A 72,089-nucleotide genomic window follows, 5' to 3' on the forward strand; every position below is an offset into this window, starting at 1 on the left:
TGGTATAGCCCAGCCAATCATAAGGAAGCATGATAATCCTGTATAAAAGCCAATGCAGGGAATGCAGCAGCTTTGTAGTGAATCTGGATAGTGAAATGACGTCACAGTTCACAGCTTAGCCATAGAGATATAGAAAAAGATAAGGTCATGGTCTTGCTGGAATGACGAGTAATTTTGGTGGTGTGCAGTTTTAGACACTAAAGGAGCGGGGAGGAGCACCAATGAAATGCCCATTCGGGAGAGGAACAGGTTAGACGTGAAGAGTGAACTGGTGAATATAGATACATTTATTTGGAGTCATTCACTCCTTTATCCATAGAAATAGTGAAAGAAAGCTGTAAACACTGAAGAAACATTACAAATAGCGTGTGACAGCACATGAGTTCTTGAGGTCACTTTGCCATTACTAAAGAACTGTTTGCTTTAATGATGTGCTCTGAAATCCTTATTATGGGGCTTGGGGATTGGTGCACAACACATGGATCCCCACATTGTCACGCTCAGCCCCTTCATGCTCTGCACTAGACATGAAACAATGTATCAATATTGATAGATTGTTCAGAATTAATTTTCGATTTAATATCACTTCTAAATAAGACTATCAGAATGTTCAGATGTTGCTTTGATCATTGAAATCACTAGACTGTCCTGCTTGCTGATGGTTTCCATTAAAAAAGGGTAAATACCGCAATCCAGCCAACAATGATACTTTGCAATGATATTAATTTGTCAAGAGTTTAACTTCACAATGTAACATATGGTCTTCAATCATAAACATTATAACATTTCTCTGACTTTCTCCATTTTTTTTAATTTGGATAGTTGTTATTTCTATAAAAACCAATAAAATGTTAATTAAAAGCAATCTGCAAATTCAATCTATTGTTCAAAACTTCTCCATCTGTACAGCCGCTGCTCCATCTGAGAAAGCCCGACATTCGATACAATTTAATGATACAAAGTTACCAAAAATAGTAAAGTGTCAACTGGTAATTGCTATTGATCCTCTGCAGAGGATGAAGCCGGAGAGGGAAGGTACAAAGCCTGAATTATCTGGGAAGAATGTTTAGGAGCTTTTACTGATGTCTTAACCCCTTCATGACCCAGCCTATTTTGGCCTTAATGACCTTGCCGTTTTTTGCAATTCTGACCAGTGTCCCTTTATGAGGTAATAACTCAGGAACGCTTCAACGGATCCTAGCGATTCTGAGATTGTTTTTTCGTGACATATTGGGCTTCATGTTAGTGGTAAATTTAGGTCGATAATTTCTGAGTTTATTTGTGAAAAAAACGGAAATTTGGCAAAAAATTTGAAAATTTCGCAATTTTCACATTTTGAATTTTTATTCTGTTAAACCAGAGAGTTATGTGACACAAAATAGTTAATAAATAACGTTTCCCACATGTCTACTTTACATCAGCACAATTTTGGAACAATTTTTTTTTTTGCTAGGAAGTTATAAGGGTTAAAATTTGACCAGTGATTTCTCATTTTTACAACAAAATTTACAAAACCATTTTTTTTAGGGACCACCTCACATTTGAAGTCATTTTGAGGGTTCTATATGGCTGAAAATACCCAAAAGTGACACCATTCTAAAAACTGCACCCCTCAAGGTGCTCAAAACCACATTCAAGAAGTTTATTAACCCTTCAGGTGTTTCACAGCAGCAGAAGCAACATGGAAGGAAAAAATGAACATTTAACTTTTTAGTCACAAAAATGATCTTTTAGCAACAATTTTTTTATTTTCCCAGCGGTAAAAGGAGAAACTGGACCATGGACGTTGTTGTCCAATTTGTCCTGAGTACGCTGATACCTCATATGTGGGGGTAAACCACTGTTTGGGCGCACGGCAGGGCTCGGAAGGGAAGGAGCGCCATTTGACTTTTTGAATGAAAAATTGGCTCCAATCTTTAGCGGACACCATGTCACGTTTGGAGAGCCCCCGTGTGCCTAAACATTGGAGCTCCCCCACAAGTGACCCCATTTTGGAAACTAGACCCCCCAAGGAACTTATCTAGAAGCATAGTGAGCACTTTAAACCCCCAGGTGCTTCACAAATTGATCCGTAAAAATGAAAAAGTACTTTTTTTTCACAAAAAAATTATTTTAGTCTCAATTTTTTCATTTTCACATGGGCAACAGGATAAAATGGATCCTAAATTTTGTTGGGCAATTTCTCCTGAGTACACCAATACCTCACATGTGGGGGTAAACCACTGTTTGGGCACATGGTAAGGCTTGGAAGGGAAGGAGCGCCATTTGACTTTTTGAATGAAAAATTATCTCCATCGTTAGCGGACACCATGTCGCGTTTGGAAAGCCCCTGTGTGCCTAAACATTGGAGCTCCTCCACAAGTGACCCCATTTTGGAAACTAGACCCCCCAAGGAACTCATCTAGAGGCATAGTGAGCACTTTAAACCCCCAGGTGCTTCACAAATTGATCCGCAAAAATGAAAAAGTACTTTTTTTTCACACAAAATTTCTTTTAGCCTCAATTCTTTCATTTTTACATGGGCAACAGGATAAAATGGATCCTAAAATTTGTTGGGCAATTTCTCCTGAGTATGCCGATACCTCATATGTGGGAGTAAACCACTTTTTGGGTGCACGGCAAGGCTCGGAAGGGGAGGCGTGCCATTTGACTTTTTGAATGGAAAATTAGCTCCAATCGTTAGCGGACACCATGTCGCGTTTGGAGAGCCCCTGTGTGCCTAAACATTGGAGCTCCCCTACAAGTGACCCCATTTTGGAAACTAGACCCCCCAAGGAACTAATCTAGATGCATAGTGAGCACTTATAACCCCCAGGTGCTTCACAGAAGTTTATAACGCAGAGCCGTGAAAATAAAAAAATAATTTTTCTTTCCTCAAAAATGATTTTTAGCCCAGAATTTTTTATTTTCCCAAGGGTAATAGGAGAAATTGGACCCCAAATTTTGTTGTCCAGTTTGTCCTGAGTACGGTGATACCCCATATGTGGGGGTAAACCACTGTTTGGGCGCACGGCAGGGCTCGGAAGGGAAGGCACGCCATTTGGCTTTTTGAATGGAAAATTAGCTCCAATCATTAGCGGACACCATGTCGCGTTTGGAGAGCCCCTGTGTGCCTAAACATTGGAGCTCCCGCACAAGTGACCGCATTTTGGAAACTAGACCTCCCAAGGAACTAATCTAGATGTGTGGTGAGCACTTTGAACCCCCAAGTGCTTCACAGAAGTTTATAACGCAGAGCCGTGAAAATAAAAAATGTGTTTCCTTTCCTCAAAAATATTTTTTAGCCCAGAATTTTTTTATTTTTGCAAGAGTAACAGGAGAAATTGGACCCCAAAAGTTGTTGTCCAGTTTCTCCTGAGTACGCTGATACCCCATATGTGGGGGTAAACCACTGTTTTGGCACACGTCGGGGTTCGGAAGGGAAGTAGTGACGTTTTGAAATGCAGACTTTGATGGAATGCTCTGAGGGCATCAGGTTGCGTTTGCAGAGCCCCTGATGTGCCTAAACAGTAGGAACTCCCCACAATTGACTCCATTTTGGAAACTAGACCCCCAAGGGAACTTATCTAGATGTGTGGTGAGCACTTTGAACCCCCAAATGCTTCACAGAAGTTTATAACGCAGAGCCGTGAAAATAATAAATGTGTTTCCTTTCCTCAAAAATATTTTTTTAGCCCAGAATTTTTTATTTTTGCAAGAGTAACAGGAGAAATTGGACCCCAAAAGTTGTTGTCCAGTTTCTCCTGAGTACGCTGATACCCCATATGTGGGGGTAAACCACTGTTTGGGCACATGCCGGGGCTCGGAAGGGAAGTAGTGACGTTTTGGAATGCAGACTTTGATGGAATGGTCTGCGTGCATCATGTTACGTTTGCAGAGCCCCTGATATGCCTAAACAGTAGAAACCCCCCACAAGTGACCCCATTTTGGAAACTAGACCCCCCAAGGAACTTATCTAGATGTGTGGTGAGCACGTTCAACCCCCAAGTGCTTCACAGAAGTTTACAACGCAGAGCCGTGAAAATAAAAAATCATTTTTCTTTCCTCAAAAAAGATGTTTTAGCAAGCAATTTTTTATTTTCACAAGGGTAACAGGAGAATTTGGACCCCAATATTTGTTGCCCAGTTTGTTGTGAGTATGCTGATACCCCATATGTGGGGGTAAACCACTGTTTGGGCGCACGTCAGGGCTCGGAAGGGAAGTAGTGACATTTGAAATGCAGACTTTGATGGAATGGTCTGCGGGCGTCACATTGCATTTGCAGAGCCCCTGATGTGCCTAAACAGTAGAAACACCCCACAAGTGACCCCATTTTGGAAACTAGACCCCCGAAGGAACTTATCTAGATGTGTGGTGAGCACTTTCAACCCCCAAGTGCTTCACAGAAGTTTATAACGCAGAGCCGTGAAAATAAAAAATAATTGTTCTTTCCTCAAAAATTATGTTTTAGCAAGTAATTTTTTATTTTTGCAAGGGTAACAGGAGAAATTGGACCCCAACAGTTGTTGCCCAGTTTGTCCTGAGTACGCTGGTACCCCAAATGTGGGGGTAAACCACTGTTTGGGCGCACGTCGGGGCTTGGAAGGGAGGGAGCACCATTTGACTTTTTGAATGCAAGATTGGCTGGAATCAATGGTGGCGCCATGTTGCGTTTGGAGACCCCTGATGTGCCTAAACAGTGGAAACCCCTCAATTCTAACTTCAACACTAACCCCAACACACCCCTAATCCTAATCCCAACTGTAGCCATAACCCTAATCACAACCCTAACCACAACACACCCCTAACCACAACCCTAACCGCAACACACCCGTAACCCTAATTCCAACCCTAATCCTAACCCTAATCCCAACCGTAGCCCTAATCCCAACCCTAACCACAACTGTAACCCCAACACACCCCTAACCCTATCCGTAACCCTAACCACAAGCCCAATCTTAACCCTATTTCAAACCCTAGCCCTAATTCCAACCCTAACTCTAATTCCAACCCTAACCCTAAGGCTATGTGCCCACGTTGCGGATTTGTGTGAGATTTTTCCGCACGATTTTTGAAAAATCTGCAGGTAAAAGGCACTGCGTTTTACCTGCGGATTTACAGCAGATTTCCAGTGTTTTTTTGTGCGGATTTCACCTGCGGATTCCTATTGAGGAACAGGTGTAAAACGCTGCGGAATCTGCACAAAGAATTGACATGCTGCGGAAAATACAACGCAGCGTTTCTGCACGGAATTTTCCGCACCATGGGCACAGCGGATTTGGTTTTCCTTAGGTGTACATGGTACTGTAAACCTGATGGAAAACTGCTTCGAATTCGCAGCGGCCAATCCGCTGCGGATCCGCGGCCAATCCGCTGCGGATCCGCGGCCAATCCGCTGCCAATCCGCTGCGGATCCGCGGCCAATCCGCTGTCAATCCGCTGCGGATCCGCGGCCAATCCGCTGCGGATCCGCTGCCAATCCGCTGCGGATCCGCTGCGGATCCGCTGCGGATCCGCGGCCGATCCGCTGCGGATCTGCTGCCGATCCGCTGCCGATTCGCGGCCGATCCGCTGCCGATCCGCTGCCGATCCGCTGCCCATCCGCGGCCGATCCGCGGCCGATCCGCTCTGTGTGCACATGCCATAACCCTACCCCTAACCCTACCCGTAACCCTAACCCTACCCCTAACCCTACCCCTAGTTCTAACCCTAGTTCTAACCCTAACCCTAGTGGAAAAAAAAAAAAATTCTTTATTCTATTATTGTCCCTATGGGGATGGGGGTGATAAAGGGGGGGGGGGGTATTTTTTTTTTTTTTTTTATTTTGATCGCTGTGATAGAACCTACCACAGCGATCAAAATGTACCTGTAAGGAATCTGCCGACTGGCAGATTCGGCGGGCGCACTGAGCATGCGCCCGCCATTTTCCAAGATGGCGGCGCCCAGCGAGGAGACGGCCGGACACCGGGAGGATCGGTAAGTATGAAGGGGTGGTTGGGGGGTGGATCGGAGCACGGGGGGGGGGAACGGAGCACAGGGGGGGTGGGTCTGAGCAAGGAGGGAGCGGACAGGAGGACGGGGGAGCCGGCAGGCGGACGGAGGGGACCGGACCCCATAACGGAGGACGGGGGGGGCGATCGGTGGGCGTGGGGGGGGGCACTTCAGTATTTCCAGCCATGGCCGATGATATTGCAGCATCGGCCATGGCTGGATTGTAATATTTCACCAGTTTTTTAGGTGAAATATTACAAATCGCTCTGATTGGCAGTTTCACTTTCAACAGCCAATCAGAGCGATCGTAGCCACGGGGGGGTGAAGCCACCCCCCCTGGGCTGAAGTACCACTCCCCCTCTCCCTGCAGATCGGGTAAAATAGGAGTTAACCCCTTCACCCGATCTGCAGGGACGCGATCATTCCATGACGCCACATAGGCGTCATGGGTCGGATTGGCACGGGTTTTCATGACGCCTATGTGGCGTCATGGGTCGGGAAGGGGTTAAAGGACCACTACGAGCAAAACACAGTCCTGACCTTAGGAGCTTACACTCCGTAGAGACCACGGATGGATATATTAGATGTGTGATGAGAAAGGGAATGTTCACACTAAGGACTAGAGATGAGCAAACCCGAACTTAAAAGTTCGAAATTTGTACCATACAGTTAGGGTGCGGGATTAAACGCTGAACACGGACTTCTCCTGGAACTCCATTGCAAAGTTCAGAGTTCCGGGGAAGTCTGCTGCAGAGAGAGAGGGAGAGAGAACATTTTTTCCAGATCCAAAGTTTTAGGTCTCCATTGTTTTTAATAGGGTTCGGGTTCTGGTTCAAGTTCGGGTACAGTTCTGATACCCAAACCGAACTTTGGGATGAAGTTTGGGTCATGCACCAGAATCCGAAGCATCACAGGTCTTCTCTTCCCTACTAAGAACTCGATTCATCAAGATAAGTTTTTTCAGGCCATTCCTTATGAGACAAATGCGGGGCTCATGATTCATTAAGAGGCGCATGCTACTTTTAGAATCAGGCTTAGAACAAAGTTGCATGCAACTTGCTACAAATTGTACTCCAATCTGGAGTAAGATATGTGGATTAAGGAACACCACTACTTGTCAAAAATGTAACAAGTGGGGGTCACCACACCTCATCATGCCGCAATCACTACCAAGCTCTGCCTGCTTAGTCAGAACTGGGGGAAAATGGGGTGAAGGTGGCAAAAGTCACATTTTTGTGCAGTTTTTTGAAAAAATTTAGCAACTTTTCAAAGCTTTGAATTCTGACATCAACGCTATAATGAATAAGCGTTGATGATACTTTTTTTTTTTACTAAAAAAACAGAACAAGACCCCAAGTTTTTGCAGAGTTTTGAGGAGGGTTTTTGAGATTTCTGTTATTTTTGTGTCAAAACTTGCTAAATTTTGGAGAAAATTTTGGTAAATACATTCTGCAATTTTTCAAAGGTTTTACGTCACTTTTTTGGGTGTAAAAGCATTGATAAATCGGGATTTCAGGTAATGTGTATAAGGCGTCTTTTAGACTCAGATATACCTGCACTTTTTTTTTTTTAATCGGAAGATGTTTCTGAAAAAGGCCTGCAGTGCTTTTCCTAAAGCATCTTCCTCTGTGTCGTTAGCAATTTCGCTGATGGCTTTTTTTAAAATTTGTTTTGTTTATAAGATTGTGACAGTTTCCAAGTGGAAGAATCCTAAAGAATGGAGTCGTCATTTCTTCAAAAGCTTTCGACCTTGAAGTTGTTAAAAAAAAGTGAGAATAGATGGATCATTTCCACATTGCGGCGTTTTGAAATTCATCATTTTTAGAGCTTTTTCAGGTGGTTCTAGGTGGAATCTGTCTAGAAAAAAGACAATGTGTGCACATACTCTCAGGCTCTAAAAACTGCCACAAAAAATGCTTAAAAAACTGTTGAAAATCTCTTCCTTTTCACTTTAGAGTTAATCCTCTTTGCTATCTATATGTTGAAATTTTTTGAGAGTTTCTTCAACTTCACCTTCTGAAAAACAAAATTGATACAAAAATAAAAGAAAATGAAGAAAATACAAGTCACTTGTTTGAAGTGGATCCTGATGCAATCTGCTCAAAACTAGGTATGGACCAATCAGAACGGTATGAAAATTAGTTTAGGAAAAAAAATTGCAGCTATTGAAAAACTCTGCATCAATTAAAAAAAAAACTCCCCCCAAACTTTTTTCTTCTCAGTTTCTGCTCTGAAAAACCAACAAAAAGACTCTTTGTGCACATACCCTAAAGATAGAGATGGAGTGATTCAAAAACGTTGTTAAAAAGTGATCAAAGAACATTTGAAGAGTAAGAAACCTGTAATAATAGCATAAATTTTTGAAATGGACCTACTCCAAAAAAGCTGGTCAAAAAACTGTTCCGAAAACTCAACAAAAAGACTGCACATAGCCTTACAATAGAAATGAATAGAGTAATTCAAGCATTATTTAATTATTTTTTTTTTGCCATGTTTTGTAGTGGATCTGTTAAAAAAAATAAAAAAACTCAGTGTGTGCATATGCAGCACCCCAGAGTCCTGGTTGTTGCAGTACTGTGGCTCCGCCACTATGGGGAGCTATGGTACGTCTGATTGCACTAAGGAGTTTCTCTGACCAGGTACACTCACACCACACTTCACACTCCGGCCACCAGGGGGGGTGGTCCTATTTAGTAGGCCACTCCTCACAACTCTGGTAAAACTGGGGGTTGGACAGGAAGACAGTGAGAAGTAGCTGGGAAGAGCTAGTGAGAGGACCTGTCAGGGATGGGATCCTGGCAGACTCCTCAGAGCAGAACAAACCAGTGAACAACGGGAATACAGCAAAGAGGAATTAATACCAGAAGGAGTCGTGCTGTTAGACCGAGGCAACATCCTTCTGAGGCGCAAACAGTCGGTGGCCGGAACGCCGAGCAAGTAAGAGACTTTAAGTACACTGCAAACCACGGCCGGACAGCCAATTATAGGTTGGCTGTCTCACTTAACACCTAAGCAGAAACGGAGGCAGCTGTGGGAGAGGGGCGACTCTAGGGTCCCGGAAGAACTCCAGGCCTACCCCGTCATACGGGTGCGTCCTACCATATCATCTGGAGGACGGAGAAAACGAACATCAGAGACAGACAGAAACAGTTGTGAGGACTATCCCGGGAGCTCAGCAGGGAAGGACTACAACACCCAGCGCTAGCAGGTAGACACTGATTCCCACCTGTAAAGAGAACTCCTGATGTGCCTTTGGACCGGCCGGTCTCTGACAACCCAGTTAACAGCGCTCTGGACTGAGGTCTCCAAAAACCTTCAGTAAAGAGGTAAAGAGACTGCAACCTGGTGTCCTTGTTATTTACCGCGACCTGCACCTCACAACTGCACCGTTACAACACCACTTATTGCACCGGACGTCCCCCACTGACAGACAGGGCCACGGACCGGGTCTAGCCACCGTGACAACCCCAGGACTGAGACCTAGAGGCCCGGCTCCGGGTACCCCTCGGCCCTGCGGCGGTGTGGGGGCGCTCCAAACTTGGCGTCACGAACAGGATCTACTTAAGCCTGAAGAATCAGGTCATGTGTGCCTTGGAGCTGTGATTTATTGCGCTTGAATTGTACTTTACTGAAAAGACTGTGTATCGCCATTTACCGCCAAAAATTCGCCATTGCCGCGCACGGAGGGAGGAGCCTTAGCTACGTGGGCGGAATCAGCCAAAAGAAGCGCGGAACGGAAAGCGCGGTAAAGCGCCAATCCCGGAAGAGGAACTCCGACCTCCAGCAGGTTCGTGGGAGGAAGGGACAGCCATGTCTGAGTCGGGAGGAGAGGAGGTGGCGGTCGCAGCCGCGGACGCAGGGGCAGCTCCGGTCCCCGCAGCGGACGGAGCCGCGGCCCTAATATCACCACCGGTAGCCGCAGAACCCGCTGTTCCTCCCAACCAGCCGGACGCTGCCGCTAACACAAAAGCCATAATGCCCTTCTCTATGCCGTACCTGCCCGGAGCGGCTTGGCTTCCGCGATACTCTGGGGAGTCGCATACGTTCACTGACTTTAAAGAGGGGCTCTGCAGCCTGCTCGAGTTCTATCCCCTAACCGAGCCTCAGAAGGTCCATATGATAGCCGGCCAACTCTTTGGGGCGGCTCTGAGAGAATTGAAATCCTGGCCCGCTGAGGATAAAGAAACTGCACAACAGATTTTTGCCAAGCTTAAAGCCACCTTTGATACTCGCACTGCTACAGAAATTAAACTGACTTTTTATGGATGCAAACAAAGGCCACAGGATAGCTTACGGGACTATGCCCTTAATCTCCAGGAAGCGATGCAGGCCATTAAGCAGAGTGACCCCGGCAGCATGCAGGATGAGGATAAAATCCTGAAGGAGCGGTTCATTGAGGGGCTCCTGTGCAGTCACCAGCGGGGCCAATTGCACTTCCTGGCCATGCAAAATCCAGACTTGACTTTTGCGCTGTTTAAAGATAAAGCTATCCAGGCATTGCAGGAGCGACAGCCCAGCCGCGCAGTACCACCCAGGCGCCCCGCTCTCACATACCACCAGGAGGTGGCATCGGATACCCCAGTTGCCGCGGAGGCCGACGCCCAGAGCTTTGAGGACGACTCCCCTGCAGGACTCCGTCTCCAGATGCAAGAGCTAACCAAGAGCGTTGCTGCCCTGGCCCGGACGGTGCAGTCCCTACAGGAGGCCCCCAAAGAGAAGATCCAGTTGGCTTCCAGCCCGGAGGATGTCCCTTGGATGCGACAGAGGAGGACTCTGCCGAGCAGGAGCCGGCCCGACGATCGCTTCCACCAGGATGGACGACCCATCTGCCGCCGCTGTCACCAGGTGGGCCATCTTGCAAGGTACTGTCCTTTAAACGAGCAACCCCTGGGGCAAAGGGCCAACCCCCAGGAGTAGGACGGTCAGGCCCGCAGCATTGGAGAACCAAGTATATTGGAGGACGACCAGTTCTCCCTGTAGTGATTGATGGAATCCCCTTGAATGCTTTGCTGGACACCGGTTCTCAGGTGACGACTATACCTTACGTGCTCTACAAACGGTATTGGGAGGACGCTGATATTACTCGTGGCCCTGACGATGATTTCACCATAATCGCCAGTAATGGTCAGCCGTTGCCACAAGTGGGGTATAAGGAGGTCACCATCAAAGTGGGGCGGGTGGAATTGAAAGCCCAAGGGATTGTGATTGTTGATATTGATCATCGAGAATGTAATCCCATGATGACTCTTGGTACTAATGTTATAGAAAATTGTCTTGCAGAAGTGATTGTTTTGTTGCAACAGGTGGCAGAAACTGCTGGCCACAGTGAGCAACGTGCCCTGCAGAAGGAAATCAGAGCTCTGATGCAGAGACAGCAGGTAGAGCTGACTGGTGGTGAGATTGGTCGTGTCACTGTGAGTGATTCAAACCCCATCGCGATACCCCCCAAGAGTGAAATGTTAATATGGTGTCGAGCAGCCATAGGCCTCAGGGGTAGGGACTACCAGGCCTTGGTAGAACCCGTATATTCAGACCATAGGCCTACTGTTCTGACAGCCCGGGGGGTGGTCGACGTCCGTCAGGGGAGAGTGCCCGTACGTGTCCTCAATTGTGGGGAGGAAGAGGTTCACCTCACCAAGTATACCACGCTCGCCAAATTGTTCACTGTTAATAATAATGTGATACAGACACCTGAACCCTTGGTCCCGTCAAACTTGGCGGGGAACAAAGGTTCTGCAGAGCCCTCGAAGGACTGGTGTCTGGAATTGCATGTGGGCACTGACTCTACCCCATCCCATCAAAAACAGGGGGCCTACAGGGTGGTACACGAGTACGAGCAGATATTCAGCAAACACCCCTCAGATTTTGGGCAGGTGAAAGGGATCCAACATCACATCCCCACGGGAGATCACCGACCCATAAAAGAGAGATATCGCCCTGTACCCCCAGCTCATTACCAGTGTGCCAAGGACATGTTGCGGGAAATGAAGGAGGCTGGGGTGGTGAGAGACAGCTGTAGCCCCTGGGCAGCTCCGTTAGTCCTTGTTAAAAAGAAAGATGGTACAATGAGGATGTGCGTTGATTACAGGCAGTTGAATCGCATTACACATAAGGACGCATACCCACTGCCTAGGATAGAGGAGTCTCTGGCTGCCTTAAAATCTGCTAATTACTTCTCTACCTTAGATCTCACCAGTGGGTACTGGCAGGTTCCTGTAGCGGAGGCGGACAAGGAGAAGACGGCCTTCACGACGCCAATGGGTCTCTGTGAGTTCAACTACATGCCCTTCGGATTGTGCAATGCTCCCGGAACGTTCCAGAGGATGATGGAGTGCTGCCTGGGACACCTGAACTTTGAAACCGTGCTGCTATATTTGGATGATGTCATTGTCTTCTCTAAGTCCTACGAAGACCACCTGAAGCACCTGGCCGAGGTGTTTGAAGCCCTATCCAACTTCGGCTTAAAGGTGAAACCGTCCAAGTGTCATCTGCTGAAACCTAAAGTGCAGTACCTGGGCCATGTGGTGAGCGCTGAAGGAGTGGCCCCAGACCCCGACAAGGTCACAGTGATTAAGGACTGGCCAAAGCCCAGTGACCTCCACGAAGTCCGGCAGTTCCTCGGGCTGGTAGGCTATTACCGGAGGTTCATTAAGGACTTCACCAAGAAGGCCGCACCCTTGCAAAACCTGTTGGTGGGCCAACCAAAGAAGACCAAGGGGAGGAACACCCCCTTTGATTGGAACGAAGAGCTGGAGGAATCCTTCACCTGTTTGAAGTCGGCACTGACGGGAGAAGAGGTACTGGCTTACCCCGAATACGACCAACCGTTTGTGCTGTACACAGATGCCAGTAATGTGGGACTAGGAGCCGTGCTGTCTCAAGTCCAGAAAGGCAAGGAAAGAGTGATCGCTTACGCCAGCAGGAAACTCCGTCCCACGGAAAGGAACCCTGATAACTACAGTTCCTTCAAACTGGAATTCCTTGCCCTTGTCTGGGCAGTGACAGAGAGGTTTAAGCACTACCTGGCCTCCGCAAAATTCACCGTCTTCACGGACAACAATCCGCTAACGCATCTGGGTACTGCCAAACTCGGGGCTTTGGAACAACGGTGGATGGCCCGGCTGTCCAACTATGATTTCACCATCAAATACCGGGCAGGACACCAGAATGCCAATGCCGATGCTCTGTCCCGAATGCCCAATTTACCAGAAGTGGGAGAAGACCCAGAGGCACTTGAAGAGGTGGAGCTGCCTGCCTTCCATCGCCCCAAAGCCACTCAGCACTCTCACCATGTGAAGAACAGGCACAAGAACCAACCGGATGCCACGCTGAATCCCCTGCCCCACCATGGATGGGCAGAAACCCAGGATAGTGACCCCGCGGTCCGTCAGGTGAAGGAGCTCTTGACGCAGGCTGGGTTGCACCCTGGCCCAGATGATCCACAAGAAACCCAACAGCTGTGGAAGGGGAGAAGCAAGCTGTTTATCCATGATGGCAAGCTGTGCAGGAGGAGCATCGACCCACGTACTCATGAATTGGTGTGGCAGATAGTGGTGCCAAGGCGAGATGCGCCCATGGTTCTGGGAGCCTACCATGATGGAGCCGGACACTTCGGATGGAAGAAGCTGGAGAAGCTACTCCGAGGGAGGTTCTATTGGATTGGCATGAAGAGAACCATTGAGAAGTGGTGTCGGGAGTGTGGTCCATGTAGTCTGCGCAGAAAGGACCGTGACAGTCAACGGGCTCCCCTGCGGCCTATCATCACCAAACGGCCGCTTGAACTGGTCGCGCTGGATCATGTGAAGCTGACACCTAGCCGGTCGGGCTATATCTACGCCCTTACCATCGTGGACCTCTACTCCAGGTTTTTGGTGGTTGTGCCTGTTAAAGACCTAACGGCCAGGACTGCCGCCAGGGCCTTCCAGCAGCACTTTTGTAGACCCCATGGCTACCCAGAGAAGGTACTGACCGACCAGGGACCTGCCTTTGAAGCAGAAGTGTTCCAAGAATTCTGCCAGCTGTACGGGTGTAAGAAGATCAGAACCACCCCGTACCACCCTCAAACCAACGGGATGTGCGAGAAGATGAACCAGGTAGTGATCGATTTATTGAAGACCTTGCCTGTGGAGGAACGGAACCTGTGGCCGACAAAGTTGCCTGACCTGGTGGATATGTACAACCACATCCCAGTAAGTTCCACCAACTGTACTCCAGCGTACCTGATGCGAGGAAGGTCTAGTCGGTTACCCGTTGATCTGGACATGGGGGTCCTAGTACCCGAAGATACCTCGCCAGAGGCAGATTGGGATACAGAAAGGCAGCAAAGATACCGCGAAGTACAGGAGTGTGTAGAGAGAAGTCTCGCCCAGGCTAGGCAGAAACAAGAAAAGGACTACAATCAACACGCTCCTGCGATTCCCCTGTCACCTGGTGAGCAGGTACTTAAACGAAAGAGGAGATTACATAAGCTCGATGACCAATGGGAAGCGGAACCGTATACCATCCTGCCATCCGACTTCGACAACACAAAGGTCTGTCTCATCAGCAAGGACAGAGGGGAGACCTCGACAGCGGTATCCAGGGATCACCTTAAGGTCTGCCCCGATAAGTTGAAAGAGAGGGGCACGGCCCCAGAAATCTCCCCGCCGGTGGAAAAGGAGAAGATGTTCCATACCGTCCTTGGTGACTTTCCCCAATCCTGGACTCAGATAAACCAAGCCATCGCGGTGCCTGTTCTAATGTTTCAACAGCCGGACCCACCAGAACCAATGGTGGTACCAGATCATCTGGCCCCGCTACCTCAACAAGCCTTACCTGATGAAGCCATGCCAACCATTGAGCCGGCAAATCCTCCCTCTGCTATCAGTGAATCTGCTGTACCCACTGTTGATAACCGCAGCTCTGAGAGCCCCAACCTGCCAGTGCTACCCAGACTCACTAGAAGTGTAGTTAGAAGGCAGTGCACTACACCAGCAGTAGCAAGCATAGCGGGCCCTGTTAGGCCAATAGCAACCCCTGCGCTGCGAAGGTCCACACGCAGCACTCAAAATCAAACTCCCCTCCGCTACAAAACTTGGAGGTATTGATAGGGGCTGCTATTTAATTGAAAATGTTTGTATGCATATATTTTGTTACAGGTTTTTAAATGGACACTAGAGTAATGGACGGTGAATTGCTCAAAAAACTTTCATACGGGGGACCCCTTTGTTTACCCGGGGTCCCCGCTGTTTCAACCACTGAACTGAGAGTCATAAACTGTGCATGACCTAACTTTTGCAACGTTCAAGAATCCTCACCTCCCGTAAAGGGAAGCATAGTTATGTTCAATTGTTATGCTATTTCAAAAATTTGTGTGTTTCCTGTTAACATGTATTATTGTTCTTGTTTTCCCAGTCCCGGAGTACTGGATTTAACCGGGGGGGAGTGCAGCACCCCAGAGTCCTGGTTGTTGCAGTACTGTGGCTCCGCCACTATGGGGAGCTATGGTACGTCTGATTGCACTAAGGAGTTTCTCTGACCAGGTACACTCACACCACACGTCACACTCCGGCCACCAGGGGGGGTGGTCCTATTTAGTAGGCCACTCCTCACAACTCTGGTAAAACTGGGGGTTGGACAGGAAGACAGTGAGAAGTAGCTGGGAAGAGCTAGTGAGAGGACCTGTCAGGGATGGGATCCTGGCAGACTCCTCAGAGCAGAACAAACCAGTGAACAACGGGAATACAGCAAAGAGGAATTAATACCAGAAGGAGTCGTGCTGTTAGACCGAGGCAACATCCTTCTGAGGCGCAAACAGTCGGTGGCCGGAACGCCGAGCAAGTAAGAGACTTTAAGTACACTGCAAACCACGGCCGGACAGCCAATTATAGGTTGGCTGTCTCACTTAACACCTAAGCAGACAACGGAGGCAGCTGTGGGAGAGGGGCGACTCTAGGGTCCCGGAAGAACTCCAGGCCTACCCCGTCATACGGGTGCGTCCTACCATATCATCTGGAGGACGGAGAAAACGAACATCAGAGACAGACAGAAACAGTTGTGAGGACTATCCCGGGAGCTCAGCAGGGAAGGACTACAACACCCAGCGCTAGCAGGTAGACACTGATTCCCACCTGTAAAGAGAACTCCTGATGTGCCTTTGGACCGGCCGGTCTCTGACAACCCAGTTAACAGCGCTCTGGACTGAGGTCTCCAAAAACCTTCAGTAAAGAGGTAAAGAGACTGCAACCTGGTGTCCTTGTTATTTACCGCGACCTGCACCTCACAACTGCACCGTTACAACACCACTTATTGCACCGGACGTCCCCCACTGACAGACAGGGCCACGGACCGGGTCTAGCCACCGTGACAACCCCAGGACTGAGACCTAGAGGCCCGGCTCCGGGTACCCCTCGGCCCTGCGGCGGTGTGGGGGCGCTCCAAACTGCCTTAAAAAAAAAGTAGAAGACAAAAGGGGTGAAGGGTACGGCTCAGCTCGCAGTTACTTCTTTATTAATATCGAGGTCATGACAAGCTGTTGGAGAACAATATGGCCGTGTTAGTCATTGTTATTAATTCTGTTACCTCTCTATAATGTCGCAGTATTTACTATCTATGAAGAATTTTTGACAGATGAACGTTTTACCACTGTGGTTCTTTATAATCACACGATGGCACCGAGTCATCACAATAAACCCGCAGATTTCTATTGTGACCGGAGAATCGGATGCAGATATGGAGGCCATTATCTACTGGTGAGCAGTGACTTGTGGGATTGGGAGTAGATAAGGACCACAAAGCTAAAAAATGTGAAAAAAAACAAGTCATTATGTGTTACACCATTCAGCAAGATCATCAGGCGTTCATAGACGGCCGCGGCATGTGCTGCCTAATCCGGGAAACCAGAGGAGTAACCAGAAACTATGGGGGGCCCAATGCAAAAGCTGCAAAAAGACCCCCCTCCCGGTTATCATACACAGGGGTTATAAATATGGCCATGAAAAAGCAAACACACAAAGCAGTAAGCAGAAAGCTAATATTGCCCACCAGAGTAATGGAAGATTCAGAGCAACATCAACAACAACTTGAATGCATTTGATTGATCAGAAATAAGTAACTTAATAACGCTTATTGATAATCTGACCCCAATCCTTCCTAGCCTGATAATATCAGCTCATAGCTGTCTGCTTTACCTTAGCTGGTTATCAAAAAATAGACTGGACCCCATGTCATTTTTTCAGTTTTGTATTTATTTATTAGGTTAATACAAGTACAGTAAACTAGACATGAACAAGCACTGATTATACAGTATATCTCACGGTTATCTATTTATTATCTATATAGCTATTATCTATTCATCTATTATCTATTTATTATCCATTATCTATCTATCTATTTATATATCTATTATCTATCTATTATCTATCTATCTATCTATCTATCTATCTATCTATTTATCTATCTATTATCTATCTATTATCTATCTATCTATCTATCTATCTATCTATCTATCTATCTATCTATCTGTTATCTATTATCTATCTATCTATCATCTCTATTATCCTATCTATCTATCTATCTATCTATCTATCTATCTATCTATCTATCTATCATCTATCATCTATCTATCTATCTGTTATCTATTATCTATCTATGATCTATCTATCTATTAATGATCTACAGTATCTATCTATTATCTATCTCTCTTTACTCATCTAATCCAAAGAGAAACAAAAACACAAGTGAGCTGAGGTGCGGGATTTATGTTGTAGCAAACACTGATCATGGGGATTTACCTTTCATGTCCATTAGAGTTGCTGGAAATCAGTTACTTCTCTCACATGTAAACAAGCATATGCTCCTGTTGTGACCACCGGACAAAATTCTTATATCCATCCCTTTAAGAGCAAAAGTTGGTGTATTATAAAAAAAAAGTGCACAATGATGAATTTAGTGGAAAAAGACACAACATAGCAATAAAAATAAAATGATGATGTGATTAATAAATTTGATAATGATGATAAGGATGATGTGATGATGAGGATGTTGAAGATGATTTGGTGTTGGTGGTGACCATGATGATGATGTTGATGAAGGTGAAGATGGGGATGATGAAGATATTGATGATGAAAATGATAATAAATATATTGAGGATACATTGTCATTGATAATGATAAATATGGTGATGATGAGGAAGAAGATGTGGTGATGATGATGATGATAATGAAAATAGTGAGGATAATGATGTTGATATTGATGAAGATGATGATGTGATAGTGTTGATAAGGAAGGTGTAGATGGTCCCAGTAGTTATTTTCATAGTAATGGTGATGATGATGAACATAGCGATGAGGAAGAGAAAGGTAAACATGCTACTGCTGAAGGTGCAGGTGATGGCTTTGATGATGATGGTGATGATGAAGGTGAAGTTAGTGATGATGGTGATAAAGATGATTACTATGAAGATAGTGATAATGATTTTGATGATGAGTGCAGACAGTGATGGTGATGATGATAATTTTCATGATAACGATGATGATGAACATAGTGATGATGGGGAAGAAGGTAAAGATGCTGCTGCTGCTCATGATGATGATGGTGATGATGATGATGGTGATGTTGAAGTTAGTGATAGTGATGATAATAATGATGATGATGATGATGACAAAGATGGGGATTACAATGAAGATAGTGATGATAAACATGATGATGATGATGGTGACAGATGAGGATTACAATGAAGATAGTGATGATAATAAAGATGACGATGATGATCACAAACATGAAGATTACAATGAAGATAGTGATGATGATAAAGATGATGATGATGACAAAGATGAGGATTACAATGAAGATAGTGATGATGATAAAGATGATGATGACAAAGATGAGGATGACAATGAAGATAGTGATGATGATAAAGATGATGATGATGATGGATATTCATAAAGTTGTAGCAGTGGAATGGTTACGATGTCTCCCGGCCGCCGTGTGCAGAATTGATGCTACACCAATTCCCAGTGATATTTGCTGCTGTTGTCCGGATGGAGAGATGAAGTCTGTGCGGCTCCTGCTGTTGACAGGTGTAAAAGGCTTTTGTATATTTTCTCGGCGCCCGATGTGACTGCAGGCCCCGTATCAAAAGAAACAAACATTGTTACATCTAAGGAAAGTCTCGATCAATATCTGCTTTCATGGGCAGCTATCAATGCGCTGAATCCACTGACCGGCCCCTGGGAAAAGCCTTCATGTAACGGGAAAACGTGAACTGTGCAATAAGGGAGTCGGGAGCCCAAGACACCAAATAAGAAACTTCATGAAAAATTAACTGATATGATAACCCTGATAAAGAGGAAGAGTATGGAAATGTGATACACAATATAGAGGCAATGCAGGAAAGACAGTGTAACTAACAAGAAGGAACAATGTTAGACAAAGAAAGAGAAGAAAGAAAGAAAGAAAGAAAGAAAGAAAGAAAGAAAGAAAGAAAGAAAGAAAAAAAAAATAAAAGAAAGAGAAAAATAAATAAAGTGAAAAATAAATAAAGAGAAAAATAAAGAAAAAGAAAGAAAAGAACAAAGGATGAAAAAGAAGCAAAGAAAGGAAGAAAGAATGAAAGAGAGAGATAAAAAGAAAAAAAGGGAAAAGAGAGAAAGAATTAAAAGAATGAAAGTAAACGAAAGAAAGTAAAAGGGAAAGAAAGAAAGAAATAGAAGAAGAATGAAAGCAGCAATTTTCATGCAATGATGGATACAAAGCCCCCAATGTTATCACCAAATTCTTTTGCATATGAAAACTCCAAACAGCAGGGACAGCGCTCCAAAGTCAGATGATGACATGCATGGGCTGATTCAAATCTGTTTTCTCATCATCTGATTTCAGAGAGCTGTTCCAACTTTGGAGGTTTTTATTTTTAGATATAAAGATACTGTGAATCAGGGCCGGACTGGGACTAAAATTCAGCCCTGGCATTTGAAGTTACACAGGCCCACTTGTCACATGGTGACTGTGTAGCGCCCCCACTGCCGCAGGGCCGAGGATTACCCGGTACCGGGCCTCTGAGTCTCTGCTCTGGGGTTGTCACGGTGGCTAGACCCGGTCCGTGACCCTGCTGAGGGGCGTACAGTAATAGATGTGGATGATGGTGGTAGTGTAGTGCCGGTCGCAGTCAATAACGAGGACACCAGGTTGCAGTCTCTTTACCTCTTTACTGAAGGTCTCTGGGTCCTCAGTCCGGAATACGGTTCACCAGGCTGCGCAAGTCCGGCCGGTCCAATGGCACCTCCAGAGTTCTCCTTGCAGGTGGAAATCTGTGCCTTCCTGCTAGCGCTATGTGTTGTGGTCCTCCCCTGCTGTGCTTACGGGATAGTCCCCACAACTGTTGTGACTGTTTCTCGTGTTACCTCACAACTCGATTAGATGATCTTCTGCTAATCTTCCGTCCCTCCCAGGTGTTATGGTTGGGACGCACCCGTATGACGGGTAGGCTCGGAGCTCTTCCGGGACCCTAGAGTCGCCCCTCTCCAAAGGTTGCCCCCTATGTCTGTGTAGGTGATTTAGGTGAGACAGCCCGCCTGTGACTGACTGTCCTGCCGTTGGTTTGAAGTATGGCTTAGAGCTCTGTACCTCCTCGGCGTTCCGGCCGCCGGTTGTTTACGCCTCAGTAGGATGTTGCCTCGATCTTACAGCACGACTCCTACTGGTATTCTCCTTCTTGCTTTGATCTCGTTTCTCACTCAGCACAATAAATCTCGCTTCTTGTCCTTTCTTAGGGCACCGCCGCTATGAAGTGCAGGCGCGGTCCCGTAGCTTTCTCTCTGTTTGCCAGGCCTCTGTCAGGATCCCACCCCTGACAGGGACCCTACCGAATCTTCCCCTACAACACCCTCTGCCCCAAGGTGTTGCCTGGTTCCAACGCAGTCAGCTTTCTCCCTAACTTCCTGCCTTACCCCCAGTTTTACCAGTATGTGAGGAGTGGCCAAATGAATAGTACCCTTAGCTCCCCCTGGAGGCCAGACTGTGAAATGTATTGGTATATGTGATACCTGGTCAGATGAACTCCTTCAGTGCCATCAGACGTACCATAGCCCCCCCTTAGCGGCGGAGCCACAGTACTGTGTAATATCTTTGTACACTTGTAGGCAGGGCCGGTTTTAAGCAAAGTGGGGCCCTAAGTAAAGTTTAAAATGGGGCCCCAAATGCTAACATATTGCACATCACACAAAAGCATTTCTGTTGTATTTACAAGCGCTGAGTTCAGGCCGCTAAATGAGTTTGATCGACAATACGGAAGTTGTTCAACGCTTGTTTCCCGGCCTCTTTCCACCAACTGAGGAATAATGATGGGACAGAATGATCACTAATAGATCACTAACAGATCACCATACAGTATCATGTTATCAGCAGCACATCTACAGTTTACGCTGGCGATGTGCTGCTGAGAACAATGATTTTTGTTCCAGCAAGAACAATCTGAATATGCAGCATTTTACTTGTTTAGTAAAATACACCCCATAGTCCTCCATATATTATAATGTGCCCCACAGTCCTCCATATAGTATAATACACTCCCTATAGTCCTCCATATTAAAATACACTGCTCAGGCCTCCACATAGTATAATACACTCCTTACAGTGCTCCATATAGTATAATGCACCGCCATAGTCATCCATGTACTACAATTCACTTCACATAGTATAATGCACCCCATAGTTCTTCATATAGTATAACGTATTCCCCATAGTCCTCGATACAGTATAATGCAGCCCACATATAGTATAATGCAGCCACCCCACAGAGTATAATGTAACCCCCCATAGAATATAATAAAGCACACCTCCCCATAATATATAATGTAGCCCCCCATAGAATATAATGCAGCCCCCCATAGTATATAACACAGCCTCCCCCATAGTTTATAACACAGCCTCCCCCATAGTATATAACACAGCCTCCCCCATAGTATATAATATACCCCCACAATAGTATATAACACAGCCACATAGTACATAACATGGCCTCCCCCATAGAATATAATATACTCCTCATAGTATATAGCAAAGCTCGCATAGTATATAGCACAAACCGTATAGTATATAGCACAGCCTGCATAATATAGCACAGCGCGTGTAGTAGATAACACAGCCCACGCAGTAGTATACAGCACAGACCAAACAGTAGTATACAGCACAGCCCAGAGTACTATATACAGCACAGCCCACAGAGTACTATATACAGCACAGCCCACAGAGCACTATATACAGCACAGCCCACAGAGTACTATATACAGCACAGCCCACAGAGTACTATATACAGCACAGCCCACAGAGCACTATATACAGCACAGCCCACAGAGCACTATATACAGCACAGCCCACAGAGCACTATATACAGCACAGCCCACAGAGCACTATATACAGCACAGCCCACAGAGCACTATATACAGCACAGCCCACAGAGCACTATATACAGCACAGCCCACAGAGCACTATATACAGCACAGCCCAGAGTAATATTTACAGCACAGCCCACATAGTAATATACAGCACAGACCAAACAGTAGTATACAGCACAGCCCAGTGTACTATATACAGCACAGCCCACAGAGCACTATATACAGCATAGCCCACAGAGTACTATATATACACAGCACAGCCCACCGAGTACTATATACAGCACAGCCCACAGAGTACTACTGTATATATACAGCACAGCCCACAGAGTACTATATACAGCACAGCCCACAGAGCACTATATACAGCACAGCCCACAGAGTAATATATACAGCACAGCCCACAGAGCAATATATACAGCACAGCCCACAGAGTACTATATATAGCACAGCCCACAGAGTACTATATACAGCACAGCCCACAGAGTACTATATATAGCACAGCCCACAGAGCACTATATACAGCACAGCCCACAGAGTAATATATACAGCACAGCCCACAGAGTACTATATACAGCACAGCCCACAGAGTACTATATATAGCACAGCCCAGAGTACTATACACAGCACAGCCCACAGAGTACTATATATAGCACAGCCCACAGAGCACTATATACAGCACAGCCCACAGAGTACTATATACAGCACAGCCCACAGAGCACTATATACAGCACAGCCCACAGAGTAATATATACAGCACAGCCCACAGAGTAATATATACAGCACAGCCCAAAGAGTAATATATACAGCACAGCCCACAGAGCACTATATACAGCATAGCCCACAGAGTACTATATACAGCACAGCCCACAGAGCACTATATACAGCACAGCCCACAGAGTAATATATACAGCACAGCCCACAGAGTAATATATACAGCACAGCCCACAGAGCACTATATATAGCACAGCCCACAGAGTAATATATATAGCACAGCCCACAGAGTAATATATACAGCACGGTCAACAGAGTAATATATACAGCACAGCCCACAGAGCACTATATACAGCACAGCCCACAGAGTACTATATACAGCACAGCACACAGAGCACTATATACAGCACAGCCCACAGAGTAATATATACAGCACAGCCCACAGAGCACTATATACAGCACAGCCCACAGAGTAATATATACAGCACAGCCCACAGAGTACTATATACAGCACAGCCCACAGAGCACTATATACAGCACAGCCCACAGAGCACTATATACAGCACAGCCCACAGAGTAATATATACAGCACAGCCCACAGAGCAATATATACAGCACAGCCCACAGAGTACTATATACAGCACAGCCCACAGAGTAATATATACAGCACAGCCCACAGAGTACTATATACAGCACAGCCCACAGAGAACTATATACAGCACAGCCCACAGAGCACTATATACAGCACAGCCCACAGAGCACTATATACAGCACAGCCCACCGAGCACTATATACAGCACAGCCCACAGAGCACTAAATACAGCACAGCCCACAGAGCACTAAATACAGCACAGCCCACAGAGCACTAAATACAGCACAGCCCACAGAGTAATATATACAGCACAGCCCACAGAGCAATATATACAGCACAGCCCACAGAGTACTATATATAGCACAGCCCACAGAGCAGTTTATACAGCACAGCCCACAGAGCAGTATATACAGCACAGCCCAAAGAGTAATATATACAGCACAGCCCACAGAGCAATATATACAGCACAGCCCACAGAGTACTATATATAGCACAGCCCACAGAGCAATATATACAGCACAGCCCACAGGGCACTATATACAGCACAGCCCACAGAGTACTATATACAGCACAGCCCACAGAGTACTATATATAGCACAGCCCACAGAGCAATATACACAGCACAGCCCACAGAGCAATATATACAGCACAGCACACAGAGCACTATATACAGCACAGCCCACAGAGCAATATATACAGCACAGCCCACAGAGTACTATATACAGCTCAGCCCACAGAGCAATATATACAGCACAGCCCACAGAGTACTATATATAGCACAGCCCACAGAGCAATATATACAGCACAGCCCACAGAGCAATATATACAGCACAGCCCACAGAGTACTATATACAGCACAGCCCACAGAGCAATACAGCACAGCCCACAGAGTACTATATACAGCACAGCCCACAGAGCAATATATACAGCACAGCCCACAGAGCAGTATATACAGCACAGCCCACAGAGTACTATATATAGCACAGCCCACAGAGTAATATATACAGCACAGCCCACAGAGCAATATATACAGCACAGCCCACAGAGTACTATATACAGCACAGCCCACAGAGTACTATATACAGCACAGCCCACAGAGCAATATATACAGCACAGCCCACAGAGCAATATATACAGCACAGCCCACAGAGTAATATATATAGCACAGCCCACAGAGTACTATATATAGCACAGCCCACAGAGCAATATACACAGCACAGCCCACAGGGCACTATATACAGCACAGCCCACAGAGCAGAGCACTATATAGAGCACAGCCCAGAGTACTATATACAGCACAGCCCACAGAGTACTATATATAGCACAGCCCACAGAGCAGTTTATACAGCACAGCCCACAGAGCAGTATATACAGCACAGCCCAAAGAGTAATATATACAGCACAGCCCACAGAGCAATATATACAGCACAGCCCACAGAGTACTATATACAGCACAGCCCACAGAGCAATATATACAGCACAGCCCACAGAGTACTATATATAGCACAGCCCACAGAGCAGTTTATACAGCACAGCCCACAGAGCAATATATACAGCACAGCCCACAGAGTACTATATATAGCACAGCCCACAGAGTACTATATACAGCACAGCCCACAGAGCAATATATACAGCACAGCCCACAGAGTACTATATACAGCTCAGCCCACAGAACAATATATACAGCACAGCCCACAGAGTACTATATATAGCACAGCCCACAGAGCAATATATACAGCACAGCCCACAGAGTACTATATACAGCACAGCCCACAGAGCAATATATACAGCACAGCCCACAGAGTACTATATATAGCACAGCCCACAGAGTAATATATACAGCACAGCCCACAGAGCAATATATACAGCACAGCCCACAGAGTACTATATACAGCACAGCCCACAGAGTACTATATACAGCACAGCCCACAGAGCAATATATACAGCACAGCCAACAGAGTAATATATATAGCACAGCCCACAGAGCAATATATACAGCACAGCCCACAGAGTACTATATATAGCACAGCCCACAGAGCAATATACACAGCACAGCCCACAGGGCACTATATACAGCACAGCCCACAGAGCACTATATAGAGCACAGCCCAGAGTACTATATACAGCACAGCCCACAGAGTACTACATACAGCACAGCCCACAGAGCAATATATACAGCACAGCCCACAGAGCACTATATAGAGCACAGCCCAGAGTAATATATACAGCACAGCCCACAGAGTACTACATACAGCACAGCCCACAGGGCACTATATACAGCACAGCCCACAGAGCACTATATACAGCACAGCCCAGAGTAATATATACAGCACATCCCACAGAGTACTACATACAGCACAGCCCACAGGGCACTATATACAGCACAGCCCACAGAGCACTATATAGAGCACAGCCCACAGAGTACTATATACAGCACAGCCCACAGAGTAATATATATAGCACAGCCCACAGAGTACTATATATAGCACAGCCCACACAGTAGTATACAGCACAGAGCACAGCCCGCATCTCTTCTCTTCCTCCGACCCCCCGAGAATGGCCCCACACAGTCCAGTAAAAAAAAACAAAAAAAAAACTCTCCTCACCTCTCCTCGTGCCCCGCGTTGCTTCCTGGTTCCTGCTCCTGTCTCAGCAGCTGCAGTCTGCCCGGGGGACACAGCAGGTGCGCGATGATATCATGTCATCGCGCACCCGCAGTGTCAGAGGCAGAGCGGGGAATGATGGGAGAGGGAGCGTCTGTAGACGCTTTCTCCTCCATCATTGCGTTCAACTGTACCGGCGTCTATACGCCGGTATAGTTGAATGCGACGGCGGGGGCGGGGGGAGGCGGATCGAGCGGCCCACTACTGGCACCGGCATGTTTTAAGTCAATTTTGGCTGCTGAATACGAATATGAACTCCGTTTTTGGCTATCACATCAGGATTTCGAGATTTTCAATTTTTGATGAAAATTACTCCTATCTAATGTTTTATGATGAAAACACATCATTTTCGGTACTACATTTTGTATATTTTTAATCAAGGAATAACAAAGATTACAAAGTCTATGTACAGCAAATCAAATATACTTACAGAATTAAACTACAAAATATAAAAACACATATATATGGCACACAGATGAATGGCAAATGGCAGTTATTTGAACTTTCTTTTCTTGGCTGATCTGTGATGTACAGCTTCTGGGTTGCCTCTCATCAAGCTCCAGCAATAGTCAGCCATCATATGTGAGTCCAACCGGCCTTGATACCGTTCTTCCATTGTTTTAATGTCCTGATGAAAACTCTCCCCTTGTTCCTCGCTCACATCCCTGTTGTGAATTCCGTTCTCGGGCTCCCTCCTGTGGTCATGAGTGGTACTGTGTGAGTTTGTTCTTGGGCTCCCTCTGGTGGCCTTTAGCGATATGGCTGGTCTTGGCTGGGCTCAGCTGTTTCATCTCCTGCTAGGCTGGGCCTATTTAACTCACCTGGACCTTTACTTGTCGCCTGCTGTCGGTGTGTTCAGTCCTGATCCTGTGCTCTCCTGAATATTCCTTGTGACCAGTCTCCTGCTATGAGAAGCTAAGTTTGCTTGTTCAGTTTCTCATTATTTCCTTGAAAACGTTTCTCATTATATTATGAGTTCAGCCCAGCTTGCTTTTATGTGATTTTTTGCTTGCTGGTTAGTTCTGGGGTGCAGAGTGCGCCCCTCACATCGTGAGTCGGTGTTGGGGTTCTTGTATTCTCTGCGTGGTTTACTTTTGATAGCTTTTGTACTGACCGCACAGACACCTATCTATTATCTGCCTATCTAGTACTAGCGGGCCTCATTTACTAAACCTGTTTCATCTCTACGTTTGTGTTTTCCCCTTAACTCACCGTTATTATTTGTGGGGGGCTATCTAAAACTTTGGGGATATTTCTCTGAGGCTAGTGAGGTCTTTGCTTTCTCTCCAGGGGTAGTCAGTTTCTCAGGCTGTGACGAGGCGTCTAGGTTTTCAGGTAACGCTCCACAGCTGCCTTTAGTGTGTTTGGATAGGATCAGGATTGCGGTCAGTATAGCTTCCACATCCCCAAAACTTGTCCTATATATTCAGGGTATATGTGTCAGGTCAGTTTAGATCCTACCACCATGATCATAACACATCCCCAAGGTTCTCTGGAAAAAAGTCCAAATGGCTGTGTATATAGTGAATCTTGATACTCATTCTACATCCAATATTTCGCAGACTCATTAGTAGCTCTTCCACAATCTCTTCATAGTTGTCTGCTTTCTTATTTCCTAGAAAATTCTGCACCACATTACAAAATGCATTCCAAGCTCTTTCTTCTGTCTCATTCATTGATGTGATAAAATTTGGGTCTCTCATAAGTGTTGTTATTTGAGGTCCATCAAGTATTCCAGCCTTTTTCTTCTCTTCACTAAGACAAAGAAAAGTTGAACATATATAGTTAAAGCATTCTCCACTGTGATTGAGAGCTTTGACGAACTGCTTCATCAATCCAAGTTTTATGTGTTAGGCTAGGTTCACATTGCGTTAATGTGTGCACGCTAACGGACAGCGTTGCACGGCGAAAATGTCGCAATTAACGCCGTGCAACGGGTCCGTTAGCGCACCCATTGACAGCAATGTGAAGTTTCCCTCTAGCGCACCGCAAGCGCGTGCCTTTTTCGGCTCGCGCTAGCGATGTGCCGTTCTTCTGTGGCGCGCCTCGGACGCTGCTTGCAGCGTCTGCGGCGCGCCTGAGGTCCATTCCCCGCTCTCGCAGATCGGGGATCTGCGAGAGCGGGGACGTTAACGCGACCCCTAGCGCGGCCCCTAAATAAACATTGCGTTAGCGCAATCCGCTAGCGCAAGCGCTAAATGGATTGCCCTAACGCAATGTGAACCTAGCCTAAGGGAGGAAAGACAATGTCCTTCCTATCCACTAGAGGATCAAGGATGACATTCTTATCGCCAGATGCCAAACTCTGTCGCTGAGGCCATTCAGTTTTCACCCAATGCTCTGCTGTAGCTCTACTGTCCAGTAGCACAGAAAACAAGGGTGTTATCATAACAAATGGGAATTATGCATGTTTAAAGAAAACAAAGATATTCTGTTCGTGACGCCACCTGTGGTATTCGGTCAGGGTGACCAACGCTGCTTAGGGGTCCGCTGGGGAGATGTGTTGGCAGTTAGATGGTATACCTTACCACAGGTGAAGTGTTTCCCCAGGGCTTCCCAGAAGTGTAGATGGTGATGGTGGATGATGTAAGGCGCAGGAAATAATGAGGACACAAGGTTGCAGTCTCTTTACCTTTTACTGAAGACTTCAATATCCACCGTCCAGGGTACAAACCACAGGGTAGGCAGAGTCAGGCCAGTCTGAAGGCACATCCAGAGTTCCCTTATCCAGGTGGAAATCAGTAGCCTTCCTCTAGCGCCTGTGTGTTGTAGTACCTCCCTGCTGAGCTTCTCGGTAAGGTCCTCACAACTCTTGTAGATGTTCTAGATGTTATGTCTTCCTCTCTCTCCCCCAGATGGTATGGATAGGACAAACCTGTATGACTGATGGCCTGAGGCTTTTTACAGGGACCCTAGAGACGCCCCGGCCCCCACAGTTGCCACGTGCCTCCTGGGTATAAGGTCGGGCAGCCAACGTGGAATTGACTGTCCTGCCGGTCTCTGGAGCAAGGCTTGGAGACGATTGCTCCCTCGGTATCCGGCCACCGGCTTCTGCGCCCCGAAGGAGGCAGCCTTCTACAGAGCAGCACTCCTTCTGGTTTTATCTCCTTATGCTATGACTTCGTTTCTCACCCAATACAATACAATTCTCTTCGCGTCCTTTCTTAGGATGCTGCAGCACGTGGGGCAGGCGCAGCTCCGTAGCTTTCTGTCTAGGCCTCTGACAGGATCCCACCCCTGACAGGGACCCTCTGTCTGAAGTTCAGATGTTCCTCCTTTCCCCTGTCTGCCTGACAGGTATTAACATAGTTAGTAAGGCCGAAAAAAGACATTTGTCCATCCAGTTCAGCCTATATTCCATCATAATAAATCCCCAGATCTACGTCCTTCTACAGAACCTAATAACCTAATAATTGTATGATACAATATTGTTCTGCTCCAGGAAGACATCCAGGCCTCTCTTTGAACCCCTCGACTGAGTTCGCCATCACCACCTCCTCAGGCAAGCAATTCCAGATTCTCACTGCCCTAACAGTAAAGAATCCTCTTCTATGTTGGTGGAAAAACCTTCTCTCCTCCAGACGCAAAGAATGCCCCCTTGTGCCCGTCACCTTCCTTGATATAAACAGATCCTCAGCGAGATATTTGTATTGTCCCCTTATATACTTATACATGGTTATTAGATCGCCCCTCAGTCGTCTTTTTTCTAGACTAAATAATCCTAATTTCGCTAATCTATCTGGGTATTGTAGTTCTCCCATCCCCTTTATTAATTTTGTTGCCCTCCTTTGTACTTGCTCTAGTTCCATTATATCCTTCCTGAGCACCGGTGCCCAAAACTGGGCACAGTACTCCATGTGCGGTCTAACTAGGGATTTGTACAGAGGCAGTATAATGCTCTCATCATGTGTATCCAGACCTCTTTTAATGCACCCCATGATCCTGTTTGCCTTGGCAGCTGCTGCCTGGCACTGGCTGCTCCAGGTAAGTTTATCATTAACTAGGATCCCCAAGTCCTTCTCCTTGTCAGATTTACCCAGTGGTTTCCCTTTCAGTGTATAATGGTGATATTGATTCCTTCTTCCCGTGTGTATAACCTTACATTTATCATTGTTAAACCTCATCTGCCACCTTTCAGCCCAAGTTTCCAACTTATCCAGATCCATCTGTAGCAGAATACTATCTTCTCTTGTATTAACTGCTTTACATAGTTTTGTATCATCTGCAAATATCAATATTTTACTGTGTAAACCTTCTACCAGATCATTAATGAATATGCTGAAGAGAACAGGTCCCAATACCGACCCCTGCGGTACCCCACTGGTCACAGCGACCCAGTTAGAGACTATACCATTTATAACCACCCTCTGCTTTCTATCACTAAGCCAGTTACTAACCCATTTACACACATTTTCCCCCAGACCAAGCATTCTCATTTTGTGTACCAACCTCTTGTGCGGCACGGTATCAAACGCTTTGGAAAAATCGAGATATACCACGTCCAATGACTCACCGTGGTCCAGCCTATAGCTTACCTCTTCATAAACACTGATTAGATTGGTTTGACAGGAGCGATTTCTCATAAACCCATGCTGATATGGAGTTAAACAGTTATTCTCATTGAGATAATCCAGAATAGCATCCTTCAGAAACCCTTCAAATATTTTACCAACAGTAGAGGTTAGACTTACTGGCCTATAATTTCCAGGTTCACTTTTAGAGCCCTTTTTGAATATTGGCACCACATTTGCTATGCGCCAGTCCTGCGGAACAGACCCCGTTGCTATAGAGTCCCTAAAAATAAGAAATAATGGTTTATCTATTACATTACTTAGTTCTCTTAGTACTCGTGGGTGTATGCCATCCGGACCCGGAGATTTATCTATTTTAATCTTATTTAGCCGGTTTCGCACCTCTTCTTGGGTTAGATTGGTGACCCTTAATATAGGGTTTTCATTGTTTCTTGGGATTTCACCTAGCATTTCATTTTCCACCGTGAATACCGTGGAGAAGAAGGTGTTTAATATGTTAGCCTTTTCCTCGTCATCTACAACCATTCTTTCCTCACTATTTTTTAAGGGGCCTACATTTTCAGTTTTTATTCTTTTACTATTGATATAGTTGAAGAACAGTTTGGGATTAGTTTTACTCTCCTTAGCAATGTGCTTCTCTGTTTCCTTTTTGGCACCTTTAATTAGTTTTTTAGATAAAGTATTTTTCTCCCTATAGTTTTTTAGAGCTTCAATGGTGCCATCCTGCTTTAGTAGTGCAAATGCTTTCTTTTTACTGTTAATTGCCTGTCTTACTTCTTTGTTTAGCCACATTGGGTTTTTCCTATTTCTAGTCCTTTTATTCCCACAAGGTATAAACCACTTACAGTGCCTATTTAGGATGTTCTTAAACATTTTCCATTTATTATCAGTATTCTTATTTCTGAGGATATTGTCCCAGTCTACCAGATTAAGGGCATCTCTAAGTTGGTCAAACTTTGCCTTCCTAAAGTTCAGTGTTTTTGTGACTCCCTGACAAGTCCCCCTAGTGAAAGACAGGTGAAACTGTACAATATTGTGGTCGCTATTTCCTAGATGCCCGACCACCTGCAGATTTGTTATTCTGTCAGGTCTATTAGATAGTATTAGGTCTAAAAGTGCTGCTCCTCTGGTTGGATTCTGCACCAATTGCGAAAGATAATTTTTCTTGGTTATTAGCAGAAACCTGTTGCCTTTATGGGTTTCACAGGTTTCTGTTTCCCAGTTAATATCCGGGTAGTTAAAGTACCCCATAACCAGGACCTCATTATGGGTTGCAGCTTCATCTATCTGCTTTAGAAGTAGACTTTCCATGATTTCTGTTATATTTGGGGGTTTGTAACAGACCCCAATGAGAATTTTGTTACCATTTTTCCCTCCATGAATTTCGACCCATATGGACTCGACATCCTCATTCCCTTCGCTAATATCCTCCCTTAAAGTAGACTTTAGACAAGACTTTACATAGAGACAAATCCCTCCTCCTCTCCGATTTTTACGATCCTTTCTAAACAGACTGTAACCCTGTAAGTTAACTGCCCAGTCATAGCTTTCATCTAACCATGTCTCGGTTATTCCCACTATGTCAAAGTTACCTGTAGATATTTCTGCTTCTAGTTCTTCCATCTTTTTTGTCAGGCTTCATGCGTTTGCGAGCATGCAGTTTAGAGGATTTTGTTTTGTTCCAATCTCCTCGCTGTGGATTGTTTTAGAAATGTTCTTACCTCCCTTCTGAGTATGTTTTCCTGGGTCTTCTTTGTTCGAGTCTAATGTTTTTCTTCCCATCCCCTCTTCTTCTAGTTTAACGCCCTCCTGATGAGTGTAGCGAGTCTTCTGGCGAATGTGTGTTTCCAAGGTTTGTTGAGGTGTAGTCCGTCTCTGGCGAGGAGTCCATCGTACAAGTAATTCACACCGTGGTCCAGGAATCCGAATCCTTGTTGTCTGCACCATCGTCTTAGCCAGTTTTTCGCATCAAGGATCCTGTTCCATCTCCTGGTGCCATGCCCGTCTTGGAAGGATAGAAGAAAAAACTACCTGTGCATCCAGTTCCTTTACTTTCTTCCCCAACTCTTCAAAGTCCTTGCAGATTGTCGGTTGGTCCTTCCTTGCCGTGTCATTGGTGCCAACATGTATCAGAAGAAATGGGTGGACGTCCTTGGAGCTGAAGAGCTTTGGTATCCTATCAGTCACATCCTTGATCATCGCACCTGGAAGGCAGCATACTTCTCTTGCAGTTATGTCCGGTCTGCAGATGGCTGCTTCTGTGCCTCTCAGTAGTGAGTCTCCCACCACCCCCACTCTTCGTTGCTTCTTGGCTGTACTTTTTGCTGTCACTTGTTGCTGTGTACCCTTTTCTTTTTTGCTTGCTGGTAGTGCTTCATCCTTAGGTGTGACATCTTCATCCTGTACAAAGATTTGATATCGGTTCTTCAGTTGTGTGGTTGGTGATTTCTCCATGGTCTTCTTGCTTCTTTTGGTCACATGCTTCCACTCATCTGCTTTTGGAGGTTCTCTGACACTTTTTTCACCTTCTGTGACCAGTAGAGATGCTTCTGTTCTGTCTAGGAAGTCTTCATTCTCTTTGATGAGTTTCAAAGTTGCTATTCTTTCTTCCAGACCCCGCACCTTTTCTTCTAAAAGGGCCACTAGTAGGGTTGAGCGACCTTGACTTTTTTAGGGTCGAGTCATGTTTCACGAAACCCGACTGTTGGAAAAGTCGAGTCGGGCGAAATCGGCCGATTACTGCGCAAAGTCGAGGATCGGCCGGAACACGAAACCCTATGCACGTCAATGGGGATTTTTTTTTTTTCTCTCTCTCTCTCTCTCTGTCTCTCTCTCTCTCTCTCTCTCTCTCTCCCCCTCCGTCCCAGCACAGAAAATTTTGTTTTACACATTCCAAATCGCTACTGCGCACAAGCGATAAAATGATGATAGCCGTGCATGCCCTAACCCCTATGTCATCACTCTGCCCACGCTCCTTCATTGGCTGTAAAAATGGCGCTAAACGTGTCATACGAAACGCGACTTTGGCGCCAAGATCGCGTACCGTATGGCCGACCCCCACACAGGGATCGGGTCGGGTTTCATGAGACGCCGACTTTACCAAAAGTCGGCGACTTATGAAAATGAACGATCCGTTTCGCTCAACCGTAGCCACTAGTCTACACTTCTGACAGGTGAAATTGGATTCTTCTTCTGGTCGATCTGTGAAAATGTAGCACATGCTGCAGCTCACCATGTAGGTTGTCACATCTGCCATGTTGCTCCTAGATCCTGCTGACTTGCTGTGTGTTTTCCTTCTTGTGTAATCTACTCAGCCAAACTTTCTTGCAATAATGTCCTACAGGCAAATATTTGCGCGCCGTAAGTCGCGCGGTTTGGTGATGCTTTCCAAGCAGCTGGTCCTGGCTGTACCCAATGATCTTCTTGCTGAGGGAGACTCTTCGCTTTTCCCAGAAGGCACCAGGAATATGCAAATATCCTCCTCAAGCTTGAATCCCTGGTTTGGTGATGCTTTCCAAGCAGCTGGTCCCGGTTGTACCCAACGATCTTCTTGCTGAGGGAGACTCTTCGCTTTTCCCAGAAGGCACCTGGAATATGCAAATTATCCTCCTCAAGCTTGAATCCCTGGTTAGGCAAAGCCCAGTCAGCTTCTCTCTAACTTTCTATCCAGCCCACCAGTTTTACCCTAATGTGAGGAGTGCCCTAGTAGATAGGAGCAAGGCTCCCCCTGGTGGACTGGAGTGTGAAGTGTGGTGTATGGTTTGTGATACCTGGTAGGAAGATCTCCTTTATTGCCATCAGACGTAATATCACTCCCCCTGGTGGAAGAACAACATTACTGCAACGACCAGGACTCTGCGGCGCTGCAGATCAATAGATAGATAGATAGATAGATAGATAGATAGAAACAATGTCTGAAACTTGCTGCTCAGTGTTTGTGCTGCCCATGGTTCATACAGGGTGTATCAGCTGTCAGGTTCCCTTAAAGGGATATGATACAGTATAAGAGCCAGCTTCCTACTCTACACTGATGAGGGGCAAATACCCCGAAATAGCTGTCTGTAGATGGATACCATGTTTTGGCATAGGTGGTTTTCCTTTATTGGATGCTGCCCTTCCCATGGTTGTTCCTTCCCAGTGAAAGACCTGGCTATTCATTGCTTGCATTGAGAAACACGTGATGGTGTCTCCGCGGCTTTTCTACATGCATTTGCATATTTCCCTTTAAGGATGGGGGCAGTGTTCTGGATCACTGCGTTGAGAAACACGTGATGGTGTTTCCGCGGTGTTGGATGTTTTGATCTCCCTGAGGTCATTCATCCTTATGTTTACAGTATAAGAACCATGCCTGATGGAGGTGCGCTATGTTCCTTCTGTGCCAGTCTGACCCTCCTCAGAGATGGCTTTCTCCTGCGGGGATGTTGGTGCCACTACACAGCTGAGTTTTCACTTTTTATAACAGAAATCAAAGTCAACACTGGCGCTCACACAAACAAATACAAAACTCCTTAGCTGCGAGAATCAAACCGGGTAGTGCCCACCCGCATGTGTACTGAAACAGAAAAATAAGGTAGAAACCGCGCTAAAGGAGAGAACAAGCAATGCCGGAACGGTCCGCTAACAAAGTGCTCAAAGCAGAGCAACACCACTACTCCCCCTGGGGATATCAGCCGTAGTGGTATACCCACTTGCTCATATCAAAACCTACAATAGTGCCACCTAAAAAGGACAACTGAGGCTGATCGGCTTACCTATGTGAATACAGTGCTTGCGGCATGCTGGTTGTAAAATACAAGTCCTGGGGTTTCTGTTATGACCCCAATGGCAGAGGGTCTCAAAAGTACATACCAAGTCTGCAAACACAAAAAACCAGCTCATAGGGCAGTGGTAACTGGGCTGACCATATATCTAATCCTAGCACCACAAATAGCAGCAGCCGGGGAACGTGCCTACGTTGGTTCTAGACGTCTCGCGCCAGCCGGAGAACTAACTAACCCTAGAAGGGAAAAGATAGACCTTTCTTGCCTCCAGAGAAAAGACCCCAAAAGTTGGATACAAGCCCCCAACAAATAATAACGGTGAGGTAAGGAGAAAAGACAAACGTAAGAATGAACTAGATATTTAGCAAAGAGAGGCCCACTGACTAATAGCAGAATATAGTAAGATGACTTATATGATCAGCAAAAACCCTATCAAAATTTCCACGCTGGATATTCAAGAACCCCCGAACCGTCTAACGGCCCGGGGGGAGAACACCAGCCCCCTAGAGCTTCCAGCAAAATCAGGAATCACATTTAGTACAAGCTGGACAAAAAATAAGAGCAAAGCAAATAACCAAAAAACAAGGAAGCAGGACTTAGCTTAATTTTGCAAGATCCAAGACCAGCAGACAGGAGCAAACAGAAAGGAACTGATTACAACGATGCCAGGCACTGGACTGAGAAACCAGGAAGTTTATATATCAACACCCCTGGACTAATGACCCCGGTGGGTGCCAAACTGAGGAAAGACAATCCCAGAGTCATATCACTAGTGACCACAAGAGGGAGCCAAAAAAGTCTAATTCACAACAGGTTTCCGGTCGTGTCCGCAGTGTGCGGTGGAGCCCTATATCATGCTCATCTGTAGATAAGGAGAATTGTCCGTGATTGTGGTACGAGCTGTGCCAGATGGAGGGGCACGCTGCGGGACCAGGTGCGCTCCGGCCGGTAGCGCTTCCTGGATACCACGAGGAATACAGCGAAAGAGAAAGAAAGATGGCTGGTAGGCCCCGCCTACTAGTGACGTCACTAACAGTACGGAACGCCGTAGCGCTCAAAAAGAGGGGGAAAGGAAGGTCTAACCAACGTGTTTTGAAGAGCCTGAGCTCTTCTTCATCAGGGTTACCGAAATCCCTCACCCCACTGCATTATATACAGCCATATCTGCATCCCGTCCATCCTGTTAACCCCGGACCTCCCAACCAGTGTTTTGTATCACACACATGCACTCGCCGGGAACAAGAGTTCCTAACCATTTAGAGTATATCAAGCCACAAAATTACATCATATTATATGAGTAAAACACCCCACACACACTACCTCCTGCAATGTTATAAGAATTAAAACCATAAACCTTTATTAGCTAAAAATTATAAATAATGTGCAATTAGAGTCAGAACATGCGTGGTTCAGAGACAAACATACATATACCCTAAAAATGGCGAGTATTACCCCTTTTTAGGGTATATGTATGTCTCTGAACCACACATGTTCTGACTCTAATTGCACATTATTTATAATTTTTAGCTAATAAAGGTTTATGGTTTTAATTCTTATAACATTGCAGGAGGTAGTGCGTGTGGGGTGTTTTACTCATATAATATGATGTAATTTTGTGGCTTGATATACTATAAATGGTTAGGAACTCTCGTTCCCGGCGAGTGCATGTGTGTGATACAAAACACTGGTTGGGAGGTCCGGGGTTAACAGGATGGGCGGGATGCAGATATGGCTGTATATAATGCAGTGGGGTGAGGGATTTCGGTAACCCTGATGAAGAAGAGCTCAGTCTCTTCGAAACGCGTTGGTTAGACCTTCCTTTCCCCCTCTTTTTTAGCGCTACGGCGTTCCGTACTGTTAGTGACGTCACTAGCAGGCGGGGCCTACCAGCCATCTTTCTTTCTCTTTCGCTCTATTCCTCGTGGTATCCAGGAAGCGCTACCGGCCGGAGCGCTCCTGGTCCCGCAGCGTGCCCCTCCATCTGGCACAGCTCGTACCACAATCACGGACAATTCTCCTTATCTACAGATGAGCATGATATAGGGCTCCACCACACACTGCGGACACGACCGGAAACCCCAGGACTTGTATTTTACAACCAGCACGCCGCAAGCACTGTATTCACATAGGTAAGCCGATCAGCCTCAGTTGTCCTTTTTAGGTGGCACTATTGTAGGGTTTGATATGAGCAAGTGGGTATACCACTACGGCTGATATCCCCAGGGGGAGTAGTGGTGTTGCTCTGCTTTGAGCACTTTGTTAGCGGACCGTTCCGGCATTGCTGGTTCTCTCCTTTAGCGTGGTTTCTATCCTATTTTTATTTTTATAACATTTTGGTTTCTGTACATTTTCTGAGCACATATACTGTCTGAGGGATTCTCAGAACGTGTCAGACGGGTGGTCACTTTTGGAATTGTCCTCATAGACGCACGCTGAGCCTATCATGAATGAGGTAATATCTGCCTATGTGCTCCGTATCTGGAGACGCTTGTGTTGTGGCTTCGGCCATCTCTGTTTCATCTGTCTGGGAAACATACATAATATTTCATTCCTAAACTGACATTTTAATTTATCACCTCTCAATCAGAAATAATGTCATGTAGGAATGTGCGGATCTGTACTAAACCCAAACGAGAAATGCACCACGCAGGAATGAAATGCAAATGATGGTGATTGCTGTGGCTGCAAAATATGAAGATTTAAAGGGGCTTAGGGAATTTAATGCATAGATTCACGTAAAGCATGGTCGTATATCTCTCCATGAAGTCTTTTTTACCCCCATACCTCCATTGCATCCCATTGGAATCATTATATGTCATCTTTACTTATTGAGGTCACATTTACTGTGTACAGTCATGGACAAAAATTTTGAGAATGAGACAAATATTAATTTTTCCAAAGTCTACTGCTTCATTTTTTCTAATGGCAATTTGCATATACTCCTGAATGTCAGAGTGATCAGCTTAACAGCAATTACTGTACTTGCAAAATCAATATTTGCCCAGAAAATGAACTTTAACCCCCAAAACACATTTCAACATCATTGCAGTCCTGCCTTAAAAGGAGCAGCTAACATCATTTTAGTGATTGATCCATTAACACAGGTGTGGGTGTTGATGAGGACAGGGCTGGCGATCAATCAGTCATGATTAAGTAAGAATGACATCACTGGACACTTTAAAAGGAGGCTGGTGCTTGGTATCATTGTTTCTCTTCAGTTAACCATGGTTATCTCTAAGAAACACGTGCAGCCATCATTGCACTGCACAAAAATGGCCTAACAGGGAAGAGTATCGCAGCTACAAAGATTGCACCTCAGTCAACAATCTATTGCATCATCAAGAACTTCAAGGAGAGAGCTTCCATTGTTGTCAAAAAGGCTCCAGGGCGCCCAAGAAAGACCAGCAAGCGCCAGGACCGTATCTTAAAACTGTTTCAGCTGCGGGATCGGACTACCAGCAGTGCCGAGCTTGCTCAGGAATGGCAGCAGGCTGGTGTGAGTGCTTCTGCACGCACTGTGAGGCGGAGACACTTTGAGCAAGGCCTGGTTTCAAGGAGGGCAGCAAAGAAGCCACTTCTCTCCAGAAAAAACATCAGGGACCGACTGATATTCTGCAAAAGCTACAGGGAGTGGACTGCTGAGGACTGGGGCAAAGTCATTTTCTCTGATTAATCCCCTTTTCGATTGTTTGGGACATCTGGAAAACAACTTATTCAGAGAAGAAGAGGTGAGCACTACCACCAGTCTTGTCTCATGCCAACTGTAAAGCATCTTGAAACCATTCATGTGTGGGGTTGCTTCTCAGCCAAGGGAATCGGCTCACTCACAGTCTTGCCTAAAAACACAGCCATGAATAAAGAATGGTACCAGAATGTCCTCCAAGAGCAACTTCTCCCAACCGTCCAAGAGCAGTTTGGCGCCCAACAATGCCTTTTCCAGCATGATGGAGCACCTTGCCATAAAGCAAAGGTGATAACTAAATGGCTCATGGAACAAAACATAGAGATTTTGGGTCCATGGCCTGGAAACTCCCCAGATCTTAATCCCATTGAGAACTTGTGGTCAATCATCAAGAGACGGGTGGACAAACAAAAACCAACAAATTCTGGCAAAATGCAAGCATTGATTACACTGGTCAACAGCATTTTTGGTGCCAAAGATATTTCATCGAATTTAGGGTATTTTTGGGGTGCTGATTCTGAATATGTCATCAGTTTTGCCAGATTGGCTCAAGTTTTTGAGATTTTTGGTATCTTATTTATAGCACTTGTTGGTAAATGCGACGCATCATCTCATTAATTTCTTTGGATTAGTAATTGAACTGAGCAGTTCTCAATATAGTTTTGTGTTAATTAGTGTTCTAAAAGTTTGTTCATAGCTTGATTTTTGCACTAACTTTATGTTGTTGTCTGTTTTCCAGTGAAAAGCATGAACTCATCAAGAAGAAGTTGTCTTAACGATCCAGACTCATTCTGTTACATTTGTGGTGAATACACACTGCCAAAACATAGAAGAAACATAACAGACTTCGTAAAAAAAGTGTATTTTGCCTATTTTGGGGTTATGCTTGGGGACCAAGACAAGTTTTGGGCACCACACATAGTGTGCAAAGCATGTATCGAATTATTACGAAAATGGAGCAAAGGACAAAGAAAAAGCTTCAAATTTGGTGTTCCAATGGTGTGGAGAGAGCCAAAAAATCATCATGATGACTGTTATTTATGGTAAACACAGGTACAGGCACATCTTCACAATGAGGGACAGGCCTTCTTGCAGATTCCATGTTACTCCCATTTTCGTTTCTTATGCTTATTGAATCCTTGCACTTGCACTGCACAGAAATAACAGTCATCATGATGATTTTTTGGCTCTCTCCACACCATTGGAACACCAAATTTGAAGCTTTTTCTTTGTCCTTTGCTCCATTTTCGTAATAATTCGATACATGCTTTGCACACTATGTGTGGTGCCCAAAACTTGTCTTGGTCCCCAAGCATAACCCCAAAATAGGCAAAATACACTTTTTTTACGAAGTCTGTTATGTTTCTTCTATGTTTTGGCAGTGTGTATTCACCACAAATGTAACAGAATGAGTCTGGATCGTTAAGACAACTTCTTCTTGATGAGTTCATGCTTTTCACTGGAAAACAGACAACAACATAAAGTTAGTGCAAAAATCAAGCTATGAATAGTGTTGAGCATTCCGATACTGCAAGTATCGGGTATCGGCCGATACTTGCTGTATCGGAATTTCCGATACCGAGATCCGATATTTTTGTGATATCGGGTATCGGGTATCGCAACAACATTAATGTAATAATGTGTAAAAAAGAGAATTAAAATAAAAAATATCGCTATACTCACCTGTCCGACGCAGCCGGGACCTCAGCGAGGGAACCGGCAGCGCTGTTTGTTTAAATTTCGCGCTTTTACTTGGTTACGTGAAGTCCCGGCTTGTGATTGGTCAGGGCGGCCATGTTGCCGGGACGCGGACCAATCACAGCAAGCCGTGACGAAATTACGTCACGGCTTGCTGTGATTGGTCCGCGTCCCGGCAACATGGCCGCCATTAACCAATCACAAGCCGTGACGTCACGGGAGGCTGGACATGCGCGCATTTTGAAAAGCGCGCGTGTCCAGCCTCCAGTGACGTCCCGGCAACATGGCCGCCATTAACCAATCACAAGCCGTGACGTCACGGGAGGCTGGACATGCGCGTATTTTGAAAAGCGCGCGTGTCCAGCCTCCAGTGACGTCCCGGCAACATGGCCGCCATTAACCAATCACAAGCCGGGACGTCACGGGAGGCTGGACATGCGCGTATTTTGAAAAGCGCGCGTGTCCAGCCTCCAGTGACGTCCCGGCAACATGGCCGCCATTAACCAATCACAAGCCGGGACGTCACGGGAGGCTGGACATGCGCGTATTTTGAAAAGCGCGCGTGTCCAGCCTCCAGTGACGTCCCGGCAACATGGCCGCCATTAACCAATCACAAGCCGGGACGTCACGGGAGGCTGGACATGCGCGTATTTTGAAAAGCGCGCGTGTCCAGCCTCCCGTGACGTCACGGCTTGTGATTGGTTAATGGCGGCCATGTTGCCGGGACGCGGACCAATCACAGCAAGCCGTGACGTAATTTCGTCACGGCTTGCTGTGATTGGTCCGCGTCCCGGCAACATGGTGCCGTGACCAATCATAAGCCGGGACGTCACTGGAGGCTGGACACGCGCGCTTTTCAAAATACGCGCATGTCCAGCCTCCCGTGACGTCACGGCTTGTGATTGGTTAATGGCGGCCATGTTGCCGGGACTCGGACCAATCACAGCAAGCCGTGACGTAATTTCGTCACGGCTTGCTGTGATTGGTCCGCGTCCCGGCAACATGGCTGCCCTGACCAATCACAAGCCGGGACCTCACGTAACCAAGTAAAAGCGCAAATTTTAAACAAACAACGCTGCCGGTTCCCTCGCTGAGGTCCCGGCTGCGTCGGAGGGTGAGTATAGCGATATTTTTTATTTTAATTCTTTCTTTTACACATTAATATGGTTCCCAGGGCCTGAAGGAGAGTTTCCTCTCCTTCAGACCCTGGGAACCATCAGGAATACCGTCCGATACCTGAGTCCCATTGACTTGTATTGGTATCGGGTATCGGTATCGGATTGGATCCGATACTTTGCCGGTATCGGCCGATACTTTCCGATACCGATACTTTCAAGTATCGGACGGTATCGCTCAACACTAGCTATGAACAAACTTTTAGAACACTAATTAACACAAAACTATATTGAGAACTGCTCAGTTCAAGTACTAATCCAAAGAAATTAATGAGATGATGCGTCGCATTTACCAACAAGTGCTATAAATAAGATACCAAAAATCTCAAAAACTTGAGCCAATCTGGCAAAACTGATAGCATATTCAGAATCAGCACCCCAAAAATACCCCAAATTCATTAAAATATTTTGGACACCAGAAAAAAAAATTTTTTTTGTTGATCTGTGTTATGCAAGAATGGAATGCTATCAGTCAGGATTTGGTCCAGAAGTTGATTGAGAGCATGCCAGGGAAAATTGCAGAGGTCTTGAAGAAGAAGGGTCAACACTGCAAATATTGACTTGCTGCATTAACTCATTCTAACTGTCAATATAACCTATTGGTACTCATAATATGATTGCAATTATATTTCTGTATGTGATATAAACATCAGACAAACACTAATAAAAACCAGAGGGCAGCAGATCATGTGAAAATATAATTTTGGTGTCATTCTCAAAACTTTTGGCCATGACTGTATGGTCTGATCCTGCTTTGCATCACCCAAAAATTCTCTATATTGATCGGAACTTCAGGTTTTCTGCCCCCTTTCACACAACCATGGTTGTAAATGGTAAAATTGTGCTTTCCTACAGTCACCACTAGAGTTAAGCGACATTTACTTTTTTCGGATCGAGTCGGGTTTTGCCAAAAGTCGGGTCGGGTGAAATCGGGCGATTATTGCGAAAAGTCGGGGGCCGACTGAAACACGAAACCCAATGCAAGTCAATGGGGAATCAAAGTCGGCAGTGAGTGGAGGACAGGAAAACACCTACAGTGCCCATTTTAATGCCAAAAACATAAATTCTTATTACTGAATCTTGTCAATCTTAATTTACTTTATAATAATAGTTAGGCATTGAAAACTGGGGGTCATTTGGCTAAAGTTGTGGGGGGGTTGGGCTGGCTCAAGATTTTCGTGGGCCCAGGAAACGCGGAATACGTCACGGCGGTGGAGCAGGGAGAGGTAAGTATTTCAACTTTGCAAGTGCTGGGATCCTGAGCAAGCAGGGGGGGCCCACTCGTTGGCATTGGCACTGGCACAGGGTCCCTCATAGTACGGCGGTGTGTTTGATGGTGGGTGGCGCCTCCCACCGGCAGAGACACTTTTGCATACTATGAGGGGCCCTGTGCCAGTGACGTCGTCAACGAGTATGCCCCCCACCTGATGAAGGAACCTGCACTTTCATCTGCACCTTCATCTTTGTCCCGGTGCAAGGTGGTATAGTATGCGGGAAGGGGAACCTGACTTTCAGCAGGGTCAGATTCTGGCTGTGTAGAGTGCAAGGGGAATGTAGTGGTCTGGGTCAATGTACCAGCAGACTCACTCATCTAGCAGTGGCTGGGCAATGGGCAGGATGAGGAGGAAACACAGATATAGGCCCAAATAATAAAGTGGGCTAAATGCAGTTCAAATGTGGTAACAGGACTAAACAGGCGGCATTGCTTTGTTCAGTGGAGGACAACTGTAATGAGTGGCAGACACAGTTAGTAAGCCCAAATAATAAAGTGGGCTAACTGTCTGCCAAAAAATTGTTCATAAATAAACAGGTGACATAGCTAGGTACAGGTGTGGGCTCCTCTGCTGAGTAGCAGACAGTGGTAGTAGGCGCAAAGTATTAACTGGTCTAAATGGAGGCCAGGGCCCCTGTATATTTTAACTATCATCTATCATTTCAACAAATTTGTATTGGCAGTGCCATTGAAGGATTTAACAGCACAGACTACACAGTGGTGGAGCAGGGAGAGGTAAGTATTGCAAGTGGTAGAGCACTGTTCGCGCTGGGGGAACACTCTCTCGTGAGCGGCGGTACTGGCACAGGGCCCCTCATATTACGACGGTGTGTCTGACGTTGGTTGTGCACCACCACCGTCAGAGACACTTCATTGTACTATGAGGGACCCTGTGCCAGGGCCGTCGCCCAAGAGTGGGCCCACCCACCTGTCCAGGCAAACGGCACTCGCACGGGTGCTTGCGCCAGGTGGTGACCACGGCCCTGTGGGGGGAGTCAGCCCATTTAGGGAGGTATAAAAATGGCTGCCTTTATATTTGGAGCTTTCTGAAGAGGAGGCAAAAGAGCTAGAGACTGAGTCAGCAAGGAAAGCCAAAACTTTTTCCTGCTGCTCCGGCTTTAGAAGCTGTTTTCCTACTCCCAGATAAGGGAGCCTTCGAGGCCTTGTGTAGCCAGACAATGACGCTGGCTCAACACCTCCAGCCTTAGGTGTTATTGTGCTTTTCCCACTACCACCAGCAGCACCACCACCATCAGTACCAGCTGGCAATGACCCACGGGCTCTTCCACCAGACTGCCTCATTTTTTGGAAAATCTATCCAAAATAACAACCGTTATATGGCACTGTAAAACAAGGTAGAAGGTGTATATTAACTTGTTGAGAATTTAAATCTCCCTTTATTTTTGGTAGACTGAACCAAAACTCAGGCCCAGTGTATAAAACAACACACTGTAAGTGGCTGGCTGATATACGACAAACTAACAGGACAGAAGTATATCCACTTTGTGAGAATTTGAATCTCACTTTTTTGGGGGGGAGACTGAACCAAAACTCAGGCCCAGTGTATAAAACACCACAATGTAAGTGGCAGAAAGTGGCTGGCTGATATACGCCAAACTAACAGGACAGAAGTATATCCACTTTGTGAGAATTTGAATCTCACTTTTTTTTTGGGAGACTGAACCAAAACTCAGGCCCAGTGTATAACACAACACAATGTACATGGCAGAAAGTGGCTGGCTGATATACGACAAACTAACAGGACTGAGGTATATCCACTTTGTGAGAATTTGAATCTCACTTTTTTGGGGGGAGACTGAACCAAAACTCAGGCTCAGTGTATAAAGCAACACAATGTAAGTGACAGAAAGTGGCTGGAAGATATATGAAAAAATACAAGGACTGTAGTACAATTTCAATTTCCCTACAATGATCTCAGGACTAGTGTTGAGCGATACCGTCCGATACTTGAAAGTATCGGTATCGGAAAGTATCGGCCGATACCGGCAAAGTATCGGATCCAATCCGATACCGATACCCGATACCAATACAAGTCAATGGGACTCAAGTATCGGACGGTATTCCTGATGGTTCCCAGGGTCTGAAGGAGAGGAAACTCTCCTTCAGGCCCTGGGATCCATATAAATGTGTAAAAGAAAGAATTAAAATAAAAAATATCGCTCTACTCACCTCTCCGACGCAGCCGGGACCTCAGCGAGGGAACCGGCAGCGTTGTTTGTTTAAAATTCGCGCTTTTACTTGGTTACGTGAAGTCCCGGCTTGTGATTGGTCAGGGCGGCCATGTTGCCGGGACGCGGACCAATCACAGCAAGCCGTGACGAAATTACATCACGGCTTGCTGTGATTGGTCCGCGTCCCGGAAACATGGCCGCCATTAACCAATCACAAGCCGTGACGTCACGGGAGGCTGGACACGCGCGCTTTTTAAAAAGCGCGCGTGTCCAGCCTCCAGTGACGTCCCGGCTTATGATTGGTCACGGCGCCATGTTGCCGGGACGTGGACCAATCACAGCAAGCCGTGACGAAATTACGTCACGGCTTGCTGTGATTGGTCCGCGTCCCAGCAACATGGCCGCCATTAACCAATCACAAGCCGTGACGTCACGGGAGGCTGGACACGCGCGCTTTTTAAAATGGGCGCGTGTCCAGCCTCCCGTGACGTCCCGGCTTGTGATTGGTTGCGCCGCGGTCAACCAATCACAAGCCGGGAGGCTGGACACGCGCGCATTTTAAAATTTTAAAATGCGCGCGTGTCCAGCCTCCCAGGTTGTGATTGGTTGATCGCGGCGCAACCAATCACAAGCCGGGATGTCACGGGAGGCTGGACACGCGCCCATTTTAAAATGCGCGCGTGTCCAGCCTCCCGTGACGTCACGGCTTGTGATTGGTTGCGTCTCCCATGTGACTGCGACGCAACCAATCACAAAGCCGGGACGTAATTTTAAAATCCTTAAGGACCTGAAATTACGTCACGGCTTGCTGTGATTGGTTGCGTCGCCCATGTGACTGCGACGCAACCAATCACAACGCCGGAACGTAATTTTAAAATCCTGAAGGACCTGAAATTACGTCACGGCTTGCTGTGATTGGTTGCGTCCCGGTCACATGGGCGGCACACAACCAATCACAAGCCGGGACTCACGTAAAGGAAAGAAAAGCGCGAATTTTAAACAAAGAACGCTGCCGCTTCCCTCGGTAAGGTGCAGGCTGCGTCGGAGAGGTGAGTATAGCAATATTTTTTATTTTAATTCTCTCTTTTACACATTTTTACATTAATGTTGTTTCGATACCGATACCCGATATCACAAAAATATCGGATCTCGGTATCGGAATTCCGATACAGCAAGTATCGGCCGATACCCGATACTTGCAGTATCGGAATGCTCAACACTACTCAGGACAAGTACGGCAGCAATAAAAAGGACTGCTGCACACAAAAGTGTAGACAAATAAACAAGATAACTGTGCAGAAAGGAGCAACAGGATTTTTGCTTTTAAAAAAGCAGTTGGTTTGCACAGCAGCGTGCAAACAGCAATGCAGCTATCAGGGAGCCTTATAAGGCAGCCTAATAAGCTATAGAGCTGATGCACAAAAATATAGCCTCCACTATCCCTGCAAAAAAAAGTTGGTGTTGGCCAGTGGAAATCACTACAGCACAAGCAGTTTGGGGGTTAATCTTCCCTCCCTAACTATATCCCTTCTTCGGATGAAGCTGCAGCAACCTCTCCATATGCTAAGATCGGCAGAAGTAAGATGGCGGTCGGCGTGCACGCCCCTTTATAGCCCCTGTGACGCCGCAGAAAGCAAGCCAATCACTGTCATGCCCTTCTCTAAGATGGTGGGGACCGAGACCTATGTCACCACGCTGCCCACACTCTGCGTCCTCCTTCATTGGCTGAAAAATGGTGCTGAAAGCGTCATACGAAATGCGACTTTGGCACGCAGATCGCCGACCGCATGGCCGATCCCACACTAAGATCGGGTCGGGTTTCATGAAACCCGACTTTGCTGAAATTCGGCAATTTTTGAATTTGTCCGATCCGTTTCGCTCAACCATAGTCACCACTAGAAAGAGCCTTCTGCAAAAGGCAATTTATCTCATCATTAAAGTGGGCCTGTTGCCAGATCAAAAGTGTCCTGCTGCTCACCTGAGAATTTTTTCTTTTTTACATCTACCATACAGTTCCACAAATATGGTCTTTTTTTCAGTAACTATTTTTATGATTTTTTCTCAGAGTAATTGTCATACAGCTGCAGTGCAGTATTGTGCAACTTCCACCATGGGGAGCTGGTGAGGGAAGTGAGGCTGCACACACAGAGTAGCACCACAGAGCAGCAGCACAGGCGCCACCAAGTGGCGAAAGAGTAATCAGACAAGCCGAGTAAAAAAACAAAGCAAAAGTACCAGAGGTTGCAGCAGTACACATGGTCAGGAACAAGCCAGGGGGTTCAGCAGTCGGAAGCAGATAAGACAAAGACAGAAGGCAGAAGTGAGTCCAAATGGAAGCCAAGTCAAAACCAGAGAATCAAACAAACTTACAGGGAAACACTGGAAAAAGGCAGATAGAGGGAGTAAACAGACACGGGGCAAGTCAGGGATCACAACAGGACAAATCAAGATCTAATAGAGTCAGGTACACATGCCGAAGGCAAAACTATAGCTGATACCGCCAGCAGAATGCACCGGAGCTAAATAGCAAACCTGAACCCAGAATGAGGCAGCGCAAAGTTAACCCTTGACATAATTCACCCGGGAAAAGGGCAGACAGGACTAAACCCCGGAATGGATCATGACAGTACCCTCCTCTCAAGGGGGCCACCGGACACCCAGGCTTCCCAGGATAACATGCATGAAATGCCCTAACCAATTGATCAGCATGGACAGATCGCACCGGGACCCAAGATCAATCTTCAGAACCGTAACTGTCATGGTTCCCAATGGCAGGGGAACGTCAGGACACATAAATAACGGACGAGCTCTTGGGTGATGGAATCTCGAGCTGACCGTGAGCTAAACCTACCACACAACTAATAGTGGCCGGGGGGCGTGCCTAAGTTTTATCCCTAGACGTCTCTCGCCAGCCGGAGAACTAACTAACCCTAGTAGAGGAAAAAACAGACCTGGCTTACCTCTAGGGAAATTCCCCCGAAAAGGAGACAGAAGCCCCCCACATATATTGACGGTGAGTTCAGAGGAAAAGACATACGCAGTATGAAGGTAGGTTCAGCAAAGCGAGGTCCGCTTACTAGATAGTAGAAAGATACAAAAGGGAACTGCACGGTCAGCTGAAAACCCTTTTAAAATACCATCCTGAAATTACTTTAAGACTCATGTGTCAACTCATGACACCGGAGTGGTAATTTCAGCCCACAAGAGCTTCCAGCTACAGAGAATGACATAACTGTAAACTGGAACAAAAAATGCAAACAAACTTAGGACTAAGAGTCCAACTTAGCTGATCAGTAGTCTAGGAGCAGGAACATGCAACAGAAAGGCTCTGGTTACATTGATGGCCGGCAAGGCAATGACTGAAGAGCAGGATTAAATAGGAACTCCCCACTACTGATGAAAACAGGTGAACTGAGAAAGAAAACACACCCGAGTCACCAGTACCACTAGCCACCACCAGAAGGAGCCCAAAAGCAGATTCACAACACGTAACCCCTCCAATGGACCAAATACTGAAGTGAATTATGGACCAATGCAAGAATCCACAATCCATTCCACTTCATACTTGGTCTGACCATCCACAGAGACAGGAGGCGGAGGGGATGGAGGCCCAGCAGAGGATTGTACAAATGACTTAAGAAGGGACTTAAGGAACACATTGGGGATCCAAAGTAATGGAGGAAGGCGTAAGCGAAAGGCAACTGGATTTACCACCTCAATAATCTCATAAGGACCAATAAACCTGGAACCTAGCTTAGCAGAAGGAACCTTTAGACTAATGTTCTTGGTAGACAACCACATTTTATCTCCTACCAGGATTATAGGTCCTACAGACCGTCAATTATCCGCAAAATGTTTATGTTTGCCCTGAGCCTCCCCAATGTTCTTCTAGACCTGACCTCCCTCCACACCTTCCCCAATCGTTGCACTGCCGTATCAGCCCCTGGACATCCTGAATCTAGCCTAGAAAATTTGCCCAAATGGGGGTGAAAACCATAGTTACAGAAGAATGGAGAGCTTCCAGTGGACTGGTTAATCCGATTGTTAAATGCAAACTCAGCCATGGGCAACGAAGAACACCAATCATCCTGCTGAGACATAGCAAGACACCTCACAATCTTTTCAAGTGACCGATTGGTCCTCTCCGTTTGACCGTTGGTCTCAGGATGGTAAGCAGAGGAGAAGGTCAAGCAAATACCCAATCTTTTACAAAATGCCCTCCAAAATTTAGACACAAATTGTACTCCTCTATCTGAAACCACACTCAAAGGCACGCCATGCAACCGCACAACGTGCTCAACAAACAACTTACATAGTGTTTCAGCATTAGGCAATCCTGCCAGAGGTACAAAACGCGCCTGTTTACTGAATCTGTCAACCACTACCCAGATTACAGTTTTGCCATTGGAAGGAGAGATTTCAGTAATAAAATACATTGACAAATGAGTCCAAGGTCTATCTGGAATTGGCAATGGCACCAATTCCCCAGCTGGCCGGTTATGGGAGCTCTTAGCACAGGGACAGGTATCACAAGCAGACACAAACACAGTGATATCAGAGGTCATGGAGGACCACCAAAACAGCCTCGCAATGGCTTTCCGGGTGGCTAAGATCCCCGGGTGCCCACTGAGAGCAGAATCGTGGAACTCCCGGAGAACCCTCAAGCGGTACTGAAATGGGACAAAGAGCTTATTATCAGGCAAAGATGGAGGAGCAAGAGACTGAGCCGTCCAAATCTCCTACTCCAATTCAGAGGATACCCCCATCAACAACCACCCCACGCTGAAGAATGGAGGATGGCGGTTCGGGGGGTGATATCGGATCAAAACTGCAAGATAAGGCATCCGCCTTGACATTCTTGAAACCAGGCAGAAAAGTGATTGATAAATGAAAATGAGAAAAAAAAAGTGACCACCTAGCCTGTCTAGGTGTTAATTGATTGGCAGATTCAATATAAGACAAGTTCTTGTGGTCAGTAATCACCGTGATCCAATGAACTGCCCACTCCAAAAAATGCCTCCATTTTTCAAAAGCCAATTTTATGGCCAATAGCTCCCAGTTACCAACATTATAGTTCCTCTCTGCAGAAGAAAACTTCCGGGAGAAAAAGGCACATGGTCTTAAATTGGTCAAAGTAACAGGTCCCTGAGACAACACCACCCCTACTCCCACCTCTGATGCATCCACCTCTACAATGAATGGTTCAGATGGATCGGGCTGAACCAATACAAGAGCGGCCATAAAACACCTTTAAAGTAGTAAATGCTTCAACTGCTAAGGGTGACCAAACTTTGAGATCAGCCCCCTTGCGAGTGAGATCTGTGAGTGGCTTGACAACCTGAGAAAACACCTTGATAAATTTTCGATAATAATTGGCAAAATCCAGAAAACGCTGCAGCCCCTTGAGGTCTCTGGGTTGCACCCAATCAACATTGGCCTGTACCTTTCCGGGATCCATCCAAAACCCATTGGCAAATAGGATGATCCCCAGAAAGGAAAGTTCCTGGACAGAAAACAAACATTTCTCGGGTTTAACGAACAGAGAATTTCCCTTAATCTGTGAAGAACAGCATGTAAATGACCAATGTGGGATTCCTTGTCAGGTGAGAAAACAAGGATATCATCCAGGTATACAACCATAAAGCACCCGATAAAATCAGAAAAAACATAATTCATGAAGTTCTGAAACACCGCGGGCGTGTTCGTGAGACCGAAGGGCATGACCAAATTTTCGAACAGACCCTTGGAGGTGAGAAATGCTGTTTTTCACTCATCCCCTTCCTGAATGCGGATAAGATTATATGCTCCCATAAGATCAAGTTTGGAAAACCACTTAGCCCCAGACAATTGGTTATAGAGATCAGGAATGAGTGGGAGAGGGTAGGTATTTCTCACCGTTATTTTATTTAGTTCCCGGAAGTCGAGGCACGGGCGTAAATCAAATCACCATCTTTATTCTTGACAAAAAAGAATCCCACGGCCACAGGTGAGACAGATGTGACCTTTGCGTCGACTATCAGAGAAATAGTTTTTCATAGCGGTACATTCCGGGCCAGAAAGATTGTACAAATAGGCTTTGGGCAATTTAGAACCCGGAATAAGATTAACGGTAATAATAATAATTATTATTAGAGTTGAGCGACTTTTACTTTTTTCGGATCGAGTCGGGTTTCGCGAAACCCGACTTTGTCAAAAGTCGGGTCAGGTGAAATCGACCGATTATTGCGAAAAGTCGGGGGCCGACTGAAACACGAAACCCCAATGCAAGTCAATGGGGAATCAAAGTCGGCAGTCAGTGGAGGACAGGAAAACACCTACAGTGCCCATTTTAATGCCAAAAACATCAATTCTTATTACTGAAGCTTGTCAATCTTAATTTACTTTATAATAATAGTTAGGCATTGAAAACTGGGGGTAATTTGGCTAAAGTTGTGGGGGTTAGGGCTGGCTCAAGATTTTCGTGGGCCCAGGAAACGCGGAATACGTCACGGCGGTGGAGCAGGGAGAGGTAAGTATTTCAACTTTGCAAGTGCTGGGATCCTGAGCAAGCAGGGGGGGCCCACTCGTTGGCATTGGCACTGGCACAGGGCCCCCTCATAGTACGGCGGTGTGTTTGACGGTGGGTGGCGCCTCCCACCGGCAGAGACACTTTTGCGTACTGTGAGGGGCCCTGTGCCAGTGACGTCGCCAATGAGTATGCCCCCCCACCTGATGACAGAACCTGCACTTTCATCTGCACCTTCCTCTTTGTCCCCGTGCAAGGTGGTATAGTATGCGGGAAGGGAAACCTGACTTTCAGCAGGGTCAGATTCTGGCTGTGTAGATTGCAAGGGGAATGTAGTGGTCTGGGTCAATGTACCAGCAGACTCATCTAGCAGTGGCTGGGCAATGGGCAGGATGAGGAGGAAACACAGATATAGGCCCAAATAACAAAGTGGGCTAAATGCAGTTCAAATGTGGTAACAGGACTAAACAGGCGGCATTGCTTTGTTCAGTGGAGGAAAACTGTAATGAGTGGCAGACACAGTTAGTAGGCCCAAATAATAAAGTGGGCTAAATGCAGTTCAAAATCTGTAACAGGACTAAACAGGCGGCATTGCTTTGTTCAGTGGAGGAAAACTGTAATGAGTGGCAGACACAGTAAGTAGGCCCAAATAATAAAGTAGCCTAAATGCAGTTCAAAATTGGTAACAGGACTAAACAGGTGGCATTGCTTTTTTCAGTGGAGGACAACTGTAATGAGTGAGCTAGGTACAGGGGTGGGCTCCTCTGCTGAGTAGCTGACAGTGGTAGTAGGCGCAAAGTATTAACTGGTCAAAATGGAGGCCAGGGCCCCTGTATATTTTAAAGGGCCACTGTCACCCCCTCCAGCCGTTATAAACTAAAAGAGCCACCTTGTGCAGCAGTAATGCTGCATTCTAACAAGGTGGCTCTTTTAGCTTTTGGTGCATGTATTCCCAAAATAAAGCGTTTTATAACTTCTCCAAAATACCTGTCTTTCACCAGGGAGGCAGGTCCTCACCCCCCTGCTTGAAACGCCACACTGCCGTCACTCAAATCTTCAGGGGCGCTGGGCGCCGCCCCCTCCGTGCTGTTTTTGCATGAAATCCGGCGCCTGCACTGTGTAGTACTGTCTGGTGCAGGGGCAGTGAGCTCTGGCCATGTGACATCACAGCCAGGCCTGCAGACTGCGCCTGTGCGGCCAGTGCGGCCACCCACCTTGTGAATCCCAGCCCTGCAGTGTGTTATGCATTATGCAGAGTGCGGGGCTGGGATTCACAAGCAGGGCGGCCACACAGGCGCAGTCTGCAAGACTGCATCGGAGGTCAGACGGCCAGAGCTCACTGCGTCTGCACCAGACAGTACTACACAGCGCAGGCGCCGGATTTCATGCAAAAACAGCGTGGAGGGGGAGGCGCCCGGTGCCCCTGAAGATCTGAGTGACGGTAGTGTGGCGTTTCAAGCAGGGGGGTGAGGACCTGCCTCCCTGGCGAAAGACAGGCATTTTGGAGAAGTTATAAAACGCTTTACTTTGGGAATACATGCACAAAAAACTAAAAGAGCCACCTTGTTAGAATGCAGCATTACTGCTGCACAAGGTGGCTCTTTTAGTTTATAACGGCTGGAGGGGGTGACAGTGGCCCTTTAAATATCATCTATCATTTCAACCAATTTTTATTGGCAGTGCCATTGAAGGATTTAACAGCACAGACTACACAGTGGTGGAGCAGGGAGAGGTAAGTATTGCAAGTGGTAGAGCGCTGTTCGCGCTGGGGGGGAATACTCTCTCGTGGGCGGCGGTGTCTGATGTTGGTTGTGCACCACCACCGTCAGAGACACTTCATTGTACTATGTGGGACCCTGTGCCAGTGCCGTCGCCCAAGAGTGGGCCCACCCACCTGTCCAGGCAAACGGCACTCGCACGGGTGCTTGCGCCAGGTGGTGACCACGGCCCTGTGGGGGAGTCAGCCCATTTAGGGAGGTATAAAAATGGCTGCCTTTATATTTGGAACTTTCTGAAGAGGAGGCGAAAGAGCTAGAGGCTGAGTCAGCAAGGAAAGCCAAAACTTTTTCCTGCTGCTCCGGCTTTAAAAGCTGTTTTCCTACTCCCAGATAAGGGAGCCTTCGAGGCCTTGTGTAGCCAGACGATGACACTGGCTCAACACCAAAGAGATAAATGGCTGCACTCAATTTTACTGTGCTAAAGCAAGGAAATGTGCGATACATGAAATGTGAATTGCATAACAGCTTGTGAAATCTATGAAAAAACACATGAGATGCTTAGCACAAGATTTGGCCAAAAATTGTGAGCCCATCCACCAAACGTCAAGGTAATCTCAGATCGGATGGGTACCTGACCTGTCTGCCTAGTGTGAACACTTACCTATGGCTAATAACATGGTAAAGCCTGCATCTATAGGAAGATCGGAACCAACTGTGTTTGGATGTAATTAAAATCACAGCATGGTGAAGGGCGGGGCGCGTTCAAGTTAGAAAAAATAGTACATAGTAAATATAGGAAAACTGACTGAACAGCAATCTAGTCTGAACTGGTGCATAACCAAAAAAGACATATAGCAAATAGATAAATGGCTGCACTCAATTTTACTGTGCTAAAGCAAGGAAATGTGCGATACATGAAATGTGAATAGCATAATGGCTTGTGAAATCTATGAAAAAACACATGAGATGCTTAGCACAACATTTGGCCAAAAATTGTGAGCCCATCCACCAAACGTCAAGGTAATCTCAGATTGGATGGGTACCTGACCTGTCTGCCTAGTGTGAACACTTATCTATGGCTAATAACATGGTAAAGGCTGCTATTATAGGAATGTCGGAACCAACTGTGTTTGGATGTAATTAAAATCACAGCATGGTGAAGGGCGAGGCGTTCAAGTCAGAAAACCTAGTACATAGTAAATATAGGAAAACTGACTGAACAGCAATCTAGTCTGAACTTGTGCATATCCAAAAAAGACATATTGCAAATAGATAAATGGCTGCACTCAATTTTACTGTGCTAAAGCAAGGAAATGTGCGATACATAAAATGTGAATAGCATAATGGCTTGTGAAATCTATGAAAAAACACATGAGATGCTCAGCACAAGATTTGGCCAAAAATTGTGAGCCCATCCACCAAACGTCAAGGTAATCCTGAGATTACTATGTACTATTTTTTCTGACTTGAACGCCCCGCCCTTCACCATGCTGTGATTTTAATTACATCCAAACACAGTTGGTTCCGACCTTCCTATAAATGCAGCCTTTACCATGTTATTAGCCATAGATAAGTGTTCACACTAGGCAGACAGGTCAGGTACCCATCCGATCTGAGATTACCTTGACGTTTGGTGGATGGGCTCACAATTTTTGGCCAAATCTTGTGCTAAGCATCTCATGTGTTTTTTCATAGATTTCACAAGCCATTATGCTATTCACATTTCATGTATCGCACATTTCCTTGCTTTAGCACAGTAAAATTGAGTGCAGCCATTTATCTATTTGCTATATGTCTTTTTTGGTTATGCACCAGTTCAGATTAGATTGCTGTTCAGTCAGTTTTCCTATATTTGCTGGCTCAACACTTCCAGCCTTAGGTGCTATTGTGCTTTTCCCGCTACCACCAGCAGCACCACCACCAGCACCACCACCATCAGTACCAGCTGGCAATGACCGCTCATGGGCTCTTCCACCAGACTTCCTCATTTTATGGAAAATCTAACTAAAATAATAACCGTTATATGGTACTGTAAAACAAGGTAGAAGGTGTATACTGTATTAACTTGTTGAGAATTCAAATCTCCATTTTTTTGGGGGGAGACTGAACCAAAACTCAGGCCCAGTGTATAAAACAACTCAATGTAAGTGGCTGGATGATATACGACAAACTAACAGGACAGAAGTTTATCCACTTTGTGAGAATTTGAATCTCACTTTTTTTGGGGGGAGGCTGAACCAAAACTCAGGCCCAGTGTCTAAAACAACACAATGTAAGTGGCTGGCTGATATACGACAAACTAACAGGACAGAAGTATATCCACTTTGTGAGAATTTGAATCTCACTTTTTTGGGGGGGAGACTGAACCAAAACTCAGGCCCAGTGTATAAAACAACACAATGTAAGTGGCAAAAAGTGGCTGGCTGATATACGACAAACTAATAGGACAGAAGCTTATCCACTTTGTGAGAATTTGAATCTCACTTTTTTGGGGGGAGACTGAACCCAAACTCAGGCCCAGTGTATAAAACAACACAATGTAAGTGGCAGAAAGTGGCTGGCTGATATACGACAAACTAACAGGACAGAAGTATATCCACTTTGTGAGAATTTGAATCTCACTTTTTTGGGGGGGAGACTGAACCAAATCTCAGGCCCAGTGTATAACACAACACAATGTAAGTGACAGAAAGTGGCTGGAAGATATATGAAAAAATACAAGGACTGTAGTACAATTTCAATCTCCCTACAATGATCTCAGGTCAAGTATGGCAGCAATTAAAAGGACTACTGCACACAAAAGTGTGGACAAATAAACAAGATAACTGTGCAGAAAGGAGCAACAGGATTTTTGCTTTTAAAAAAGCAGTTGGTTTGCACAGCAGCGTGCAAACAGCAATGCAGCCATCAGGGAGCCTTATAAGGCAGCCTAATAAGCTACAGAGCTGATGCACAAAAATATAGCCTCCACTGTCCCTGCAAAAAAAAAGGTGGTGTTGGACAGTGGAAATCGCTACAGCACAAGCAGTTTGGGGGTTAATCTTCCCTCCCTAACTATATCCCTTCTTTGTATGAAGCTGCAGCAACCTTTCCCTATGCTAAGATAGGCAGAAGTAAGATGGCGGTCAGCGTGCATGCCCCTTTATAGCCCCTGTGACGCCGCAGAAAGCAAGCCAATCACTGTCATGCCCTTCTCTAAGATGGTGGGGACCGAGACCTATGTCATCACGCTGCCCACACTCTGCGTCCTCCTTCATTGGCTGAAAAATGGAGCTGAAAGCGTCATAAGAAACGCGACTTTGGTGCGCAGATCGCTGACCGCATGGCCTATCCCACACTAGGATCGGGTCGGGTTTCATGAAACCCGACTTTGCCGAAAGTCGGCGATTTTTGAATTTGTCCGATGGGTTTCGCTCAACCCTAATTATTCTTATTATTTTTATTTATATAGCGCCAACATATTCCGCAGCGCTTTACATTATAGAGGGGATTTGTACAGAAAATAAACATTACAGCATAACAATAAACACAGTTCAAAACAGATATCAAGAGGAGTGAGGGCCCTGCTCGCAAGCTTACAATCTATGAGGAAAAAAAGGGAGATTCGAAAGGTGGATGGTAACCATTGCTTTCATTGTTCGGACCAGCCATAGTGTAAGAATCGGGTGTTCATGTAAAGCTGCATGAACCAGTTAGCAGCCTAAATATGTAACAGTAGAGACACAGAGGGCTAATTAAATGCACAAAGCATATGAGAACATGATGAGAGGAACCTGATTATGGTTTAAGTTTTTTGAATGGGCCACACAGGGATAGTTAGGTTAATGCGTTGAGGCGGTAGGCCAGTCTGAACAAATGCATTTCTAGGACACGTTTAAAACTGTGGGGATTGGGGATTAATCGTATTAACCTGGGTAGTGCATTCCAGAGAATTGGCGCAGCACGTGAAAAGTCTTAGAGATGGGAATGGGAGGTTCTGATTATTGAGGATGTTAACCTCAGATTATTAGCAGAACGGAGTGCACGGGTAGGGTGGTAGGCTGAGACCAGGTAGGAGATATAGGGTGGAGCTAAGCCATTGCTGAGCAAGGCTACAATCATAAGGACTGAGCCATTGCTGAGCAATGGTACAATCATAAGGATGATGTGGTGGCAAGACCTCAGCCTCTTTTTCAGAGAACACGTCCCCAAAGTCCTTCAGGTACTCCAGAATACCCTCCGGACTAATGGCAGATGCAAAAACAGCAGAAAGACAACCATTGGAACAATTAGGACCCCATTTAACAATATCACGAGATCCCCAGTCTATAACAGGATTATGCCTCTGTAATCAGGGGAACCCCAACACATATCCCAAAGGAAGATTATCCATAACACAACATGAAATTCGTTCCTGCTGCAAGGAACCCACTTTGAGGAGGAAGTCCTCAGAGACATCAGAGACAATCTTAATGACATTTTGAGCCAATGGTGTCTTATCAATGGCAATGATATGGATGGGAGTCTTTAGCCTAACTGTCCCTAATTTTAACTTGGACAACAGACTAGAGTCAATGAAGTTCATGGAAGATCCACAGTCCACAAAAGCTGAAGTGGATGCAAAACCACCTTTATAACACAGTTCCACCTCTAACAAAACTTTTTGAAATGATGAAAATGGTACCTGAGAGTCTGAATGACCTCCTTAGACAATCATCAGGACTCGGCAGCTTGTTACTCGAAGGACAAGAGGGGCAGTCCTTCTTCCAATGTCCTGGATCTTCACAATAAAATCATAATTTCCCATCACGTCGCCGCTTGTTCTCTTTCTCCTCAAAGCTGGTGGCACCAACTTCCATAGTCTCCTTGAATGGCATCACCTTAGACTTGGCAGGCAATACAGAAATCTCACGCTGGATAATTCCTCTCTCCCATAACCTTCGGTCCATACGAATGGCCTGGGTCATGGCCTCCTCCAGGGAACTGGGTGGCATATGGAGGGCCAGTGCGTCCTTGAGATGATCTGAAAGTCCTCTCCCGAACAGCCATCTCAAAGCAGTCACCCCAAGACACCTCAGTAGGCTACCGTCTAAACTCAGAACATTAATTCTGGGAGAGACCCATGATCTTGTCCTCTGCTACCCTGACCCGGTCTGGTTCATCATAAATCAGTCCCAAAGCCTCAAAGAATCTGTCCACAGGCACACATTCAGGGTCAGTAGCAGGTAGAGAGAAAGCCCACGACTGAGGTACCTCCCGCAGTAAGGAAATGATTATCCCCAGCCGCTGACTCTCATCTCCAGAAGATCAGGGTCTAAGAGAGAACAGTAGCTTGCAACTCTCCTTAAAAGTGCAGAACCTCTTCTTTTCCCTGGAGACGGTATCTGGGAGCCTGACCGTAGGTTCAGGACAGTGTAATGAGACATCATTTGTGTTAAGTGCTTACAGTCAGCCTGTAATGATTTTACTGTGTCAGAAAGCTCCCTTTGCAGGTGGTTATGAGATGAGACCAAGGCCCTCTGTTCCACAAACAGGTCTTGTATCATTTTTGTCAAACTGTCCATTTGATCCACCAAGGTATGGAGCTGATCCATAGAAAGCAGAGCACAGAAAAAATGTAAAATCCCCTTAAATGTAAGGGTCAGCTATAATGTCATGCAGCTGCAGTGCAGTATGGTGCAACCTCCACCAGAGGGAACTGGTGAAGGAAGTGAGGCTGCACACACAGAGTAGCACCACAGAGCAGAGTGGTCAGACAAGCCGAGTCAAAAAACAGTCAGAAGCAGAAGTACCAGAGGTCGCAGCAGTACACGTGGTCAGGATCAAGCCAGAAGCGTTCAGCAATGGTCGGAAGTGGACAAGACAAAGACATAAGGCAGAAGCGAGTCCAAATGCAAGCCAAGTCAAAACAGGAAATCAAACAAACTTACAAGGAAACACTGGAAAAGGGCAGACAGAGGGAGTATACAGACACGTGGCAAGTCACAGCAGGACAAATCAAGATCTACCAAAGTCAGGTACACATGCCAAAGGCAGAACTATAGCTGACACCGCCAGCAGGATGCATTGGAGCTAATTAGCAAACCTGAACCCAGAATGAGGCAGAGCAAAGTTAACCCTTGACCCTCCTGGAGCCGCAACGTTCCAGTGATGTTGGCGCCTTTTTTCACAATGGCAGCTCGTCAGCTGCAGCCTTTACTATTTCATCAGAGTGGACATCTGTTCAGACGAGATATTAGAGAAAAACAGAGGAGAACAGACTATAAAAGTGTCAGTGCATCAAGGTAAGTGAAATAATCATATTTTATTTGAATCAGGTGACAACAAAAGACGACAAATCAATGTCATAGACATAAAGATTAAAACAAATGTAAAAAACTATCATAAAAACAAGGGGTACACACCCAGGAAGTTAAATCAACTAATATTTAAAGGGATAGGAGTTTTGTAGTCAAACAAAATAATATAATATAAACTCTATGTGTACAAAGCTAATGGAAATTGCACAATAAAAATCACATATAAATATAGTGTGTAGATAATACTAACATAATGGAAAAAAGAATATATATAAAGTGCTAGTGCAGAAACCATAGACCCATAGTTAGTAATATAAAAATCAATGGTATATAAAGTGCTAGTGCATAGTAGTGTTGGTATATATAGGGTCTAGTCAAAGACAATTAGTATCAAAAAATATATATCAAATATGTATAGTTGTGAAGATAAAAAGATACATGCATAAATGTACGTACAAGACATATTACAATATTCAATAATAATTAGACCATCATAGTTGATCTCCATAATTACACACAGTTCCAAACTGTCAGGCATAGATTAGCTCACCATCTTATTGATAAAGATAGTTTGAGAACTTACAGTTGCAAAGAGACTCCCTCACATGAGTGACCACCACCCCGACGCACGTTTCAGCAACTGCCTTCGTCAGAGGGTCAAACGAAATATTGATGACATGCAGCCATTGGCCGAGGTCGATATATAACACAAGGAGTCACAGTGACGACAAAATGGCTGGAACAGAGGAGCTGCAGGAGGGGAGTATACACTGTGTTTATATTAATACGTGAATTGATTGAGTTGAGGTTGTTCCAAATGGCTAATCCTTTGAAATTAGTATGCGGGAACCACCAGATTCATAGGATGAGATATATAGACACCTGCTGGGAAAAACGAGCAATGTGTGCTTGTACCTGGGTCCTGCAGTCAGTGACACCTGCCTAAACGGTTTGGTGCCAGTCACAAACTGCAGATTCCTTGGCGGCCCATGTGCAAGGTGAACACAGAGGTAGCACACACGACACATATACAGATCAGCAATGAGACAATCAGTTGGATCTTTCCAAGACTTGTAATCATTTACTTCAATCCAATAATTACAAATTTAAAGCAATAGGTAGAAAAAAAATGAGAACCTTCTCTTCTGAAACTTACAGATAAAACCCTCGGGAATGAAACACGAGATGAGAAGATTAAAATATTACAATCTGAAATCAATTACTGTTGAAAAGCAGAGCGGGTCAATATGTGAGCTGAACCTGATGAAGGCTAGGACAGGAGCTGTCAAGGCGGCCCATTATAATCATTTACTGCAACCTCAATTCCAGCACCTTCGAAACAAATGTGAAAATCTATTTAAATTTGTCCATTTCACAGTAAAAGTGGGATTGTGTTCTTACTTTATTAACTTTCATGACTGTATGAAACAGATTATTAAAGAGCATACAATAAAAGTATATATATATATATATATATATATATATATATATATATATATATATACTGTATATATATGAGCTCATATTGTTCTGTAGGTTTATTCATTCTGATATCTGGATTGTTATATGAGACTGGAGGTATATATTCTCTTAAGGCTGAGGTCGCGCGAGTGATGTTCTTTCATCCAAGAAAATCGGGTCAATTATGCTAATCACACATTGATCAGAGTGGGATCCGATTTTCTTGGATGTGGAAAATTAGAAAAAAAATCTCCATCTTCTCTATTGGGTCATTCCAATCCAAATCCGACCACACTTGTATAATCATCCCAAAAAATTGGCCCAATAGAATAACATCTCGTCAAAATGATAGCGCACTAGTCCCATTTTGTGGTTGTCTCCACAAATCCTTAAGGGACAACTTGCACCAGAGGAGATAGCACCGTTATCTGGGCAGGAAATTAGCATTTTCTGTTATACAATTACTATTTGCAATTTTACAAATCCTATACTTAAAAAGTAACTCAATTTTAGTAATTATTTTATATGCATTCTAAACCCTTAAAAATTCAAACCACAAGATAAAAGTGCAGCAGTGTGCGCGCCGTGGTGTTCGGACCTACAGACTTTTTAACAAGTTTAAACTTTCCATAAAAAAAACTTTTCAAAAAAGTTTCTAAAAAGCTTAGTTCTACTTTATGTTGTGCTTTTAGAGATAAGTAACTTGATTACTTTTCAAAAAAGTTTCTAAAAAGTTTAGTTCTACTTTATGTCGTGCTTTTAGAGATAAGTGACTTGATTCAAGTTAAATCAAATGCGCCTCGAATTTTCAGATACATTTTTTTTTTAATTCGCTGCAGGTAAATCCATCAAAATTGTGTTGGTTGAATGACTAGCATTTTGCAGGATTATAACAGGATGAGAAGAAGTTAAATTAGATCGTATATTCACCTCTCTTTGGAACTCCCTGTACCTTTCCCTCTGGTCCTCCTTTCGGTTCTTTCACATCCTATCGTCTGTCTTCTATCTTCCTTTCCTGCCGTGTCTTCCATCCACTAGACACCATGCTGTAACCGCATGCAGTGCGACACACATTAATGACGTGCATGACGTCCTATGTAATGACCTGGGATCTAGGAAATGGCTGTAAGGAAGATAGGAGATAATGGAGCTTAGCAGAAGAATGGTGGCAGAAGAGCAGGTATTGGAGACAAGTATAAGATTTATTTAATCCATTACCTTTGATTTGCACAGAATTTATTTAATGAAAAATGAATGTTATATTTTATCCCTATGGCTGGCGTTGTACTTAAGTTCTCCTGCAGGATTCGCCTGTAAGACCATAGTTTGGAATGCTGCAGGTCTGTCCTCTAAGGGAACCATACAGCAGAAATAGGACACTAAATAGTTAACCCTGCTGTTCTGTTTGGATCATAGTGACCCGAACAGACTTTTTGCGGACCTGTAGATTTTTTTCTGTAAGTCTATAAAACTTGAGACTCCTTGACTTTTCCTCATTTGGGGGGACCTACCTATGAGTATTTATTTATTTATTTTTTTCGTTTACTTTTTGCTACACGCAAAAAGTTACACTTGTTGTGTTCGGGTCATAGTGACCCGACATCGTTTTTTCCAGCTGTGAGGCCATATTTTCAGTGAAATAAAGGAGTTATAACCTCAGTTGGGTCTATTTATTGCATCTACTATTGTATATCAATTGATTTTTTTCCTAAATTATTTCAATGGGGTCGTACGCGCGCTCTACCGGGGGTATGCATTGAGATCTGCGCACCATAAAAATGGCTTTATATTGATTATTTTTGGTGCGCAGTCTATTCTAAAATGTAGAGTGCATCCGGAGAGATCACTAGGTGTGCACTACACGTGTATATTATGCGCAGAACGGACTGCTCAGAACGCGCTGTCTAAGACGGGTTTTTTTTGTAAATCTGAGCTGTAAAGTCTTGCAAATAATTTTTTGGGCTAAGTAAGTCTGTCTTCCTGGCTTATCTGCTTGTTTTCAGAAGTTTTCAAAATGTTTGATTTGATTGTTTTGATTTTTTTTTTTTTTTTACAAAAATATGTATATTTTTCTATTTTCGTTTTGCTCATTGATCTGTTTTTTCAGAATAAAAACACAAATAAAAGATTTCTAGTTCATTTTTCTTTTTTTTTACTACCAAACATGTTCACAAACAGTCTAGTAAGCAAAAAGTATAAAAAAAATGGAGTTAGAGTGTCTAAAATTAAGGTTTAAGATAAGCCGGGTCATAGTGACCCGGAACACTACAAGTGTATAGTAAATGCGAACAAAACAGCAGGGTTAATAGAGCTGGAAATAGTCCACATGCAAATACGCATGCTCAGACCCGCACATTTGCCCTTTTACCTTTTCACATATTCTCAAATTTCTCACAGTTTGATCCACTACAAATCCATGTACAGGCTGCAGTTCACATTACAACCACGGAGCGGCCGTATATGGACTTATAAAGCATAAACATCTCCCAACAGAATATCACATTTTTGTTTTAGTTGGACATGTCTCACTTATTTCCTAATATGCCCAAACAAGAGGAAAGATACTTACATAGCCTCCCATGTGTTATGTACTTGCACAAGACATAGTTCAACAAGCATCCTATTATCATGGGCAAAATTCATTGGCACAAAATACATGTTGGAAAGCAATGTCCCTGTTACCAGCAAACAGAGAGACATTAGTCATTCTCTTTGGGCAGATTTGTTCTATTCACGGTGTCTGCGGCTCAGACAAGCAGGTGTTTTGTTCCTGTGTTTATACACTGATTGTCAATTTGTGTCCTGGTTTTCCCCGCAGTGAATTGTTGATCATGACTTAATAAGATGCTATTAATCTCCGCTCAAATTAAATTTATTGTTTTCAAACTGCACCACAATTTTCCAGTGGATGTTTCTGATGATGAAGACGACCTGATACCCTAATGACCTATTACTATTACTGGTTTTATGGAGGTTTGTTTCTCTTGGAGAATTTAGATGATCACTTTAGTAAATATTTATTTCAGCAAGTATATTTTTAGGAGAAAAATTAAGATACCCGAGTGGGACTTCTCCAGCAACAACTGATCTAGAAAATATTTTTTTTATCATTCAGATATTTGTTCATTATATTTTCCATAAATCTATCTATCTATGATCTATCTATCGTATCTATCTATGATATGTCTATTATTATCTATATATTTATTTATCTATGATATATCTATTATCTATCTATCTACAGCAGGTAATTTAAGTATTGAACACTTAGCCATTTTTCTAAATGAATCTATTTCTAAAGATTCTATTGACATGAAATTCTCACCAGATGTCGGTAACAACTAGAGATGGGTGAACCAAAACAGTAAAATTTTGGGTCCATAAAGAACGCCTAGTGTCCGTGCACAGACACCGTACACGGACTTCTCCAACAAGCCTGTGTTACTGTTTGGGTTTGACACCCCAAACATTGGTTGTTTCCCACTTTGTCATCTGTGTGACAGTGCGAGAAAAACGGGCAGCTCTGATTGGCGGTATGTTAGTTACTGCTGGTCAGAGAGCTGCGGTTCCAGAAAGGTTGTGAGGCAGCAGCTGTGACCAGCAGTAAAAAGGTCACCACCAGTCACAGACATAGGCTGATGAGAGGGTACTATACTTATCAGTGTACGCCTGCTGTCGCTGACAGTGTGAGCCCAGAGCTGTGATCAGCGGTATAAAGTTTACCTCTGGTCACTGGCATGGGCTGATGGGACTAATTCTCCCATCAGCCAACACCTGCTGCCACTAATATCAGTAAGAGCAAGTGCTGTTGATAAGAGTATTCATCAGCCAGCACCTGTGCTAAAAATATATATATTTTTAAATGATGTTATGCCTTTTCTATTTTTTATAACCAGCAGAGGCAAAACCAACAGCAACCCTCAGCTGTCAGCTTTAAGATGACTGGTTATCGAGAATAGAGGGGTCCCATGCCGACATTTTTAATTATTGAAATAAATAATTTTAAAAGAAGGGCATTGGGGTTCCCAACTTTTTGACAACCAGCCAAGCTAAAGCAGACTGCTAGGGGCTGGTATTCTCAGACTGGTAAGGGGCCAAGGATATTGCCCCCACAACCTTAAAATAGCCCCAGAAAAGGTGTATCTATCAGATGCACAAATTCTGGTGCTTTGTCCAGCTCTTCCTGCTTAACCTGGTGTGGTGGCAAGTGGAGTAATAGGTTTGGGGTTGATGTCAGCTCTTTTATGGCATGCAACTTTTTGGGTGAAATGATGTCTCATTTATTTGGTAGGACAAAACTTTCTCTTTTAAGTATACTGTATAATGCTGATGTGATCCAATTTCATTCTGCAGTCGAGTGATGTATGAGAAAACAGCTCCGCTTTGGGTTAACAAGAAGCAGATGGAAGGAAGCTTTCCACTCCACAATCAGGTTTGCCATATAAATAAGATTGCACTTGTTTTTGTTAAGGTCTATGGATTGAAATATATATTCCACTTTGAAAACAACATATGCTGCAGGACTTCTCCCCTCGAGCGTTCGCTGTTGACTCCTAACTACACTGGGACAAATCATCTGATCTGCTCATTTACTACATAACTTAATATTTCTAAATGGCTACAAGTCTTCATAAGAATTTTGCAAAAAAAATTCCCCAAAAATTGGAAACCAAAAGAAAACATTTAGTATTTATTTTTTATCTTCTAATTTAAAATTCCCTACAACACTGGGACTACAAGACGACTTGGTCATAGTAAACGTGTGACGTGACAGTGAATCTGACGACCTCAGACAACTTTTTCATTTTGATTCCTCAACTCAATGAAGCTGCCAATCGGGCTAAGCATTAATCACACCACTGAGCAGGTCCTGAGAGGTTTGTGGCTGTTACCTTTCCACTGATGTAAAGGTATTTGGCTTTTTCTGTGCAGATCCTGCTGGCTGATGGAGCAAGTTGAGGAAAGAAGTGTCAGCAAGTCAGAACCAGAAAATAAGGACAATTACAGATTTGTAGAAATGAAGGAATTGATTTAAGGCAAATTGAAAAGTTTCAAATTTCTCCCCCAAAAATAGTTTGGCAATTTGATTTTCTTGAGACAAGAAAGTTTGCTTAATTTATTAGGGCTGGGAAGAGTTTAAAAAATAAACAAATATCCATTATTCTCACTTCCCCACTTATCTCTCCACGTGCCGCAGTTCCCAGTCTTTCGCTGGCTCCTTGCCCCATTCTCTATTGGCTCGTTTTTCCTCCGGCACCAGTTTTATCTTCAGTTTTCTTCACTCTTCATCACCTCCAGAGCTGGCTCAGCCTCACATGACTTCTCGATGTCCCGTGATGCCTAATGATCACTGTAGATGCCAATAAATTAAGAAATCCAAAGAAAAAACTTGAGCCAATTGAGGACCAGGCAGGGAACCAGCGAAAGACTGGGAGCGGTAGCACCAGGACTGGTGAAGGGCTAGATGAGTACACTGGACCTGATTCATCAAAACTTTTACTCCAGAATTCAGGCTTAAAAATCTTTGAAAAATTACAAAATAACTTTAGCGCAACACAATGCTGCACTACAATCTTGCAACTTATGGCGTTCTCATGCCATTCATGCTAGGCTTTCGACAAAGTGGGCAAAGCTGGGTTGAGACAGAGTTATGGAAACCCAAAGACCAATATAGCACAATGAAGGAGCAGTGATCATATAATAAAATCTAAATTTTTTTTAAATTATATACGACAACAATAAACCAAAATTACAAATATGGATCATATGCATAAAAGAGACCACGTACTAGAGAACAAAAATTTGGTCACACAGATATATATAACACTCCCACCATGATAGCATCCACAGCCATAATAAGCATATCACGTCAGCAAAAAATAGATGCCACTCCCATATAATGTATATTAAATAATCTTGCTACACTCCCAATATTACCATTGAAAGGGAATATAAACAAAACAGGAGTATCCAGCCAGTTTAGCACTACAGAGTTATGGAAACCCTCATTCATCAAATTTATAGCAAGCAGCATCTTTTCCTAGATCACAAATCTTACTCCAGTCCGGTGAGGTACACACGGACGTCTATGCCACTTATCTGATTGTCCTAATTCATTAAGATGCACGTGCCTCTCAGGAGCCTCTGACTCTGGCATGTCTCCTCATTAAGACCTTGATCAAAAACTTTGGTCTTGAGAAATCAAGACCAATCTTTTAGTTGTATTAACCTTTTCATTTGTCAGGTTTTGGGGTCTGGAAAGACCCCCGAGCATAATAAACAGTTTTTAACAGAAATTTGATTTGTGTCAAATTCATTTACAACAAATCAAATTTTTTTGACAAAACCCAGGTTTGAGTCCTCAGAGTCAGACAGAGATGTAATGCAGAAGAATGGACACTTCAGTGTTTAAATCAAGAGGAACAACCAAGGGGCACAAATATCGAACAGAAGATGGGTCAGAACACAACAGGTCAATCCAATATAAGTGTATCCAAGCTGTATGATATATAGAGTGGAGATGATGCAAAAATGGGCTAGAACTGGTTCACCACACTGACGTCAGGACTGTTCTCTTGACCCCAAACCCTGAATAAAAAAGTCAATGGGGACCTGAACGTCGGTGCTTTAACATGGCTGTGATATGGTCATAGTAAGAGTTAGGGGGCTGAAAAAGGAAGCCAAATGGGGGTAAGAGCATGACAATTTGCCCTGTAAACAAATGTGGATAGGGAAATGACTATAAATAACATAGAATGAAATAAACCAAAAAAATATAATCTTGGACCAGGAGGTGGAGGTCCAATTTGAGAAGAAGGTTGAGATGGTGAAGGTGGCGGTGTAGATGGAAGAGGCGTAGGAGGAGGACACTGTTTTTTTGTTATTTATTTTTTTTGGGGGTAATATGAAAACAGACAGCGTAATAATCTGCTGGCCACTCTCTCTGTATACAGGCCGTGCACTATTCAGCACTTTTTGGAGCACATCAAATAGGGGATGTGGCCGTGCTGCTGCTGGTAGTGTTGTAGCTGCATCAGGGAGAGAGAGAAGACGTAGGAGCCGACTACAAAACACAAGCTCAAGAGATCAAATCCATGAATTTGACAGTTTCAACAACATGGTGGCAGAGTATATGTCCACATACTGAGTGGTGGGTCAGGCCCATTTAACTTCTGGGTCTCCAAATTGGACACATTGCTTGAGCTTGCTATTTTCACCTTGGAGTTGCTGGCGGCAAGTGTACTGTCAGAATGTGTGCTTAGCACGGCAGGCGGTGTGATCACAGACAGATGCATAAGCCTGTCCACATCCAATGTGGAAAAGCTTACAATCATTAAAATGAACCAGAAGTGAATCCTACAGGACATGTCTGTACCTTTGGCTGAATAGAGAAGTATAGCAGCCGCACCCAGCCATTGTTAGACTCCACCACAGATTGTTTGTTCTAACTTCCATTCACAATGTTTGTGGCCTCCCCAAGTTAAAGTAAAATTAAAAAAAACAATGATGGTATTTTGCAGAGTACACCCACACAGGCTGTTTTCAGAGTACACGCAACAAGGGAGTTTTGTAGAGTGCAAGTGTAACACCCCAGGTTCCTGGTTGTTACAGTGGCATTGCTTTCCTCACGGGGAGAGTGATGTCACACTTGGAAGCAAGGAAGGATCCCTTTAACAGGTATTCAGCACATACAACACCATTCTGTCTCCAGGCCAGAAGGGGGAGCTCTACACCCGACTTCGGGGGACCTGCTCTCTCTGGTCTGGAGGAGGAGTCAGTTGCTAGGCAGTTAGGGAGAGTTAGGCAGTTTGTGAGAGGAGAGCGAGGAGTGAAGAAGGAAAGCTGGGGCCATGCAGATGAGTGATTCTTCAGCTCCTGGGAAGGAGAAAGACAGCAGAGCAACTTGTAAAGAGACTGAAAGGAGGAAATAGCAAAGGCGAAGTGAAGAGCTGGAGAGAGAAGTTGTGACTGATCTTCCTCCACGTTGAGCACACATACCGGTAGCCGGAAGACCGAGGTTGTGGGGGTAAATTCATGCCCCACGGCAGAAACCGGCGGACGGCTAGATTTCAAGTTACCTGTCCACCATTAACCCCTGAGGACACAGTAACAGAGCCCGGGTTGTGATAAGAGATCCTGTAAAAAGGCTCGAGTTACCTGTCATACGGGTTAGTGTCCTACCAAAAAGGGGATAGAGAGAGAATGTGAGGACCTTGTGTAAGGCCTAAGGCAGCAAGGGACTACAACAACACAGCGCTAGAAGGAAGGCTTCCAAACTCACCTGGTTAGGAGGATTCCTGAGACGCTTCCAAGCCAACCAGACCACCACCAGCACTTGTGATCCTGTACCCTGGACTGTGGCTGCCTGAATCATACAGTAAAGATGTAAAGAGATTGCAACCCCGTGTCCTCCACTTCTTTCTACACCACCTACCACCCGCCCCTACTACACCAGGAGTCCAGGGGACCCAGTTTCACCTGTGAGAAGCCATACAATCTCTGCTGCCATAACATCACCCCAGTGTACCCCTTCCAGCAGCATTGGTCACACCTGACCAAATACCACAGGTGGCGTCACAAACTTTTATTAATTTACACCCTTTGAAAGATTGTCCCTTTTACAAGGGTGCCCAGGGCCACGGACCGGGTCAGTGCCACCATGACCGCCCCTTTAATTGCAACCGGACCTGGTACTGAGTATCCCCACTGCCCTGGAAGGCTACTCAACTCTACACAGGCTGTTTTGCAGAGTAACCCAACAGAGGTGGTTTGCAGAGTACCTCCACAAAGGCTTTTTTCACAGTACTCCCACAGAGATGCATGTAGAATGCACACACAAGTTTTTTGGGCAGTATTCCCACAAAAACGGTTGCAGAGTAGAAAAATTTGTTTTTGCGCACAGGACTCCCACAGATACAAGTACAGAGTATAACTATGTTTTAGGAACACTTCTAGCACTGAGACAGCTGCAGAGTATAATTTTTTTTATGCACACTACTCGCGCACAAATGGCTGCAGAGTATAATTTATTTATTTATTATTTTTACACACACTACTACTACTCGCACACAGACAGCTGCAGAGTATTATTTTTTTAGGCTCACCAACAACTCATACAGACAGCGGCAGAGTATATATATATTTTTTATGCAGACTACTCGCACTCTGGGTTCGATATTCGGCACAGGACACTAGGTGAGGTGTTCGGTATGAACCACGAACTTTACAGTTCGGGCTCACTCATCCCTACATAGGAATACATTTTATGATAAATTGTAGCATTATCGCAATGATTCCTCCATTTCCTTTTACAAGTCACAAAGCTTTTTGACTGGCAACTTGTGGCCGTACCCCGATCGAGTACTTTATGTTCTTACTATATTTAGCTTTTCTGGACGTTCCTGTATACATTATGATACTACTTGAAATACTGTATATAATTTTCTTAGGAGAAAAACAAGAATTATTGTTTTTTTATTTTCTATTGGATGATTTTTATCTTTTTTAAGGAAATGTAGTCTTTTCCTATCTCAGGCAACTTGTTTGAAGAAAGCTTTTCAAGACTTTAGTAATATGAGATAGAATATGGTACAGACTGGTTGTTAAAGTCGTGCTGCTTGATTGCAGAGACTGTGATTGTTAGGTTGCTTGATACCTAAAGGAATGGTCCATTTCAGGAAAACCTATCTTCCCTGGCTGCAATTTATTAAAAAGCAACAAAAAAGAAATTAGCTTTACTCACCCTACTCAGGTCCACTGATGAGCCTTTGACAAAGCTCCTAGTGTCTGTTATTGACTTAATTTCGACAGCGCTGCTGACAATAACTGAGCTCAGTGGCTCTACCCCAGTTGACGGCACAAGTTTCTAAAAGCTGCTGACCTGACTGATTGGATGCAGCGCTGTTGATATGCCATAAACTCTGCAAACAATAATAGACACTTGGAGGAGAGGTGAAGACTCAATCTTGGACCCGGTAAGGGAGAAGAAGGTTCTTTTTCTTTAAAACAAACTACAGCTGGGAGACAGGGTTTCGGGAACCAAAAAGCGCCTTTAGCATCTGTACTGTCAGATCTGAAGGACCAAATTAGACTAGTTCACAGCTGAAAAAGTATTGGGCTGACACCAGAGAACAGAAGCTAGGCATCAGTCATGCCACATCATTTTCATCTCAGGGGCAGTTAATATAATGTATTCCTCATGGAGCCCTTAGAAATTTGGCAATGCCAATCTTGTCATGTGATGTTCATGAACTGATGACATCATAAATATATATGCTCGGACAACCCCTTCGGAATCTCTATGTGTTCCCTCAGTAAAATAATAACACATATACTCACCACCTGTTACGAACTGACCTGGTTGGAGTAGTGATAATGCAACTACTAGGGGCAGCACTGGACAGGTAGCGCAGTCTGGAATAGCCAAGGAGTCGGTACACAGGAACAGCAATGTAGTTTGAAGGAATAAGCAGGAATCATAGTCAAGGAAGCCAGAACTCGTTTACCAG

Source organism: Ranitomeya variabilis, chromosome 2 (genome assembly GCF_051348905.1).
Source record: "Ranitomeya variabilis isolate aRanVar5 chromosome 2, aRanVar5.hap1, whole genome shotgun sequence".
NCBI lineage: Eukaryota > Metazoa > Chordata > Amphibia > Anura > Dendrobatidae > Ranitomeya > Ranitomeya variabilis.